Genomic DNA, 72,089 nt, shown 5'->3' on the forward strand with positions numbered 1-72,089 from the left:
TTCCCTAAGATCCGACCGGCGTACGTGTCTTACACCGTCGTATCTTAGGCTGCATATTTACGCTGGCCGCTAGGTGGCACTTCCGTATAGTTACGCAATGAATATGCTAATTAGGTAGATACGCCGATTCAGAAACGTACGTCCGGCCGGCGCATTTTTTTACGTCGTTTACGTTAGGCTTTTTCCGGCGTAAAGTTACCCCTGCTATATGAGGCGTAGCTAATGTTAAGTATGGACGTCGTTCCCGCGTCGAGTTTTTAAAACGTCGTTTGCGTAAGTCGTTCGCGAATAAGGCTGTACGTAAGTTACGTCCACGTCTAAGGCCCCGTACTCACGACCAAACATGTCTGCTGAAACTGGTCCGCGGACCAGTTTCAGCAGACATGTTTGGCCGTGTGTAGGCCCGAGCGGACCATTTTCGGGCGGATCGGACAGGTTTCCAGCGGACAACTGTTTCCTGGACTTGCTTTAAAACAGTCCGCTGGAAACCTGTCCACCCGACATGTACGGTCGTCTGTACAGACCTACCGTACATGTCCTGCCGCCCGCCATCCCTCGCATGCGTCGAATGACTTTGACGCATGCGTGGAAGCATTTTAAAGGCAGGCCGCCCACGTCGCCGCGTCATTGTCGCGGCGTCACCGCGTCATCGACGCGGCGACAACGCGGACACGCCCCGCGTATTGTTTACGCGCGGATCTCTATTCGATGGTGTGTACAGCCATCGAACAGAAGTCCCCGGGCAGTCCCCGGGCAGACATGTCCGATGAAAACGGTCCGCGGACCGGTTTCATCGGACATGTCTGCTCGTGAGTACTCGGCCTCAGGCAATGACGATTTGCGGCTGAATTTCGAGCATGCGCACTGGGATTCTTTCACGAACGTTCGGAAAAAAGTAAAATACGCGGGGTCACCATTAATTTAAATAAAACACGCCCACATCATCCCCATTTGAATTAGGCGGGCTTACGCCGACACACATACGTTACGCCGCCGTAACTAAGGGCGCAAGTTCTTTCTGCATACGTAACTAGCGCACAAATTTATGGCGGCGTACCGTATCTGAGATACGTTATGCCACCCGGAAAGATACTCCAATGTATCTGAATCCGGCCCTTTGTTTCTATATGTAGGCCCAGATTCACGAAGCAGATACGACGGTGTATCTCAGATACACCATCGTATCTCGGATTTTTTCTGGTCCTATCTATGCACCTGATTCATAGAACCAGATACGCATAGATAGGGCTGAGATCCGACAGTGTCACACTGTGTTACACTGTCGGATCTTTTTTTCGATTTAAAAATGGCGCCGGGGGCGTTCCCGCTGATTTACACTGAATAATATGTAAATCAGCGAGATACGCGAAATTCACGACCGTACGCGGACCCGACGCAGTGTTCTTACGTCGTTTCCGTAGCGCGGTACCCGTCGTATACTTACCCATGCTAAAAGCAGGGGTAAGTATTGTTAAGTATGGCCGTCGTTCCCGCGTCGATTTGTATTTTTTTACGTAGTTTCCGTAAGTCGTTCTCGAATACGGAACTACGTAGTTTGCGTACGCATCGAAACCACTGACGTCCTATTGACGTCAGTGGGAGCAATGCACGCCGGGAAATTCCCCGGACGACGCATGCGTATTTAAATCGGCGCGGGAGCGCGCCTGATTTAAATATGACACTCCCCTAGCTGCGGAATTTGAATTCCGCTGGGGGAGTTAGGATCCGCCGGCGCAAGTTTGGAGGTAAGTGTTTTGTGAATTTGACACTTTCCTCACAAACTTGCGAGGGCGGATCTTAATTCACATAGGTTACACGGATCTAAAGATCCGCTAACCTTTGTGAATCTGGCCCGTAGTATGTAGTGATATGTGTTACAGCCATATTTGCTCATTAGCTAACTTTTGTGGGTCATTCTGATTGGGGCGATAGGGTCTGTAAAAAAAAACATCTCCTGACTATTTTACACTCATCTCTCTTCTGTGACAGCGACTGAAAAATCCCCCTTGCTTCTGGGCATGGAAGCAACATTTGACCTGTAAGGGGGTGTTAGGATAGTTTTAGTTTGTAGTTTGGCCACTAGATGGCACCCTTCCTAGGATATAAATAGCAGGATGAGTATGAGAGAGGAGAGTTTGGGTGGAGAGTCTGAGAAGACAGAAAGTAGACTCTGAAGGTGGCCCCCATGGGACTACGTAGGGGCCCTTCTTTCAGAGATGTAGCCATTTGAGCAACTAGTTTTCCCCATCTGGGGGGTACCTGGAGAAGTCCTGATATAGGACTGGTACAGGGGAACAGGAGAAAGGATGCCTGAAATGGGTAATTGGATTTTGTGAGAAGATGTAATGTAATGAAAGTAAACCATTGAAAACTGGCTGGACTCGTCTCTGTTATTTGCAGGATAACCAGGTGAAAATAAAGCAAAAAAACAAAAACAAATGCAGCCACTGCACCAAGGACTAGTAAGCTGCAATAGAATAAAATGTTTTGATTGAGACTCAATTTAACCACTTGCTGACCGACGTACATATATAAGCGCAGTAGCAGCCATGATCTTGGTACCTTTTTTTTCAGCTGGCCATTGGCTGTTTTGTAAAAGCGATCGGAGTGGCTTTACAGCTGCTTGATCACTTTTACTGTGCTTCACAGGAGTACCCCTCCACCCCATCCCGCTGCCTCTGGGGAGCCTGGGACCACAGGAAATGACTGGAGTGGCTTTTCACAGCAGAGATGGAGGAACATGCATTCCTCCATCTCCTCTGTGATCAATGAACCCAGAAGTGACAAATATATTGTCACTTCCTGTTTCAGAGCTGTCTTGGTTAGGTGCTTTGGGGGGCAGGGGAGACATCTCATAGATTTCTCCATAAAGAGTACCTGTCACCTGCCCAAAGCTATCACAAGGGGGCTTGTTAGCCCCTATGTGATAACAATAAAGTGAAATTTAAAAAAGTGTGAAAAATACATTTAACCACTTCAATACCGGCCACTTACATCCTCTTCCTTCCAATTTTCAGCTTTCTGCGCTGTCGCTGTTTAACCACTTGCCGCCCGCCAATTACAGATTGACGCCGGCAAAGTGGTTGCTAGTTCCTGACTGGACGTCATATGACGTCGTCAGGATATTGAGCCGCTGCACGCCCCCGGGGGCGCGCATCGCGGCGATCGTTGTTGCGGGGTGTCAGTCTGACACCCCGCAACACCGATCTAGGTAAAGTGTCTCTCACGGAGACACTTTACCACGTGATCAGCCGTGTCCAATCACGGCTGATCACGATGTAAACAGGAAGAGCCGTTGATGGCTCTTCCTCACTCGCGTCTGACAGACGCGAGTAGAGGAGAGCCGATCGGAGGCTCTCCTGACGGGGGGTTCGCGCTGATTGTTTATCAGCGCAGCCCCCCCTCGGATCGCCACATGGACCACCAGGGATGCCCACCCTGGACCACCAGGGAATAAAAAAAAAAAGGGGCAAAAAAAAAAAGGTAAAAAAAATATAAATAAAAAAAATACAGTAAAAAAAAAAGATGCCAATCAGTGCCCACAAATGGGCACTGATTGGCAACATGGGTCCATCAGTGCCACCCCTCAGTGTCCATCAGTGCCACCCCACAGTGCCAATCCATGCCCAGTGCCCACCTATCAGTGCCCATCTGTGCCACCCATAAGTACCCATCAGTGCCACCCAAAAGAACCCATCAGTGCCACCCATATGTGCCGCCCATGAGTGCCCATATGTGCCGCCTATGAGTTCCCAGTGCCGCCTATGAGTGCCCTTCAGTGCCGCCTATGAGTGCCCATGAGTGCCGCCCATCAGTGCCCATCAGTGCCGCCTATGAGTGCCCATCAGTGCCGCTTATGAGTGCCCATCAGTGCCACATACCAGCGCCCATCAGTGCCGCATACCAGCGCCGCCTATCAGTGCCACCTCATCGGTGCCCATCAGTACTACCTTATCGGTGCCCATCAGTGCCACCTCATCGGTGCCCATCAGTGCCGCCATATCAGTGCCCGTAATTGAAAGAGAAAACTTACTTATTTACAAAAAAATTAACAGAAAAAAATAAAAACTTTATTTTTTTTCAAAATTTTCAGTCTTTTTTTAGTTGTTGCGCAAAAAAAAAAGTCGCAGAGGTGAGCAAATACCACCAAAAGAAAGCTCTATTTGTGGGGAAAAAAGGACGCCAGTTTTGTTTGGGTACAGTGTAGAATGACCGCGCAATTGCCATTCAAAGTGCGACAGTGCTGAAAGCTGAAAATTGGCTTGGGCGGGAAGGTGCGTAAGTGCCCTGTATGGAAGTGTTTAAATGACAATTGTGCTGTCATGCTACACTGTACCCAAACAGAATTTTTATCATTTTGTTCCCATAAATAGAGATTTATTTTGGTGGTATTTAATCGCCTCTGGGGTTTTTATTTTTTGCTATACAAATAAAAAAAGACAGAAAATGTTGAAAAAAGTAAAAGTTTTTCTTTTTTTTCCCGGTATAACATTTTGTAAATAAGTACGTTTTCTCCTTCACTGATGGGCACTGATGGGCACTGATAAAGCAGCACCAACAAGGCGGCGGCAATGAGGTGGCACTGATGGGCACTGACGATGGGCACTGATATGTGCCACTGGTAGGCGGCACTGATGGGTGGCACTGATGTGCGGCATTGATGGGCACTGAACGGCTGCAATGATGGGTACTTATGGGTGACACTGATAGGCGGTACTGCTGGGCACTGATAGGCAGCACTGATGGGCATTGATACATGGCACTGATGGGCACTGATATGCAGCACTGTTTTACATTTCTGCTGGCACTGGTAGGAATTTTGGGTGGGCACTGGTTGGCAGCTGCCTGGGCATTGATTGGCAGCTGCCTTGGCACAGATTGGCATTTCCCTGGTGGTCTAGTGGTCATACCTGGTGGTCCAGTGTGGATGCACATCCCTAGTGGTCCTGGGCGGCATACTGGTGGTCCTGGGCGGGATCCGAGGGGGGCTGCGCTGATAAACTACTGTATCTATTGGCGTATAACACTCACTTTTTTACCCTGAAAATAGAGGGTAAACTGTGCCTGCGTGTTATATGCAGGGGGCTGTGGAAAGTTTTTTTCCCTGAAACTTCCCTCTTAAAGTTAGGGTGCGTGTTATACGCCGATAAATACGTTATCTGTCAGACGCGAGTGTGGAAAAGCCAATCAACGGCTCTTCCTGTTTACATTGTGATCAGCCGTGATTGGACACAGCTGATCACGTGGTAAAGAGCCTCTGTCGGAATGAAAATAAATAAATAAAATAAATGTAAACATGTGCACGCGCACACACACGTAAATGCGAACCCGCACGTAAATCTGGAACGCATATGTAAACAGCAATTGCACCACACATGATGAACTCTTAGCTTACAAACTGTAAAGGCATTTAAAGCATCACCTATGGACAATTTTGGGCACAAAAAAATTATTATATTTATTTTTGCATGCACTAAAATTTGCTGTAGTGTATTTTTCTTAAACAATTTTCATTTGATAAATGGCTGCCCAAATATCATGTGGCATTAAAAAAAATGCAATAGTCACTTTTATTTTCCAAGGTCTTTTTTTTCAGAAAATATAAAGGGCTAGATTCAGCAAGAATTTATGCCGGCGTATCCATAGATACGCCGCGTAAATTCAAAGCTGCGCCGGCGTATCTTTTTTCTGTATTCAGAAAGCAATATACGCCGACATTAGCCTAAGATACGACTGGCATAAGACTCTTACGCCGTCATATCTTAGGGTGCATTCTCACGCTGGCCGCTAGGTGGCGCTTCCGTTGTTTTCGGCGTAGAGTATGCAAATTACCTAGTTACGCCTATTCACAAACGTACGTGCGCCTGGCGGTAGTTTTTTACATCGTTTGCGTAAGGCTTTTTCGGCGTAACGTTGCTCCTGCTATTAGGTGGCGGAGCCAATGTTAAGTATGGACGTCGTTCCCGCTTCGAAATTTGAATTTTTTGCGTTGTTTGCGTAAGTCGTTCGCGAATAGGGCTGGACGTAATTTACGTTCACGTCGAAACCAATGATGTCCTTGCAACGTCATTTGAAGCAATGCACACAGGGATATGTTCGTAAAACACGTCAATCACGTCAGGTCATCACATATTAGCATAAAACACGCCCCCCTTCCACATTTAAATTACGCCGGCCCCATTTACGCTACGCCGCCGAAACTTATGGAGCAAGTGCTTTGTGAATACTGCACTTGCTCCTGTAAGTTGTGGCGGCGTAGCGTAAATACGATACGCTGCGCCGCCGTAAGAAGGGGCGCAGCTACCTGAATCTAGCCCATAATGTTTTGGGGTTCAAAGTTACTTTCTAGCAAGATATGATGATTTTAACATGTCTAAAAAAATGTATACACTGCTCCAAGTGGGTTAAAGAGGAACTGCAGTCTGCTCACATAATTTGTAATAAAAACATCTTTGCCATTCTGAAGCTTCCCTCCAACCACTTTTGCATATTATTTTATATATACTGTTAGGTAGATTCAGGTAGAGTTAGGCCGACTTATCAGTAGATAAGTCGACCTAACTCAGAATCTACGCCGACCTATGTTTAAGCGTATGCTCAAACAGAGATACGCCGTCCTATCTTAGATTGCAATTTTTCTGATGGCCGCTAGGTGACTCTTCCATTGCGACCGGCGTAGAAGATGTAAATGAGTTTCTACGTCGATTCACGAACGTACGCGAGCCCGCCGCAGTCGATTTACGCCGTTTCCGTAAGGCCTTAGGCGGCCTAAAGTTATTCCACCTATGAGGTGGAATAACAATGTTAAAGTATGGCCATCGTTCCCGCCGCAAGGTTTGAATTTTTTACGTTGTTTGCGTAAGTCGTCCGCGAATCGGGAGTTACGTCGTTTACGTCCGCGTCAAAATCAATAGGCCCGTACGGCGTACTTAGCCGCAATGCGCACTGGGAAATGTAGGCACCCGGCGCATGCGCAGTAGGCAAAAGACTTCAAAAACGTGAGGTCAAGCCTCATTACCATTAAACACGCCCCCCTCCAATCCATTTACACTACGCCGCCCTAAGTAAGGGGGTAAGTGCATTGAGAATCATGTACTTGGCTCTCTTACTTAAGGCGTCGTAGTGTAAACACGCTTGGCTACCCCGCCGCAAATTAGCGCGCCCGTACCTGAATCTACCCACTATATATACTGTGATTCTGTACTTGTCAAATATGCTGCAGAAATCTCCCTCAACTAAGGTCGGCTGCATCCATTTTAACTGTGGCTACGTTGGCGCGTTTCAGCTAAGAAGCCTTCATCAAATGCTTTGATGAAGGTTTACTACCCGAAACGTGTCAGCGTAGCCTGTACCCGTGTACCCATGTAACTAAAAAAAGGACTTTTATTCAAGAGCATCCGAGTCGCCAGCCCTTTTCTGATTCAAGCATTGCATTTTAACTGTGGGCAGCTGAAGCTGCTGCCTGTTCACTTCCTGGATTTACGCAGAAACACACCTCCAGCTCTGCAGCTCTCATTGGCCCTCTTATGACTCACCCCCCTCCCTTCCTGGCAAACTCTTGGAGTTAGAGAGAGCTGTTCATGATGTCATAAGCCTAGGCTTTTTATTAGACAAGAAACAGGAAGTGGGCTGTATAAGCAAAATAACTTTTTTTTTTATAGGGGTTATAAACCCCTCCTGTTTTTTCACCCTATGCATTAAGGTGAAAAAACTTCTGGCAGCCACCCCCCCCCCTCCCGTTTTTCTTACCTGAGCCGTTGAATTTGCTTGAAGGGGATACGCTGTCCCTCTCTCCACAGGGTCCCGTATCTTGATTGGATAGATTGATAGCAGCTCAGCCATTGGCTCCCGCTGCTGTCAATTAAATCCAATGAAGCCGACGATGGAAGGCGGGGCCGGGTCATGCATTCGGCTGCTATGGACGCCGGATGAATGACTCAGGAGCGCACCCGCAAGGTAACCCCCCGGGAGAGAGCTTCTTCTAGGATAGGGTGACCAGACATCCCTGGTTTCCGGGGACAGTCCCCGGATTGAGGACACTGTGCCCGGACCAAGTCTGTCCCGCAATTCAAATGGATGTGATGGGGGCGTGTTTTATGTTAATACGTCTTGACCCGACGTAAATGACGTTTTTTTTCAACTGCGCATGCGCCGTCCGTGGGGGTATCCCAGTGCGCATGCTCGAAATTAAACCGGAACAAGCCAATGCTTACGACGGTGACGTCATTCTACGCAAAGCCCTATTCACGAACGACTTACGCAAACGACGTAATATTTTCAAATTTCGACGCGGGAACGACGGCCATACTTAACATAGGATACGCCTCATATAGCAGGGGTAACTATACGCTGAAAAAGGCCTTACGACGTAAAAAAATGCGCCAGCCGGACGTACGTTCGAGGATCGCCGTATCTAGCTAATTTGCATACTCAACACGGAATTCAACGGAAACGCCACCTAGCGGCCAGCGTAAATATGCACCTACGATCCGACAGCGTACTAAGACGTACGCCTGTCGGATCGAGCCCAGATTCAGTCGTATCTTGTTTTGTGGATACAAAACACAGATACGACGGGGCATTTTAAAAATTACACGGCGTATCCATAGATACGCCGGCGTAATTTGTTTGTGGATCTGGCCCTAAGTATGCAAAGTTAAAACGGTTGTATACCCGCAACTATTTTTTTTTTTTTTTTACACCTGAAAGGCAAAAGGCATAATGAGCTACTATGCACCGCATACTAGCTCATTATGAAATACTTACCTTGGAACGAGGTGTGTAGAACTTACCTGGTCCACGCCGAGCGAGATGTCATCTTGCCTCGGCGTGTCTTCTGGATATCGCCGCTCCAGCGCTGTGATTGGCTGGAGCGGCGATGTCGTCACTCCCACGCATGCGCGCAAGAGACTTCATTCCGGCAAGGTCCGGCGGCTGCCGGGCCTCTAGCCGAGGATCCCCGAAGCGCATCCGCCGCTGCAATCAGCAGCACATTGCGAGGGGAATATCTCCTAAACCGTACAGGTTTAGGAGATATTCTTTATACCTACAGGTAAGCCTTATTATAAGGTGATCAGATTCTTAAAATGAAATCCGGGGACATATTTTTTCTTTACTAGTAACGGCGACAATCAGCGACTCTCTGCCCGTCGCCGCCTGCCTCACACCCGAAACTGAAGAAATATTCCCTCCGCTCCGACCAGCACATGATCATCAGAAAGGGGCACAGATAATGGGAAAAATACAACCCCCCTATGCTAGTAGGCATGGCGGAGCGGGGGGGTGTAATTCAATTTTTTTTATTTGAATTCTGCACTGACTGTCTTTGAAATTGCCCCTGCCCCCTATTAACCACTTAAGACCCGGACCATTACGCAGGTAAAGGACCTGGCCAGTTTTTGCGATTCGGCACTGCGCCGCTTTAACTGACAATTGCGCGGTCGCGCAATGTGGCTCCCAAACAAAATTGGCGTCCTTTTTTTCCCACAAATAATGAATTCTTTTGGTGGTATTTGATCACCTCTGCGGTTTTTATTTTTTGCGCTATAAACAAAAATAGAGCGACAATTTTGAAAAAAAATCTATATTTTTTACTTTTTGCTGTAATAAATATCCCGCCAAAAAAGATATAAAAAAACGTTTTTTTCCCTCAGTTTAGGCCGATACATATTCTTGGTAAAAAAATTTGCAATAAGCGTTTATCGATTGGTTTGCGCAAAATTTATAGCGTTTACAAAATAGGGGATAGTTTTATTGCATTTTTAATAATAAGTTTTTTTTTTTACTAGTAATTGCAGCGATCAGCGATTTTTTTCCATGACTGCGACATTATGGCGGATACATCGGACAATTTTGACACATTTTTGGGACCATTGTCATTTTTACAGCAAAAAATGCTATAGAAATGCATTGTTTATTGTGAAAATGACAGTTGCAGTTTGGGAGTTAACCACAGGGGGCGCTGAAGGAGTTATGTTTCACCTAGTGTGTGTTTACTACTGTAGGGGGGTGTGGCTGTAGGTGTGACGTCATCGATCGAGTCTCCTTATAAAAGGGATGACTCGATTGATGCAGCCGCCATAGTGAAGCACGAGGAAGCCGTGTTTACATACGGCTCTTCCGTTCTTCAGCTCCGGGGAGCGATCGCGAGGGGGCGGCTAGAAACGAATAGCCTCCCCCTCATCCCAGATCGCTCCCCGACGATTTCCAACCACCGCATGTACCGAGGGGGGGGGGGGGGTCCCGATCGGACCCCCGACCCACGTCTAGGCAGCGACGTGCGGGCACGTCGTTCTGCCTGTCCGTGCCATTTTGCCAACGTATATGTACATGCGGCGGTCATTAAGCGGTTAATGCATTTTTTGCTGTGAAAATGACAATGGTCCCAAAAATTTGTCAAAATTGTCCGAAGTGTCCGCCATAATGTCGCAGTCACGAAAAAAATCGCTGATCGCCGACATTAGTAGTAAAAAATGTTTTTTTTATAAAAATTCAATAAAGCTATCCCCTATTTTGTAAACGCTATACATTTTGTGCAAACCAATCGATAAACGCTTATTGCGATTTTTTTTTTTACCAAAAATAGGTAGAAGAATACGTATCGGCCTAAACTTTGGAAAAAATTATTGTTTTATATGTTTTTGGGGGATATTTATCATAGCAAAAAGTAAAAAATATAGATTTTTTTTCAAAATTGTCGCTCTATTTTTGTTTAAAGCGCAGAAAATAAAAACCGCAGAGGTGATCAAATACCACCAAAAGAAAGCTCTATTTGTGGGGAAAAAAGGACGCCAATTTTGTTTGGGAGCCACGTCGCACGACCGCGCAATTGTCAGTTAAAGCGACGCAGTGCCGAATCGCAAAAACTGGCCAGGTCCTTTACCTGCTTAAAGGTCCGGGTCTTAAGTGGTTAAGTATGCAAAGTTAAAACAACAAAAAGGGCAGAATAGATGGAAAGATGAAAAAATGGTTGAAGTTACGCTTTAAGGCAGTGTATCATGTGTATTTACATTATTATGTTTTTTAGCATTTTGATGCGTTTTTTTAAAAACAAATCATGAATTTTCCTTTTTTTTTAATCTTTTTTTATCTTCCTAGCTGAAGTTTTTCTGTTGTTGTTGCAGGTCACTGTTTCCTAAAGCAGATGTCACCTATTAATTGTGTGCTCTTCTCTACATCTCATTGCCATGGTACTTATTGACTTTGCTTGAGTGGGTCACATGATTCTGGGTCACCTGACTGTGACTTATTTCTGCACAGCTGATTTCCTTCCCTAGCAGCTGAGTGCAATGCAAGCACAGCATATTGTGTGGATGCAGATGGGTGAGTGGGGAGGGCTGTGATCCCAGAGGAGTACGGTGGGGAGGGTCGGGCTGGCCGTTATATAAGGTGGTCAGTGTAAGGGGTTGCTTGTTGCGGAAAGTGGAGGACTCCGTTAGTTCCAGGATGGGGGACAGAAAGCGTCTGCAGGACTGGAGAGACCAGATGAGTCGGGAGTTGGACAGAGTCATGGATTTCTGGATTCGGCACTCTGAAGACAAAGAATACGGGTAATTGGGCTTTAGTCCCGGAGTCGTGATTGTGTAACTAGATACTTAACCACTTGCTTACTGGGCACATAAACCCCCTTCGTTCCCAGGCGAAATTTCAGCTTCCGGCACTGCGTCGCTTTAACTGACATTTGCGCGGTAGTGCGACGTGGCTCCCAAACAAAATTGATGTCCTTTTTTCCCCACAAATAGAGCTTTATTTTGGTGGTATTTGATCACCTCTGCAGTTTTTATTTTTTGCGCTATAAACAAAAAAAGAGCGACAATTTAAAAAAATATATATATATTTTTTACTTGTTGCTATAATAAATATCCCAATTTTTTTTTTTAAAAAACTATTTTTTTTCTCAGTTAATGCTGATACGTATTTTTCGACGTATTTTTGTAAAAAAAAAAAAAAAAATAGCAATAAGCGACTGGTTTGCGCAAAAGTTATAGCGCCTACAAAATGGGGAACAGAATTATGATTTATTTATTTGTTTTACTAGTAATGGCGGCGATCTGCGATTTTTTTTTTTTTTTTTTTTTTTTTTTTTTATTGGGACTGCGATATTGCGGCGGACACTTTCGACCATTCACATTTATACAGCAATCAGTGCTATAAAAATGCACTAATTACTGTATAAATGTGACTGGCAGTGAAGGGGTTAACACTAGGGGGTGAGGAAGGGGTTAAATGTATTCTCTGGGTGTGTTCTGTGTGTGGAGGGGGGTGACTGGGGGAGGTGACCGATGCTGTGTCCCTATGTACAAGGGACACAGATCGGTCTCCTCTCCTCTGACAGCACGTGGAGCTCTGTGTTTACACACAGAGCTCCACGTCCCTGCTGTCACCTGCTGTGTTCCCGGCGGACATCGCGGCTGCCAGGTACACGCATCAGCTCTTCAGCGATGCGCCGGGATAGTGTTTACCCGCTGCGCGCCCCCCAGAGGCGCGCGCGGGTAATGCTTTTAAAAAGACGTCCACTTGGCACCTGAGAGCCGCGCTGTTGACGTCTTTTGTCAATAGCGCGGGTCTCAAGTGGTTAAAGGGTAACTCCCTTATGTGGAAGATCTCAAAATATAAATGTGTTTACTCTATGTATGGTCCATTGACTTATTTGTCTATAGACCAGAAAAGCATAGCTCCCAACTGTCCCTGATTTGGTCCCTCTGTCCCTCATTCCTCCTCATTTGTCCCTCATTTTGGTCTGATCTATATAGTTGTATATAAAATGCATTTCGTATCTATCAAAAAGTGTTTCCCAGTGCTAAACCTTTCATCTGATTTCTAAATTGCTGCATTTGTAAATTTCAAAAGCCAATATAAAGGAATAGTAGTTGTAAAAAGAAAAAAAAAAAAAAAAAGCACTTGCGGGCTTAACCAATCTTGTTTTTTTGTACAATTCTCCTTCTTAAGGGGCGTGCCAGGGGGGAGTGTCCTATGCCTGCATCTTGTTGCTGATAGGTGTCCCTCAATGCCATCTCAAAAAGTTGGGAGGTATGGCAAATGGCTTCCGGGTGTCTATAGGGTAGGGTGACCAGACATCCCCGGCTCCCAGGGACAGTGCCCGGATTGAGGACACTATCCCTGGACCAAGTCTGTCCCTGGTTTTGTCCCCGGATTGGATTTGAACAGGGGCTGGGGAAATTTCAAAGACAGTCAGTGCAGAACTAAAAATAAATCTGAATTGCACCTGCCGCTCCTACTACTACTGAATGACCCCCCCCCCCCCACTCCGCTGCTCCTACTAGATTAGGGGGGGGGGGTATTTATTCCATTATCTGTGCCCCTTTCTGGTGATCATGTGCTGGTCGGAGTGGAGAGAATATTTTTTCAGTTTCGGGTGCATGCCCGTTCGCTCCCGCTCACATGTTCTTCTGCCTTGGCTCAAGTCCCGGCCAGCCTCCTGTCTATCTCCTTGCCTTTGCTGGTGAAGTGGTCTTCCTCCGCTCCCCACCCAGTAGTAGCCGAGGGCCTGGAGAGTAAGACTCGGCAGGCTGTGAGGCGGGTGGCAACGAGCAGAGAGTCGCCGATTGCCGCCATTACTAGAAAAAATAAAAAAATGTCCCCGGATTTCATTTTAAAAATCTGATCACCTTACTATAGGACCAGCACAGCACATAAGCAATATTTATTTGCAGCAATCATCCTTCCCCATTTTTTTTTTATTTATCTTTTTTAATAAAAGCCAAGTCCATGTTTTAGGGGGGGAAAAAATGCACATATATTTCCAGAAATTATTTTTTTACATTTGTTGTTTTTTTTTCAAAGGAACCTGCACAGCCTTGCACCCGCAATCAGTGGAACACAGGCAGGGGCGTTGCTAGGTGCCAAAAAGACCAGAGGCTTCAGCCCGAAGCCATGCCGGCACCAGGGAGGGGGGGGGGGGGGGTTCGGTCAGTGGAGTGGCGCGGGGTGACCTACCTGACACACATACCCTGACCTACGTGTGTGTGCGCACACACACTGACCTGACCTGCATACACTGACCTGCATACACTGACCTGACCCACTGACCTATCCTACAAACACTGACCTGCATTCACTGACCTGACCTGCATACACTGACCTGACCCACTGACTTGTCCTACAAACACTGACCTGCATTCACTGACCTGACCCACTGACCTATCCTACAAACACTGACCTGACCCACTGACCTGACCTGCATACACTGACCTGACCTGCATACACTGGCCTGACCTGCATACACTGACCTGACTTGCATACACTGACCTGACCCACTGACCTATCCTACAAACACTGACCTGACCTGCATACACTGACCTGACCTGCATACACTGACCTGACCTGCATACACTGACCTGACCTGCATACACTGACCTGACCTGCATACACTGACCTGACCTGCATACACTGACCTGACTTGCATACACTGACCTGACCCACTGACCTATCCTACAAACACTGACCTGACCCACTGACCTATCCTACAAACACTGACCTGCATTCACTGACCTGACCCACTGACCTATCCTACAAACACTGACCTGACCCACTGACCTGACCTGCATACACTGACCTGACTTGCATACACTGACCTGACCCACTGACCTATCCTACAAACACTGACCTGACCCACTGACCTATCCTACAAACACTGACCTGCATTCACTGACCTGACCCACTGACCTATCCTACAAACACTGACCTGACCCACTGACCTGACCTGCATACACTGACCTGACTTGCATACACTGACCTGACCCACTGACCTATCCTACAAACACTGACCTGACCCACTGACCTATCCTACAAACACTGACCTGCATTCACTGACCTGACCTGCATACACTGACCTGACCTGCATACACTGACCTGACCTATCCTACAAACACTGACCTGCATACACTGACCTGACCTGCATTCACTGACCTGACCTGCATACACTGACCTGACCCACTGACCTGTCCTACAAACACTGACCTGACCCACTGACCTATCCTACAAACACTGACCTGCATTCACTGACCTGACCCACTGACCTATCCTACAAACACTGACCTGACACACTGACCTGACCTGCATACACTGACCTGACCTGCATACACTGACCTGACTTGCATACACTGACCTGACCCACTGACCTATCCTACAAACACTGACCTGACCCACTGACCTATCCTACAAACACTGACCTGCATTCACTGACCTGACCTGCATACACTGACCTGACCCACTGACCTATCCTACAAACACTGACCTGACCCACTGACCTATCCTACAAACACTGACCTGCATTCACTGACCTGACCTGCATTCACTGACCTGACCTGCATACACTGACCTGACCCACTGACCTATCCTACAAACACTGACCTGACCCACTGACCTATCCTACAAACACTGACCTGCATACACTGACCTGACCTGCATTCACTGACCTGACCTGCATACACTGACCTGACCCACTGACCTGTCCTACAAACACTGACCTGACCCACTGACCTATCCTACAAACACTGACCTGCATTAACTGACCTGACCCACTGACCTATCCTACAAACACTGACCTGACACACTGACCTGACCTGCATACACTGACCTGACCTGCATACACTGACCTGACCTGCATACACTGACCTGACTTGCATACACTGACCTGACCCACTGACCTATCCTACAAACACTGACCTGACCCACTGACCTATCCTACAAACACTGACCTGCATTCACTGACCTGACCTGCATACACTGACCTGACCCACTGACCTATCCTACAAACACTGACCTGACCCACTGACCTATCCTACAAACACTGACCTGCATTCACTGACCTGACCTGCATTCACTGACCTGACCTGCATACACTGACCTGACCCACTGACCTATCCTACAAACACTGACCTGACCCACTGACCTATCCTACAAACACTGACCTGCATTCACTGACCTGACCTGCATACACTGACCTGACCCACTGACCTATCCTACAAACACTGACCTGACCCACTGACCTATCCTACAAACACTGACCTGCATTCACTGACCTGACCTGCATTCACTGACCTGACCTGCATACACTGACCTGACCCACTGACCTATCCTACAAACACTGACCTGACCCACTGACCTATCCTACAAACACTGACCTGCATTCACTGACCTGACCTGCATACACTGACCTGACCCACTGACCTATCCTACAAACACTGACCTGACCCACTGACCTATCCTACAAACACTGACCTGCATACACTGACCTGACCTGCATACACTGACCTGACCTGCATACACTGACCTGACCCACTGACCTGTCCTACATACACTGACATGACCCACTGACCTGCCTGTCCTGCATACACTGACCTACATACACTGACCTGTCTGACCTACATACACTGACCAGCCTGACCTACATATGAATTTTCCAAGAACAAACAGGTGATCTTTTTTTAAATTATATTACTTGTAAAAGCTCTTTATATAGGTTCACGGTGAACCTATATAAAGAGCTTTTACAAGTAATATCATTTAAAAAAAGATCAGTAACCGCTCCACACACTGACCTACCTTAGCTCGGCCTCAGCCTTGGTGTGCGGTCACAGCAGGCACTGGCAGTCAGTCAGAGAGGAGCCGAGGAGAAGAGGAGAGGAGAGCCACCCGCCTGGACAGGGATGTGATGCGGCGGCCAAATTGTAATTCCTGCCGTGGAGCCTGCAGCGCCTATGATGGACGTCACACGTCTTGCTTCCCGACATTGTCGCAGAAGGCGGGGCCTGCTATCTATGGCACTCGACCGTACTCGTCGACACTCGCCGCTGGCGGAACTCGGCCACTTTCGGCAGGTCCCGATCTCCCAGACGCTTGGGGCTAACAATTTAATGCAATGCTGCATAGACTCGGGGCTTTTCGGGGACCCATTCGGGGCTCCAGCCCCCCAAGCCACGCCCTAATGACGCCCCTGAACCCAGCTGCAATGTCCTGATATTCTCTTCCTCCATCTCCCGGACCCTGCCTATACCTCTGTACAAGCTTTTTGTTAGAAAGTTGGAGGAAGTGTGAACGGACTATGGGGGTTATTTACGAAAGGCAAATCCACTTTGCACTGCAAGTGCACTTGTAAGTGCAGTCGCTGTAGATCTGAGGGGAAGCTCTGAAATGAGAGGAAGCTCTGCTGATTTTTATCATCCAATCAGGTGCAAGCAAAAATGCTGTTTTTTATTTTATGTCCACCTCGCATCTACAGCGACTGCACTTGTAGTGCAAAGTGGATTTGCCTTCTTGTACAAAAAAAATAAAAAATAAAAATTATTGTGTTAAGCCTCATACGCACGATCAGATTTTCCGCAGACAAAGCGTCTGACTTTTTTCCGAAGAGCGTTGGCCAGGAACTTGTCTTGCATACAAACGGCAAGTAATTGTCTGCCAACAAACACAAATGCAGGGACGTACTACGTGTTTTTTTAAGCTCTTTAGCGCCACCCTTTGGGCACCTTCTGCTAATGTCTTGTTTGTTGAAAATTGCTTCCTAGCATGGGTCTTTTGTACTTACAATGTATGTTTGTACACATGATTGGATAATCCGACAACAGTCCGTTGTCTGTGGAAAATTTTAAAGCCTGCCATCCAACATTTGTCCGCAGAAAATCTGACAACAATTGTCCGATGGAGCGTACAAACGGTCGTATTTTTGGCCAACAGTCCATTCCAGTCATAAAATCCAATCGTGTGTACAAGGCTTAAGTCGGCAAACTCGCAGTCCATTGAGAACTAGACCTGTTACTGTCCAAATGCATTTTTGTCCGAATTTTGGGGATTTTCGTGTTTGTTTTAACAAAACGATAACGAACGCGCAGAATCCGAAATAAAGAAATTCTTTATTTTTGTATCCATTATATTTTTTGCATCGTTGCGATTAGGGTTGTCCCGATACCACTTTTTTAGGACCGAGTACAAGTACCGATACTTTTTTTTCATGTACTCGCCGATACCGAATACCGATACTTTTTTTTTAAATGTGTCCCCAAATGCAGCCGTGTTCCCCAACATATTGCAGCCGTGTCCCCCAACATATTGCAGCCGTGTCCCCCCACATATATCCAGCCGTGTCCCCCCACATATATCCAGCCGTGTCCCCCCACATATATCCAGCCGTGTCCCCCCACATATATTGCAGCCATGTCCCCCCACATATATTGTGAAAAATATACTACAGCGCTAATTAAATAATCCATTCCACGTGCACCTAAATAAAAAAACAAATAATATAGCTGCTATCTTGAGTGATACCAAATCCAAACAGTGAAACATATAAAATATAGATGCGCTAATATTAACTTAAAAGGTGATAAAACGTACAAAGAAAACCTAATCAGGGAGAACACTCCATAAACTGTGAATTACTAATATGTCCTTAATTAGTGCACAGTGATTAGCAGGATTCCATGCAGGGAAAAAATCACTCTCTTCAATCTGAATGCTAATCCAGCCCTCCACCGCTGTGATCAGATGATACAGGCACTCAGACAGGGATTGCATGAAAGAAAAGAGAAAAAATCTCATTGCGCAATATTCGATGACAGATCAAAAAATTTAATCAGAGCATTGACATATGCACTCACGAATCCCCGCTTTCAGTAAAGCATGAAAACGCCACTCAGTATGTTGTTTCCTCAGCTCGATCCGATGCACTCGGATTCTATCGCAGGCTCCTCCCTACGCGTTACGTCACAGGCACGCGACTTACTCATGGGTTCATACTTTCTCCTACCATTTACCACTTGCGGATTATAAACCTAACATGCACCAACCGGCCGCAACGTAGACTCTAGTCTCGAGACATTTCTTTAACTGTTCTGCAGGATTGCCCGAGGGAGCTCGCGAGCATAGACTGCCTATAATAGTTTAACTGCATGGTACCATTCCTTAGCTTAGGTCTTTTCATTGTTATTGTCTGCTGATTCCCGCAAGGGCCTTGCGGAATCATATTGTGTCATTGTATAACAGTTATCTACTTGTGATTTAGACCCATGTTTGCTTTCTCTAATCTATATAAAGTAAACTCATTATTTTTGGTTTAAGTATATTAACTGTGTGAAGTGTATTTTTCTCGTCTGGAGGAACCATCCAAGAGCAGGTAATACTGTTGTTATATTATCATTGCATGTCGTATGCCTGCTATTGTGACCCCAGCCAAGCAGAGGTCATAATACACTCACTGAACTTCTGATGTGTCAAGGGAGGGTTCGAGACAGTTAAATAGGGGAAAGTCAGACAGAGAGTAGATCCCAAATCAATCAGTGGCTCCTGAGGGGTTAGCACTCCCCCCTTGGGAGACAATCCAAGAAGGATCCTCCTTCTCCATCAAACAGGAGACGTCTTCATGTGGCACTGACATTACTCCAAAAGCTGCCTCCGTAATATACAAAGACCACAGATGGACACACAATTGATAGATTGGGATTATTATGAATAAAATCAAAAAATGGCACATGACGCTGATCATTTTAGGTGTTTAAATTGGTTAAGTGTAACAAATACATTTAGTTTTTATTGGATAAAAACTGTGTGTGTGTGTGTGTGTGTGTGTGTGTGTGTGTGTGTGTGTGTTTTTGTGTGTGTTTGTTTTTTTTTTTTTTTTTTTTTTTTGGAGTTCAATTTTAACGAATTATTGGAGTTCTATAAAACAAATTCCGAAGTTTGAAGCATGTGTGCTGCTATTTATATTGTTTTGCTGAATCTCAATGCATAGATCTGGGTCCCCCCTTCCAACAGGTCCATACTTCCCTCCTCTGATGGCTACAACCCCTCCAGTAAAAATATAATTCAGGCCTACCCGTGCCTGCACCCTAACGTACCATATACTCAGTATATAGCACAGCCGCTGGTGAATTTAGTCCTATTCCCCCACTTAAAGCACACACAGCCAGGCACACAGCATTTTTTTCATTCTTCTACAGGCTCAAAGGAACAGTCTTGGGCAAGGGTGTCAAACTCAATTTCATTGTGGGCCGCATCGGCATTATGATTGCCCTCAAAATGGCCGCTTGTATCTGTAAGATTAGATGTCCAGCACATCCCCTCCCCTTACATTAGATGTCTAGAGCCACCCCACCATCAGAAGTTGAGTCCCCCACCCTCCCTTACATCACAGTGCACCCCCCTTACCTTATGCTGCTGCTGGGAATATGAATGCATTGCTTGAAAGCAGAAAGTAGGGGTCTGGAGGAAGACCAGAGGAGGGATGGAGCTCTCTTGGAGCTGCAAGAGAGGTTTGAGGGCTGGATTTGGCCCACGGGCCTTGTGTTTGACACCTATGCTCTAGGGCAGGGGTGCCCAACCTGTTGAAGAGCGAGGGCCACTTAAGCAACTTGGTAATCAGTCGAGGGCCACAATAAGCAGAGCGGGCGGATGACAGGTCACGGCTACTCTATATGCCCTCCGATCCGCCCAGATGAAAGAGGACAAATTTGGATTGGAGGTAGGCGGGCGTAAACAGACATCTGTCGCTCTATAGAGGTGAATTGAGGGTCCCATTTGGTCGGGCGGATCGTGCGAAAAGGGCCTAAGACTGCTTTCGCACTGAAGTGCTGCGGTTTACCCACACCACAGGTGCAGTATAGTGCACCTGTGTCTATCATGCGGGTTAGCTGAACTTTGCCATAGACTCCACCTGTGGCAAAAGCCGGCACTGTAGAGGAAGCATCGGCTTATGGGGCTCTGCTCCGCAGCTGTTTTCTTCCTCTACCACCAGCTTAATTAACAACACTGATGCTGTGGTATGGCAGGTCGGCAACCTGCAATCTGGGCTTGCCAACCCATCATTCCAGAGCAGGAGGTCGCGGGCCACATCAGAGGGCTCCGCGGGCCACTGGTTGGCCACCCCTGGTCTAGGGGTTTATTTTTTAGGGTTTTTATTGGGAATGTGGAACTTGGATAGGGTGAGGTAGCACAGGATCCTGAAGAACTGATTCTGAGGATTTCTAAACTATCTTGCTGAAATGTATCAAAATGTCCCACAGAATCTGCAATGCTGACAATGACTAGAATTCTCCCAGGGATTAAAATCTGGACACAGTTGCTGACTCTCCAGCACATGGATCATCTATTTAATCAGCCACAGGATCATCAGCTGCCTACTTCTGATATCCACCAGGCTTTTCTTGGTGAGGAATATGCAGGCTCACACCATCATAGGACAGCTGGACTCCTTCCCCAACTTCCTCTTGGCTCTCTCCAGTGAGCTCTCCCCCTAATCCAGATAGACTCAATGACTTAAACTTGCAAATAGGCCCCCCAGCTAAGCCTAGCTAGGATAAGGTGACCAGATTTTTAAAATGAAATCCGGGGACATATTTTTTCTTTACTAGTAATGGCAACAATCAGCGACTCTCTGCCCGTCGCTGCCCGCCTCACAGCCTCTCAAGTCTTACTCTTCGGGCCCCGGCTACTACTGGATGGGGAGAGGAGGAAGATCACTCCGCCAGGGAAGGCAAGGAGATAGGCAGGTGGCTGGCCAGTATTTGAGCCAAGGCAGAAGAACATGCGAGCGGAGCTGAATAGGTATGCGCCCGAAACTGAAGAAATATTCCCCCCGCACCGACCAGCACATGATCATCAGAAAGGGGCACAGATAATGGGGAAAAATACAAACTCCCTATGCTAGTAGGCATGGCAGAGCAGGGGGGGTGTAATTCAAATTTGTTTATGTTAATTCTGCACTGACTGTCTTTGAAATTGCCCCTGCCCCCTATTAAATCCAATCTGGGGACAAAACCAGGGACAGACTTGGTCCGGGGACAGTGCCCTCAATCGGGGGACTGTCCCCTGAAACTGGGGATGTCTGGTCACCCTAAGCTAGGACCCCTAAATGTCTTAAGGGTTTCTCTAGCATCCCTGCCAGAGGTGTAGAGCCCCCTGCACATGGGTCTCTTCCAATAGCGCTGGACCCAGGAACACTGCACTGCTGAGTCAGGTCTCAGGTTATTTATTTGCTCTCCAACCACCTACTGGGCCCACCTTCACAGGAATTGGCTGGAAAATCATAAATATTCAGGTTGCCTACTCTATTCTTCCTTCCACTATAAGTCTAGAATCGTCTAAAATGGGAACATATTGAGAGCAGCAGCCTGTGAGACACTGAGCAGCCCTAAGCAATCAACCCCTGCTTCACTGATTACAGAGGAGCCAGGTAAATTTACCTACCAACCTACTCTACACTAGGAGGGTGCTGCACCTATACTGTATATGGGACACTGTCCTACTTTACAGGTATCCAAAGAGATATTTTGAACATAATGGTGTGATTACACCTTGTTAGTTGTTGGACAGCCTGTCGGGTCATAGCCCTCTATTACTTTTCTTTAAAGCGGAGTTCCAGCCTTTTAGTGTTTATTAAAAGTCAGCAGCTACAAAAAGTGTAGCTGCTGACGTTTAATAAACAGACACTTGCCTGCTCCACGGTCCAGCGACGTGACCGCCCAGAGTTCTGCTTCTCTCCGGCCGGTGCCTCCATTCATAGTGTAAGCACCCGGCCGTGACAGCTTGCGGCTTCTATGAGTGGTCAGGCGATTTCCTGGGACCTGTCGCGTGTCCCTGGAGATCGCCCAACGGGAGGGGCCGCCTAAGGCGAGAAGAGAAGTCGGCTAAGCGGTCCCTGGGCGGAAGGAGGAAGTGGGACAGGAAGTCCCACTCCCCCCCCCCCCCCCCAAAAAAAATTACATGCCAAATGTGGTATGTAAGGGGGCGAGGAGTGCTTAAAGCGGAAGTTCCACTTTTGGGTGGAACTCCGCTTTAAAGGCTTACTCTGTTTTTATGTACACCTTTTTTTGGTTTTTAGGCTCCTTAGTGGACATTCCACACAATCTTTACCAAGACTTTGATATGAATGACGTCTACTGATCTTGCTTTAGTTGTTCTCAACCTTTTATCATTTTTATTTGAAAGCCTTGATGGAGGGGGATTGTTGGCCCTTGAAACGTGTTGGTTACTATTTGTTGTTCTGTGTGATAACGGTAAAGGATCTTGGACACTAGAGACAATAATTTGGCGCTTTTTCGTGTTCACTGTTTTCTGGTCATGTCCTGTTCAAGTCTACGGTACAAGGCAGCCTGCGCTAGATCAGGACTAAAGACATTATTGGAGGCTGGAGCCATCGGAGGAGGTAGGTACTGTTGGCAGGGGGGCTCAGATCTATATAGATTTTGCTTGAAATGTGTACTTTAAAAAATATATTGTTTTCCATCAAATCCAGAAAGAAAATGTTCATAACTTGCCTGTTTGTTTTCTGTTATAGAGGTTTCTTCACTTGTCTTGGCCAAGATGGAACAGTATACGATCCCCTGAAGTACCTTTGGCTACAAGGCCGGCAGGTACAGTGACTACCAGGACTAATACTGGCTACACACAGTCAGATTTTATTCCAGATTTATTAACACAATTTACTAGTAAATGTTAATCTGTCATCAGTTTATATTATCTATCCATCTGTGACACAGGTTACAACTGGTAAAGAAAGCCTCTGGACCACCTCTGTCTCCTGTGATCTGTTACTTTATGGAGATCTCCACCAACCTTTGATTCCCATTGATAAATAGGCCAGTAGAAGATTGCCTATTGGACAAATATTTTTCAGTACACAGCCTTGTGAGCTGATGGATGTCCAGCTGACCAAATCAATTTCAATCAATAGCTATTCTCTCCCTTAAAATCAGTTGAGGGGGTCTGCAGGTACCCATAGCCATGAGGACCATTTTCCAGTACAGTCAAGTTGGATGACCATCAACTTGTGCCTAAAGATGCCATTAGTTATACCCCTAATTAAAGTATTTTCTAACTTAAAGCGGAGGTTCACTATTTGGATAACTCCCCCCCCCCCCCCTCCGGTTTCACATTTGGCACCTTTCAGGGGGAGGGGGGTGCAGATACCTGTCTGAGACAGGTATTTGCACCACTTCCGGATTCTGATTCCCGCTCGTTACGTCACCCGTCCGCCCCCCACCCCCCGCTGTCTTCTGGGAAACACTGGGCCAGATTCACGTAGAAGTGCGGCTGCGTAACGTATCATAGATACGTTACACCGCCGCAAGTTTTCATCGCAAGTGCCTGATTCACAAAGCACTTGCAATTAAAACCTACGCTGGCAGCCTCCGGCGTAAGCCCGCGTAATTTAAAGGGGCGTGTGCCATTTAAATTAGGCGCGCTCCCGCGCCGGACCTACTGCGCATGCTCCGTTTCGAAATTCCCGCCGTGCTTTGCGCGAAGTGACGTCATTTTTTCGAACGGCGACGTGCGTAGCGTACTTTCGTATTCCCGGACGTCTTACGCAAACGTCGTTGATTTTTAAATTTCGACGCGGGAACGACGGCCATACTTTATACAGCACATACGTGTGCTGTGTAAAGTTAGGGCACCCAAAATGACGACTAAATTTGCGACGGGAAACTAGACTAGCAGCGACGTAGCGAACGCGAAAAACCATTGTGGATCGCCGTAACTCCTAATTTGCATACCCGACGCTGGTTTACGACGCAAACTCCCCCCAGCGGCGTCCGCGGTACTGCATCCTAAGATCAGACCGTGTAAAACAATTACACCTGTCGGATCTTAGGGCTATCTATGCGTAACTGATTCTATGAATCGGTCGCATAGATACTCTGTGAGATACGACGGAGTATCTGAGATACTCCGTCGTATCTCCGCTGTGAATCTAGCCCTTTATTCCCAGGAGAGAGCGGGGACCAGTGATGGCGTGCCACGATCCTCGCACATGCGCAGTAGGGAATCGGGTGGACCTCTGCTTTAAGCACCTTGTTCAGGCACTATCTGTTGTAGGGTGGCAACTGTCTTCCAATTGTTACCTACTTTAAGTTTCTGTTTTTCTAACAGGTTTGGATGTATTGCCGTCTTTACAGAAAGGTGCCCAGGTTCCAGAGACAGGAACTGCTTACGTCTGCCATTGCAGGTATACATTTCATATACTATTGTCTGTATGATCACTATATTACTTGATAGAATGTTTAATGCTATGTTGTTCTTAAAGAAGAACTCAAATCAAGTTAGGCTCCCTCACATGGGTAATTATCTGCAGGCGCTGGACTGATACCAAAACAAATCCAAATATGTGAACTAGTTTTTAAAAAATGTAACACCCTCCTCTAGTTATTCAGCTAGGTTCAATTAAGGTTTTGACTTCACTGTAATGAGTGGAGCAGTGATTGTTTGTTATTGTCTGTTCAGGCTTTCCTGAGTTGGGTGTTTGATTTCTCTTACCTGCCTTTGGAAGAAGATTACAGAGTATAGGGCAGGAAGATTCAAATACCAGCATGAATATTTATCATGCCCCAGCCATTCCATGGAAGGAGGTGTCCAGAAGGCGGCTGGGGAGGTGATAAAAGTCTGGGAGGCTTTGACAGAGTGTGCTTTCCTCTCCAAGGGTTTCCGGTTCTCTTGGGGATGTTGCCCCTGGAGGCAGCTCTACTGAGACAAGCAATTGCAGTCTGGGCCTCAGCAGGAGATAGGCTAAGGGCCTCTAAAGAATTATTTGCTGGAGGTCACTGGGCTGAGATCCTGGTCTGGAGAAGGGTTTTCTGTATCTCCCTCGTTGAGGATCTACTGATGGGGGGGGGGGAGTCAAATTTTTCCAATGAATTTTATCGGAGTTTAGATATAGAACATGGTTCTATTTTTTTTTTCCCGACGTGAATTGGCCGGGCAAAAGCCAGATTGTGTGTACGCAGCATTAATTGTCAGTGCACATGGGGCTGTGTTTGTGTGTCTGGCAGCCTCTCTACTACATTGGAAACCTGGATATATTCTTAGGGGCCCCTCTGGGGGTAAGTGCTAAAAATATATATAGTTAAATGGTCTGTTTTTTCTTTGTGTGTATGTATGTATGTATGTATGTATGTATCTTTATATCTCTATTTATAGAAAAACTATATATATGTCTACATAGGAGGCGAGTTCCTTCTTGCTCATGCTCAACCCTCCGCTGACTCCCTAAAATGCGCCTTTGTGGTGACACGTGACGGTCGTGCAGTAAAGGTTCAGCGCACAATCTTCAGCGAGTGTTTTTTCGTTATGGCAATGGATGAGCTGTGGAGGACCACACATAAAGAACAGTACAAGGTAAAAAGTGAGGAACCATTAAACTAAAAATCAAGGTTTAGTACAGCATGAATTTAAATATGTCTGAGATAAACATGGGTCTATGCTTGGCTTAAACATTGACCTCATGCCAACCATGTAATGGCAAGGGAGGTGGGCCTTTAACACCCACATGCTGCACACATTTTTCCATGGCAGCTGAGGTTCCTGGCCTAAGAGCATGCTCATTGCCCGCTTGGAGGCAAGCCCCAGGCCCATGCTACCCATTCAGTAAGAGAACCCACACAGTTCCTTATTGATTTAATTATATGGTATATTGCATAAACTGTATATAAATAATAGTAATGAATGATGGCGGTCAGTTCTTGTAGGCACTGATCTATGATAAAGCAATATTTGGTGATTTCACAATATTACCAGGCTTGAGGCCTGTAGTACCGAAGGATGGCTTCTACTGGACGGGACTGTAAGGCTGCAAAGGTGAGCGCCACGTGTCTATGCCAGACACTGGGATGTTTTCGCTCCACAGGCTTAGTCTCTGTTCTGACCCTACTCGCCAGCAAGCTCTCTGCACTAATCGCTTTCCCTAGCCAGTGGTGCCTTTGCCCTTGACCTACCACGCACTCCTGACATCTCGCGCTGACATCCTGTACGCTCAGGACGTCAGCGCGAGAAGCGCCGAGACTGCCCGAACATACACGAGTGTACTGCGCTCGGTATATGCCGGCGCAGTATTCAAACTCGTGGCGGGAAAGCGGGTATCGGCGTATACCGCGCACCCACGATTTTGCCCTGATTTTCAGGGCAAAATAGTGCGTGGTATACGCCGATAAATACGGTAAGCTGACTTCTCTGAGACCCTGACAGTTCATAAGGGGACCATTCCCTCAACAGATTCCACTCCACTTGTAACAATGGCACAGCGCCACCTAGAGGTTTGAGGAAAAACCTGCCCCATGCCTACACCCTTCCAGCACAGTGACCGAGTCACAAGCAGCTCCTGGCCTCTGGTTATGATGAAAGCCGTCACTCTATTTTGTTTTTAGTTGGGTAAAATATACACATGTACTGTGTATGGTCAGATTGTAGACTGGATCATCTGCAATGACTGTAAGGTTGCTGGTTCAACTAGACCAGGGCTTTAAGGACTATCTGGATGTATGGAACTCCCCAATGCATTGGCCAGTGAAAACATCCACACGCAGATATGGTATGTCCAAACTAGACTTTATTTCTAATGCGTACTTGTTCATAATCAAATCATACAAGAAAGGAACACCCTTGTCCCAGCCAATCATATTTAAGTTATTAGGTTATACAAGTATTATTCATCACAATTATACACTGTGTGTAAAATATAGCAATCTGTCTTCTGGGTGCCTGGCTAAATCTGGTTTCTACTGCAGCTTATCTAATGTTATTGTATCTATGTCCAGTACATAATAATATTGAGCCAAGGTTGTTAGCTTTTGTGTAACTAATCCTAGAAGCTCAAGGATGCATCTTCATACAAGCATTAATTACTATGGGGGAACTCTAGCAATCCTTATAATGCATTGATATTATGGGGGAACTCCAGCCTTTCAATGACGTTACCAATCTATATTTTAGAAGGCAGCACGAGAGATGATGGACCAGATTGTACATTGGGTGAGAGAGGATCCATCAGATTTGGGAAGGCCGGAGCTGCCGGGAGCTGATCCTGTGAATGGCATGGCGGTGCCAATGATGCTGTTAAACCTAGTGGACCAACTGTGTGAGGAAGATGAAGAGGCAGCAAAGAAATATGAGGAGCTGGAAGCCTGGAGTGTGGAGAGGATTCTGCAGCATATACAGGTACCTGAGAAATGAAACTACACAGGGAGGGGATGGCAGGAAAGGCTAGTGATCCACTGAAATTTTGGCCACTGAAAATTTTCGGACAAAGATAAGGTTTTCAGTGTTGTGCCGCTAATGGCTGCCAAAAATGCTATGTAGCTCTCACCTGCAGAGCACTAGTAAGTGACCTTGTGATTGTGAGATTTGAGGTTTCTTCCCAGGAAGTGTCAGTTCTTAGACTACAGGCAGAGGTTGTGTGTTAACCTATGCATTGCCATGCCTCATGTTTGAACAAACTCATGACACCTGAATGTTAAGGTTTACTTTGCTATAAGCTGTGTGTACATGGGCAACAAATGACACCATAAAATGATCAACACACATCTTATGTAGGTGAAAAACACAAGGTGAAGGTTAGAAAGTTTATAATGTAAGGTATAATATAAGAAGGTATAACTAATATAAAAATACTGGAGCTAATTAAAGGAGCATTTCTATAAATTCCCTAAAAAGCTTGGCCTACCCTTGAAGTTGCTCCTGCTTTCATCTTATTCAGCCAGCTTCTTTGGCTGCTTAATCCTTATTGCCCCTTATATTCTGACCCTATGAAAATGCTGCTTGGTGTATGTTAGAAATTCTGTATATAGCCCTACAGAACAGACACAGTGCACAGTCCACATGTGCTTTGCTGCTTAACTGCAGACCGAAAACAGGAAACTTTATTATACAGAGAAAAGAAATGGCGTATTACCATAAATGCAGCTACAAACTTTTAAACACTGCCATCTACTGGCTGAAGAATATTTTTGTAGTTATTGTACAAAAATACAGTACATGAACAATGTATTCCAACATTTTATAACCGGGTTACAATTTCCTCCCAAAATTGTTCTCAGACAGCATAGAATCATGTGACTAAAGGCAGATAGTCCTGTTCAGAATGACAGTGAAAATCCTGCTGAATCTGGATACTGGGTACATTGCATTCAACTCATTAAAGTCGACCTATAATTGATGGTATTGACAGGATCATTAAAAGCGGAGAGAAAGAGAGAGGCTTATTGACTAATCCTGCTGGGTAAAATGCAGCTTCTGGTCTATTCAGTACTGGTGATAAGGCCTAGGCAGTTGGCAGTCAATGCCCAGTGTGGAGAATTACCAATACCTTTGGCCATAGCTGTAGGTGAGAGAGGTCTGTGCATGCATGTGCCATGCTAAGACTCAACATCGGCCTCCTCCCTGCCCTTCATCCATATAAAGTATCCGGTCACACAGGCAGCCAGGGCCGATCCGCCCTATAGGCTTACTATGCAAGCCGCTTAGGGCCCCGCAAAGCTACGGAGCCCCCCCCCCCAAATTACTAGAGACCCCTCATGGTGAGAATTCATTTTTGGCCCCTTACCCCGCTTCTCAACTCGCTGGCTGCATGGGAGAAGAGATAAGAAGTCAGCATTCCCTGCTTCTCACTTTAATGTAAGATGTAATTTCCGACAGTAAAACACCCCTTCACCCCGCTTCTCAACATCTTTAATGTGACATGGCATTTTTCTTAGGGCCCCAGGGAGGTCAGGATCGGCACTGCAGGCAGCACTTACTTTAGTCAGAAATTAGGAGGAAAGGACTAATCTATACATATTTCAGGGCTAAGATGGCCGTACATGAATTTAAATTTGGCCAGTTCAGCAGGGACTGCACGTTTTACTGCAAGTTTTTTGACCTTTGGTGAATTGTACGTTGATGTTATCGATGTGCCTCCTCAAATTAAATTTAGCGTGATGGTCAGGAAATTTTGGAGAACGTATCTGAAGATGGAAAGGAGCTTCCAGGGTGCATGGGCCGGCATCAAAACCCCGGTATGGAATGTTCTTAGATACATTTATAGCCCCAAACTGTTCCTTTTGCTTTTATCTAATCTTTCTTTTCCCATCACAGGACATGCCCTTGAAGCTGGCTGGTTTCTTCTGCGCCATGCCATCAGACACTCTGACCATACTTTGAGACAGACTGCAGTGGAGAAGTTTGTGTTGCTGCCATTTCACTCAGGGTGGGATCAAGAGCATGGAGGTCTCTTCTCCTTTCAAGATGTGGACGGGCATTGCCCTACACAGGTGAAGATGAAGTTTGAAAGGAGGGCCCATCACCCAAGGAGGGCCCATCACCCAAAACTAGCACCAATTGCTAATAGGCTGATGTTAATGTATGGTAAAGCATTAAAGCTACAAAAAAAGGCTAAATACCCAGATGAAATACATATAGAGTAGTTAAAAGAACAACAAAAAAAAGGTAGTGATTGTTTGGTGGAGGAGCAAAGTTCGACTTTAAAGTGGTTGTAAACCTTTGTGTTTTTGCACCTTAATGCATCCTATGCATTAAGGCGATAAAACACCTTGCAGTCAACGGCCCCCCTGAGCCCTCGTTCTACTTACCTGAGCCCGGAATCTCTGTGTGCGCGATCCCACGTTGCCTTCCCCAGGTCTTGCCGGTGCCATCGGGGCCACTCTGAAAACGAACTGCACAGTGGAGGTAAGTATGATATGCATGTTTAATAAAATAATAGCTGAACCTCTACAACCCCTTTAAAGGGCTTGTAAACCCTTTGGGAGAACTTACACCTACAGGTAAGCCTAGATTAAGGCTTACCTGTAGGTGCTTGCAATATCTCCGAGACCTACACGGTCTCGAAGATATTTGCAATTTCCCCGAGTGACACCTTCAACGGCGTGAAGATGGACGCTTGCTGCCACGGAGAAGATGGTGACATCGCGGGCTTCTCCTGCAGGTAAGTGTCATAGTAGTCCATTATGCTTTACCTTTGCAGGGCGACATAGAGGAAATAAACCCCATCAGGGTTTACTTCCTCTTTAACTTATTTCCCCTATTGCATTGGGATACATTCTGTATGTCACTGTGGCCAGTTTTTCCTTCTGCTTCCATACTTCTGCATAACTCCCAACTAACCCCGATTTGGAGGGACTGTCCCTGATTTGGAGCAATGTCCATTTGTCCCTCATTTTGGTCTGATCTATATAGTTGCATAAAAAATACACTTTTTATCTTTCAAAAAGTGTTTGCCAGTGCTAGACCTTTCAGCCAAATTTATAAATTGCTATATTTGTAAATTTAAAAATCCAATATAAAGGAATAGTAGTGGTAAAAAAAAGTGCCTTGTTGATTCAATTATCATCCTTCTTTTTTTTTTGGTTAGTTCGCCTTTAACCACTTGCCGACCTCCTCATGTACATATACGTCAGCAGAATGGCACGGGCAGGCACATGTACATACCTGTACGTCCTCTGCTTGACGTGGGTCGGGGGTCCGATCGGGACCCCCCCGCTACATGCGGCGGTCGGTAAGCCTCGGGGAGCGATCCGGGGCGACGGCGCGGCTATTCGTTTATAGCCGCCCCGTCGCGATCGCTCCCCGGAGCTGAAGAACGGGGAGAGCCGTGTGTAAACACGGCTTCCCCGTGCTTCACTGTGGCGGCGTATCGATCGAGTGATCCCTTTTATAAGGGAGACTCGATCGATCACGTCAGTCCTACAGCCACACCCCCCTACTGTTGTAAACACACACTAAGTGAACACTAAATGATACAGCGCCCCCTGTGTTTAACTCCCAAACGGCAACTGTAATTTTCACAATAAACAATGCAATTTAAATGCCCCAAAAATTTGTCAAAATTGTCCGAAGTGTCCACCATAATGTCGCAGTCACGAAAAAAATCGCTGAACGCCGCCATTAGTAGTATGGAATAAAACTATCCCCTATTTTGTAAACGCTATAAATTTTGCGCAAACCAACCGATTAACGATTATTGCGGGTTTTTTTTTATACCAAAAATAGGTAGAAGAATACGTATCGGCCTAAACTGAGGAAAACATTTTTTTTAATATATGTTTTTGGGGGATATTTATTATAGCAAAAAGTAAAAAATATTGCATTTTTTTCAAAATTGTCGCTCTATTTTTGTATATAGCGCAAAAAATAAAAACCGCAGAGGTGATCAAATACCACCAAAAGAAAGCTCTATTTGTGGGGAAAAAAGGACGCCAATTTTGTTTGGGAGCCACGTCGCACGACCGCGCAACTGTCTGTTAAAGCGACGCAGTCCCGAACTGTAAAAACCCCTTGGGTCTTTAGGCAGCATATTGGTCCGGGGCTTAAGTGGTTAATGGGGGTGTGACAGGGGGGCGTATCTTATGTCTACATACATTTGCTAGTAGGTGTCCCTCATTCCCATGTCAAAATGTTGGGAGGTATGCTACTGAGAGAAGCAAAGTTCCTATCTATTCTTTCTTTTATCCGCTTGTAAATTCCCCAGGAACTATAACCATCTCCCTGTATCACTGTAAACAAATAAAGGTTGGGTTTACTTATTCATTGTGCTGTATGTGGATAATTCATGTTTTCTTTCTTCCAGCTGGAGTGGAGTATGAAGATGTGGTGGCCACACACAGAAGCTCTGATTGCTTTTCTGCTTGGATATCAGGAGACCCGCGATCCACGTCTACTCGACCACTTCCAGACAGTCTTTGACTATGTCTTCACCCGGGTACATAATATTAACCACTTGCCTACTGGGCACTTTCACCCCCTTCCTGCCCAAGCCATTTTTCAGCTTTCAGCGCTGTCACGCTTTGAATGACAATTGCGCGGTCATGCAAAACTGTGCCCAAATGAAATTTTTATAATTTTTTTCCCCACAAATAGAGCTTACTATTGGTGGTATTTGATCACCTATGCGGTTTTTATTTATTGCGCTATAAACCAAAGAAGAGGGACAATTTTGAAAAGACACTATTTTTTACTTTTTGCTTTAATAAATATCAATTAAAAAAAAAAAAAAATATATATATATATATATATATATATATATATATATATATATATATATATATATATATATATATATATATATATATATATATATATAATATATATATATATTCAAATCTTTTCTCAGTTTAGGCCGATACGTATTCTTTTACATATTTTTGGTAAAAAAAAATCACAATAAGTGTTTATTGATCGGTTTACGCAAAAGTTATAGGGTCTACAAAATAGGGGATAGAGTTATAGCATTTTTTTTTTTTACTAGTAATGGCAGCGATCAGCGATTTTTATCATGACTGCAATATTGCGGCGAACACATCAGACACTTTTGACACATTTTTGGGACCAGTCATATTTATACAGCGATCCCTGCTATAAAAATGCATTGAGTGCTGTATAAATGTGACTGGCAGGGAAGGAGTCAACACTAGGGGGCGAGGAAGGGGTTAATGTATTCCCTAATGAGTTATTCTTATTGTGGGGGAGGGGAGTGACTGGGGGAGGTGACCGATGGTTGTCCCTATGTACAAGGGACACACCATTGGTCCCCTCTCCCTGACAGGACGTGGATCGGTGTGTTTACACACACCAATCCACAGTCCTGCTCAGTTACTGGGCAATCGCGGGTGCCCGGCGGCAATCGCTACCGCCAGGCACGCGCATTGGGTCCCCAGTGATGTGGTCGGTGCGTACGCGCCGCCTAGTGGCTTAAAAGGGCACAACATCATATGACGTCCACCCAGAACAATGGGGTTAGCCTCCCGCCGTTATTTGATGGTGGGCGGTAGATAAGTGGTTAAAGTGACTTTTCTTAAAAAAAATTCAAGTAAATAAATGTCATGTAACTTGCCGTTCCACCAAACATTGCTTCAATTCTGGGAAACCGACCCTGGAGGCCAATCCTTGGGTGCCCTCTCACTGGTTCCTCGCGCTAACCTTCATATAGTATAAGTCCTGCAGTGAGATGAAGGTTGGCAGGAGAAACCAATGAGAACTGTCAAGGGATTGACACCCTCAGAAGTCTTGGTTTCCTGGCAGACTTCGGGAGACTATTTTCTCAGGATCGGAGCAGTGTTCAGTGGTGTGGACAGCGGGGGAAGGTAAGTATTCAACGGCAGCTCCACCTCCATGTCCAGCCTGCTCATTGGACTATGAAAGCATACAGTACAGACCAAAAGTTTGGACACACCTTCTCATTCAAAGAGTTTTCTTTATTTTCATGACTATGAAAATTGTAGATTCACACTGAAGGCATCAAAACTATGAATGAACACATGTGGAATTATACATAACAAAAAAGTGTGAAACAACTGAAAATATATTTCATATTCTAGGTTCTTCAAAGTCGCCACCTTTTGCTTTGATTACTGCTTGGCACACTCTTGGCATTCTCTTGATGAGCTTCAAGAGGTAGTCACCTGGCGCAGCACCCCATCACTCGCCTTGGTCAAATAGCCCTTACACAGCCTGGAGGTGTGTTTGGGGTCATTGTCCTGTTGAAAAATAAATGATGGTCCAACTAAACGCAAACTGGATGGAATAGCATGCCGCTGCAAGATGCTGTGGTAGCCATGCTGGTTCAGTATGCCTTCAATTTTGAATAAATCCCCAACAGTGTCGCCAGCAAAGCACCCCCAACACCATCACACCTCCTCCATGCTTCACGGTGGGAACCAGGCATGTAGAGTCCATCCGTTCACCTTTTCTGCATCGCACAAAGACACAGGGGTTGGAACCAAAGATCTCAAGTTTGGACTCATCAGACCAAAGCACAGATTTCCACTGGTCTAATGTCCATCCCTTGTGTTCTTTATCCAAACAAGTCTCTTCTGCTTGTTGCCTTTCTTTAGCAGTGGTTTCCTAGCAGATATTCTACCATGAAGGCCTGATTCACACAGTCTCCTCTTATCAGTTCTAGAGATGTCTGCTGCAAGAAGAACCTAGAATATGAAATATATTTTCAGTTGTTTCACACTTTTTTGTTATGTATAATTCCACATGTGTTCATTCATAGTTTTGATGCCTTCAGTGTGAATCTACAATTTTCATAGTCATGAAAATAAAGAAAACTCTTTGAATGAGAAGGTGTGTCCAAACTTTTGGTCTGTACTGTATATTTGTTGTGGTCCTTCCTATGCAGCTTAACCCCTGTAAAACTTCCCGAACATCCAACTTGTTCAGATCCAAATGACAGAAACCTGTTAAGATGTTGAATTGTACAATACAATAGAGTCCTACTATGAAATGGGTCATTACAATTTCTATATAAAATAAATAAAAAATCTAACAGGGGTGGTGATATGCAAATGGTGGAATTTGAGCACTTCTTCACCACATACTGTAAAACAATATAGATAAATTGATCCAGGGATTTAGGCAGCTAAAATTATGTGCAAATCTGAAGCTTTCCAATAAGTCAGTCCCACCCACGCCTGACTCCAATGCCTCCTAATTGGTCGCTTTCTGGTTGAAAACCAAAGCATTTTGCATACACTAGTAAAGGGAACACAGTGGTCTAGCAATGTGTACGCTTTATAAACTTAGTGTAGCACCCTCTAGTGCTAGAAATTTAGAATGCTCTTTTTTTTTTTTTTTTTTTTTTTTTTTTTTTTTTAGATTCGATTTTTTTCATGTACAAACACGGAAGTATCAACCATAAAATACATATAATCTACATGTATATCAATCCCACCCAGTTTACCTTCCTCCCGCCCTCCCCTCTGCAAACATCCCAGAAACCTTTAAAAACCAACCATCTTTCCCAAACCCCCTCTGTATCTTTCAGCCTGTCCCTCTTCTCTGCTGCTTCCATCTTACAAGTATAGTCTACTCTTTTTATACTTGTTTTTTCTTTAGGTAGCCTTTTTTTGGGTATTGGTTCCTTTTGCAGTGTTCAGTAGGGGTGTAATTAATGTTTTCTTATGGGGTTTTTTTGTGTCGTTTGTACAATGAAACAGACATGTCAAAGGGTTATTTAATATTCTCTCCCTGTTATCTCTTCTATGTGTTCTAGACTTTCCTGACAATTTTATTTTATTTTTGGGCAGTCCTACCAGATATGTATCATTGTGCCGATTTGTTTGCACTCCCGCCAACACTGTGGGGATTTATCTTGTTGACATTTGTGAATCTGGTACCACCTTTCCAAACACATATAATTTGCTTCAATAAAGATTTACAGTAGCTCACAAGGGTCATCTGAGGCACAGAATCTAAGTGGTCGTTGGCCTTTGCCAAAGCTCCTGAAGTGCAGATGGCCAGGAACCCTAGTGGTCCTGGTTTTCTTTACTACAACTGGCACCAGGTCGTGGCCTTCAAGATTCCCCCAACATGGCGGTTGACTAGAACATAAAGGCTATAGTGTGGAGACTGTTTACAGGGCTAAAGACAAGAGAGTAATCAGGTCCAGGAAGGAGTCCAGGCAGGAGAGAGAGTAATTGGGTCCAGGCGGGAGGGTAATTGGGTCCATGCAGGCGGGAGGCTTATTGGGTCCCAGGCAGGCGGGAGGGTAATTGGGTCCCAGGCAGGCGGGAGGGTAATTGGGTCCCAGGCAGGCGGGAGGGTAATTGGGTCCAGGCGGGAGGGTAATTGGGTCCCAGGCAGGCGGGAGGGTAATTGGGTTCCAGGCAGGCGAGCGAGCGATTGGGTTCCAGGCAGGCGAGTGAGCGATTGGGTTCCAGGCAGGCGAGCGAGCGATTGGGTTCCAGGCAGGCGAGCGAGCGATTGGGTTCCAGGCAGGCGAGCGAGCGATTGGGTTCCAGGCAGGCGAGCGAGTAATTGGGTTCCAGGCAGGCGAGCGAGTAATTGGGTTCCAGGCAGGCGAGCGAGTAATTGGGTTCCAGGCAGGCGAGCGAGTAATTGGGTTCCAGGCAGGCGAGCGAGTAATTGGGTTCCAGGCAGGCGGGAGGGTAATTGGGTTCCAGGCAGGCGGGAGGGTAATTGGGTTCCAAGCAGGCGAGAGAGTAATTGGGTCCAGGCAGGCAAGAGTGTAGACGGGTCAAGGAAGGGGTCGAGGTAGGCGAGAGAATAGTCGGGTCCAAGAAGGAGTCCAGGTGGGGGAGAGAATAGTCGGGTCCAAGAAGGAGTCCAGGCAGGGGAGAGAAGAGTAGGCAGGCCCAAGCAGGTGAGTGAGTAATTAGGTCCAGGCAGGGGTCAAGGCAGGTGAGAGATTAGTCAGGTCAATCCAGGTTGGAAACAGACAGACAACTGGCAGGTTAGTACAATTGCAACTTTTAGCCCTCAGGTAGCTGACAATATGACACAGCACCAGTCACTTCAAAGGCTGTTGCTTAAATACCTTTCTGGTCAGAGGACTTGTCCAGGGTTCTCTGGAAGTCCAGGAGATGGTGGAGAACCTATGAATCTTGGAAATCCCAGCAGGGAACCTGCAAAGAATCTCGAATGACCCACTTAAAATGCTTTGAGTACAGTAACAGATCCTCCAGCTTCACTACTTTAGGAGCCACGAATATGGAACATGCATGCAGCCAATAACATCACAACTTTGTATGCATACTTGTTCCAAGTCCATGACTTAAGTATAAAATTATCATGCTAGCCAGGCAAAAAGCATTTTTCCGAAAATGCCAGGCTCCCTGTCTGTCTCAGCACAGGTTTGACTTTTTGTATTGTGATATTTTACAGCATGTGCATAATAAAACGCCTTCCTTCTGTGTTTTGTGTTTTTTCAGTTTTTGGACCCTGAATACGGGGAGTGGTTTGGCTATCTGAGTCAGGATGGAAAGGTAGCGCTCAGCATTAAAGGAGGCCCATTTAAAGGTTAGATTACCATTTGTCACAAGCAATTTGGATTAACGTTTCAATAAACTTCTGCCAGCATCTCCAAGATACACTATATTACCAAAAGTATTGAGACGCCTGCCTTTACACGCACATGAACTTTAATGGCATCCCATTCTTAGTCTGCAGGGTTCAATATTGAGTTGCCCACTCTTCGCAGCTATAACAGCTTCAACTCTTCTGGGAAGGTTGTCCACAAGGTTTAGGAGTGTGTCTATGAGAATGTTTCTTCTTCCAGAAGTGTATTTGTGAGGTCAGGCACTGATGTGGACAAGAAGGTCTGGCTCGCAGTCTCCACTCTAATTCATCAATTAAAGTGGATGTAAACCCCAATTTTTTTTATTTATTTTTTTATGTCACAATGTAGAGTATAAGATTTCCTATCATCTGTGCCCAGTCTTGCCACACAAAGTTAATCCAGCTCTGAGCAATCCTCTTTTATTGTTCAGTGAAAATTAACAGACTTCCAGATAAAAACCTGTCTAAATAAAAAGTCCTTTCCTCTCTCCTTGCTTTGAGTGACAGGTTATTTACATATCTAGCTCGGACATGTTTATCTTATGTTATGTTTTATAATATGAGGTGATCCACAGTATAAAAAGTGAGAAATCCACCCCTCCCCCACATAACACATCCTGGTAATATACAATGAACTGTGGATCACCTCATATTATGATTAACATAACATATGATAAACATGTCCAAGCTAGATATGTAAATAATCTGTCACTCAAAGCAAGGAGAGAGGAAAGGACATTTTATTTAGACAGGTTTTTATCTGGAAGTCTGTTAATTTTCACTAAACAATAAAAGAGGATTGCTCAGAGCTGGATTAACTCTGTGTGGCAAGACTGGGCACATATGATAGGAAATCTTATACTCTACACTGTGACATCAAGGTCAGTACTCTGTGTAGGCCAGTTAGGTTCCTCCACCCCAAACTCGCTCATCCATGTCTGCCGCCACCGGATCTTGTCCACTTCCCACCCTCTGCTGCTCTTCTGATGTGAGGGGACTGTGTAACTGGGGGGCTGTGTAACGCAGGGGCTCTGTTATTGGGGAGTGGGTTTGTAAATGGGGTGACTAATGTGATGGGGAAGCTTTCTCATGTATAGGGGGGCAACTGATGTATAGGAGTGACTCTGATGTGATGGGGGGGCTCTCATGTATAGGGGGCTCTGACATGATGGAGGACGTCTGGAGTGATGGGTGGCCTCAGATATGAAGGGGAAACTTCTGATCTGATGAGGGACATCTGATATATAAAGGTGACTGATGTAATTTGGAGATATGAATGGATAGACTGGACTCTGACATGATGGGGGAACTTCTGATGTGAAGTGAGTTTCATCAAGGAGTTCTGTGCCGTCTTCTGGGCTCAATTTTCCATTGATATGTAACATTTACATTTTAGCCTGGGTACCTTAAGATTTCACATACTTTTAAAAGGTGTTGAGGTATCACATTGGACTCCATATATATCATAGCAGGTCTGATATTACGCCTCTTCTCCATCATGGGTATGCTTGACGTGGTTCATATTTTACTTTGTTCTGTAGCCTGCAACGCATATTCTATAGACTGTTTCCTTATCTTTTGTGTTAACACGAAGATTTTATTACATTTTAGGCTGCTTTCACATCCCACGGTGCCTGTATATGTGCGAGGAGATTCTGTCCAGGCTTCTGGAAGAAGACAACCAAGCCACAGACTAATTATTATGGACGACTCAAGAACATTCCTAGCTGGAAAATTGCTCCTAGTCATTTCAATGGGTCATTGCAGCTTACAGTGATTGGCTTATATACCCTGCAATATATCTATGGAATTTCTTGGTGCCCACCCTTGCCCATGCTAATTTTTTCTAATGGTGGGCTTTGATATGCTAGCTTATGATAGATGCATAAAGGTTTATGGCACATTTATTTTCTTACAATCATCTGTAACTGTGAAGTGCTAAAGCGGGAGTTCACCCATTTGTGTTTTTTTTCCTCTTTTCCCCATAGCTTCCTGCTCGTTTTGTCTAGGGGAATCGGCTATTTGTTTTAAAATATGATCCGTACTTACCCGTTTTCGAGATGCATCGTCTCCGTCGCTTCCGGGTATGGGTCTTCGGGAGCGGGCGTTCCTTCTTGATTGACAGTCTTCCGAGACGCTTCCGACGGTCGCATCCATCGCGTCACTAGTAGCCGAAAGAAGCCGAACGTCGGTGCGGCTCTATACTGCGCCTGTGCACCGACGTTCGGCTTCTTTCGGAAAATCGTGACGCGATGGATGCGACTGTCGGAAGCCTCTCGGAAGACTGTCAATCAAGAAGGAACGCCCAGTCCCGCAGCCCATACCCGGAAGCGACGGAGAAGATGCATCTCGAAAACGGGTAAATACGGATCATATTTTTAAACAACTAGCCGATTCCCCTAGACAAAACGAGCATCCATCTATGGGGAAAATGTGTTCAACATGGGTGAACCTCCGCTTTAATGTAGATTGTTATATCTAAAGGTGGAAATGTTTGAGGCCACATTGGCTCAATTATCTAATTCCTATCACCCTAGTGGAAACTGTTTGTGTCATAGTCAGTGCTTTGCAGAAGTCGAAAAGCCACCTAGCTGTTGAGTAGATGTTTTCTATTATATATAACTTTTAATTACTGAGTAACCTATAGTTCAAATGTCTTTAGGGCAGTGGTGGTGTGCTCATAAAGGGCACACGGGTGCCGCCCCCTCTCTCCTGCCACCTGTCACCATAGATAGATTTATGCATTGCATGGGGTATTTTTTGGAAGCCCCTAATTAGAGCCATAGGTGCCCAAAAAGGTGAACAGCGGGCGCCATGCTGGGCGGCTCGCAGTTCACTCAGTGTTGTGTTAGGAAAGCAAATGAATATTCGCTTTCCTAACACTAAACCGCCTCTCAGCCAATCAGGTGCTCGGGTCTGTTACCTGATTGGCTGAAACAGGCACTGTGATTGGACGCCTATCAGGCGTCCAATGATAGTAGAGGACGGGAGAAGACATCGAGGAGCGTGGAGGACACTAGACATGTACACTGCCAAAAAATTTGTTTTTTTCATTTATGTTATTTTTGTTTTTTTATTTTTTCGGAAATTCGGGAAAATCGAAAAAAAAAATCTGTTTTATTAGTTTTTTTTTGCTTTTTTCGTAAATTTGAGAAATTCGGTATTCCGAATTTTCGGATTGACCGAAAAAGTAAAAAACGAATAAAATGGAAAAAACGAAACTTCCGAAAAAAGCTAATGAAACGAAAATGAATTTTTTTTCCGGAAATTCTAAAAATCGATTCGATTTTTAAATGTTAAAATTTCGAATTTTTTAATTTTCGAATTTCTTATATTCCGAATTTCAAAAATTCAGGTTTTTATAATTTTCGAATTTCTCAATTTTCAAAATTTCGAATTTTCTTACTTTTCGAATTTCTCATTTTCGAATATTCGAAATTTTGAATTATCAATTGAAAATTCGAAATTCCGAATTTCCGAAATTTCGGAAATGCGAAAAATGTTTATTTCGGAATTTCTAAAATTCGACAATTAAAAAAATCGAAAATTACACAATTTCGAAAATTCTGAATTTGAAAATGAAAACATTTTAAAAATAAATTCGAAAATTGAAAAATAAAAAATTCGAAATTTCGAATATTCCGAATTTTGAAAATTTTGAAAATTTGAAAATTTAAAAAAGAAAAATGTTCGAATTTCCGGAAAATACAAAATTTGTTAATACGGAATTAACGAATTTCCGAATTTTCGTTAAAAAACGAATTAGAAGCGAAACTAATTGCACATGTCTAGAGGACACCGCCTCCGTGACCCGCTGCTCCACAGAGACAGGTAAGTGCCGGGCGGGAGATGCACAGCAGCACCAATTGATGGGCCCCGTGGCTGCGTTTTGATGGGTGTTTTTTTTTTTTTCAGTTTTTTGCCCCCCCCCCCCCCCCCCCTAAAAAAAAAAATTTGAGCACCAGCCGCCAATGCTTTAGGGTGAGAGCCCAGTCTGGGCAGTTCAAAGTGTGTAGGACAGGAAGCCATTTGTAATTTTTTTTATAAATAACAAAATTGTATATAAATTTATATTCAGCACCTAAATATACATGTATCTGCTCCTATAGATTTTTCATGTAGCCTGTGCTTGCTTGCACTACAGTGGGAGGAGAAGATGTTGTAGAGGGTGTGGCTATCGGCAGTCGCTGTTGTTTTACAACCCTGTAGCTTGTCAATTAGCACCTGGCCACACCTACTTCTGCCAACAGCTTCCTGGATTGACAGCTCCGCTTCTGTTGCTGAACCGTCCCAATGTGAGCTGCAGTGTCTGGGAGGGGAAGCTTGTGATGCATCAATGAAAAAGTATTTGAGGCACTCAGGGAGAGTAAAATAAGTTATTTCCTTTCTTATGAGACCTGTGCATCACATACTAACTGAATTTTTGGTGCTTGCTTACACTGTTATACAGGGTCCTTTTTAGATGTACTTTAACATAATTATATATATATATATATATATATATATATATATATATATAATTATCAGATGTTCCTGCATGTTAAAACCACTGTTTTTTTATGTAATTTTATAATGAAAATAAGACCAATAAAGCAGCATTTGTTCTTGGTACTCAGCATAAATAAAGATCTGCAATCAGGTTCCCTTAAATTCCCAATTATGTGCCTTTGCCAAGTGTTTGCAGGTGGGTAGGAGGTAGCTTTATAATGCCCAGCAACTGACTCTTCTGGTTCTGCTCTAGCTAAATTCTTAAAGCGGAGTTCCGGCCACAATTTCACTTTTTTAATATAAATACCCCTGTAATACACAAGCTTAATGTATTCTAGTAAAGTTAGTCTGTAAACTAAGGTCTGTTTTGTTAGGTTGTTACAGCATTTAGACACTTTATAAAATAGAAATTGACTGGGGCCATCTTAAAGCGGGGGTTCACCCTTAGAGGGCACTTTTCCCCCTTAGATTCCTGCTCGTTTTTACTAGGGGAATCGGCTATTTATTTTAAAATATGTGCAGTACTTACCCGTTTACGAGATGCATCCTCTCCGTCGCTTCCGGGTATGGGCTTCGGGAATGGGCGTTCCTTCTTGATTGACAGGCTTCCGACGGTCGCATCCATCGCGTCACGATTTTCCGAAAGAAGCCGAACGTCGGTGCGCAGGCGCAGTATAGAGCCGCACCGACGTTCGGCTTCTTTCGGCTACGAGTGACGCGATGGATGCGACCGTCGGAAGCCTCTCGGAAGGCTGTCAATCAAGAAGGAACGCCCGCTCCCGAAGACCCATACCCGGAAGCGACAGAAGAAGATGCAGCTCGAAAACGGGTAAGTACTGCTCATATTTTAATACAAATAGCCGATTCCCCTAGACCGAACGAGCAGGAAGCTATGGGGAAAAGGGGAGAACATTTTTTTTTTTTACAAATGGGTGAACTCCCGCTTTAAGTGTGGGCATCATGAAGCCAGACTGTATGACTTCCTGGATTTCAGCCTTGCAAATCTCGCACATGCTCAGTGCTGCACAAGCAGTGTCAGATCAGGTTTCAGCACCTGTGCTGTCCAAGTCACATGATTCTTTGAGACTGGGGAGTGCACAGACTCCTGGAAAGTTACACCCACTACATTCCCAGAAGTCTGTGCGGTGTAGGTTAGGAAGCATTAAGCACCTAGGTGCAGGAAGTGGGAAGATAACTATTCTGCCTAGCAACAACACTTTGAAGGCATCTAAAAAAAAAAAAAATTTTCGTAAAGGACTAATGACATTTTTTTAAAACTACTGATGTAATGTTATATTTATGGGTGGAACTCCACTTTAATGGGGAAATATGTAGACTCAGGGCCACCAGCCCGACATAGAAATGCATGGTCCATAAAGTTGGTAAGGAGTTAATCACTTTCAGTTCCTGCTTGAGGACAAGGGGGCACTTTTTGTGACTGGAGGAAAAAAGAAAGGCTTCTTCACAGTAGGAGCTTTGAACATGTGGAATAGACTCTCAAAAAATAATTCTGTCCAGCTCAATAGATTGTTTTAAACAAGACCTGGATTCTTTCCTAAATGCACAAAATATAACTGGATTCTGACAATAATGCTCTGTACACACGATCGGTTCATCCGATGAAAACGGACCGATGGATTTTTTTCATCAGATATCCGATGAAGCCGACTTTCATCAGTCTTGCCTACGCACCATCAGTTAAAAAAACATTTTTGTCAGAACACGGTGATGTAAAACACAACGACGTGCTGAGAAAAATTAAGTTCAATGCTTCCGAGCATGCGTCGACTTGATTCTGAGCATGCATGGATTTTTAACCAATGGACTTGCCCATAGACGATCGTTTTTTTTCTATCGTTTTTCTATCGTTTTTTTTAACCATGAGATAATTTTAAAACAGGTTCTACGTTTTTTCACCGATGGGAAAAAACCGATGAGGCCCACACACGATCGGTTCGTTTTCGATCGGACCGTTTTCATCAGACGAACTGATCGTGTGTACGTGGCATAATAGGTAATAACACCAGGGGTGTTATTTACGAAAGGCAAATCCACTTTGCACTACAAGTGCACTGAAAGTGTACTTGGAAGTGCAGTCGCTGTAGATCTGAGAGAAAGATCTGAAATGAGGGGAAGCTCTGCTGATTTTATCATCCAAACATGTGCAAGCTAAAATTATGTTTTTTATTTTCCTTGCATGTCCCCCTCAGATCTACAGCGACTGCACTTCCAAGTCTACTTGCAGTGCAAAGTGGATTTGCCTTTCGTAAATAGCCCCCTAGGAGTAGTTGATCAAGGGAATATTCAATGGCCTTCTGAAGGATCATGAAGGAATACATTTTTTTCCTTTTTGGAGCAAATTGGATCAAGCTTTATATATATATATATATATATATATATATATATATATATATATATATTTTATTTTTTTCCGCCTTCCTCTGGATCAACTGTGCATATTTTTGGACAGTTTTGGCAGTGGCTGTAATGGTACCCGATAAAACAAATTAAATACCAGCGCACAGGATAATTACTGTATATACTCGAGTTTAAGCCGACCCAAATATAAGCCGAGGCACCTAATTTTACCACAAAAAAAAATGGGAAAACTTACTGACTTGAGTATAAGCCTAGGGTGAGAAATGCAGCAGCTACTGTAAGTAGAAAAGAGGGTCAACAATGCCCACCTGCAGCCTTACTGTGCCCATCTCCCAGCCTCATGTACCTGATCTGTGCCTCATGTACCGGCGCTGTGCCCATCTGCAGCCTTATGATATCCTGGCGCTGTGATATGCAGTATAGGCGGCGGTCATGTAGTGTAACAAAGCCCCACCTCCTCCTCATCTGTGATGGAACACTGACTCAGTTTCCCAGCAGTGAGTCAGTGTTCAGCCCAGGGCTGTCTTGATAAGAGGGCACACCTAGGGCACTGCCCAGGGGACCCAGCTGCATGGGGGGCCCCTGCACTTTCCCCAAAGCAGCTGGTCCTTGAGCCCACGCTGCCCCAAAATTGGGGGCCCCATGATGGCACTGAGAGTGGTGGATACACAGGGAAGGCAGGTTGGCAGTGGTGCGGTGCAGAACAATACCTATTGTTTCACAGCCAGCAGGGAGAGGCAGGGCCGGAGTGCCAGTGATGCTCTGACCCTTCCCCATGCAGCTTGAATACTCGGGACTCGAAGGCTGCGGGGTAGGAGCTGGAGTGGGGGCTGCAGAGTCGGCAGCACTGAGAGCCCATCTGCGGAAGTAGCATTGTGGATGGTGTCATGGTAAGCCCAGCTGTCCAGCACTGTTTGCATCTAAAAGATTGGAATGCCCTGGAGGGATGCTCCTTCCTCTGCCCCTCCTTCTGCCTGCTTGATTGGTATAGGTGAGTGCAGTGCTGGAGGTGGGCACAGAGCCAAAAGTTTACATGCACTGTATCTTTACTGGAAAAGGGGGTACTACATGGATGTAATAATGGTGCTGTGGGATATCAAGGGTGTATAGGGGAAAACAATGCTGAGGGGGGATCTGGGGTATATAGGGGGTAGCAATGTTTGGGGTAGTTGCGTGGCTATAGTGCTAGAGGTATCAGGGATGTAGAGAGGCCACAGTGTAAGGGATATCAGGGATGTAGTGGGGTCACAATACAAGGGGTATCTTATGGTATATGGTTACAGTGCTGGGGGGGAATATCTAGGGTGTAGAGGGATCAGAGTGCTGTGGGGATAATCTGGGGAAAAGGGGAAGCTCCACTTGTCTGCCTCCTACCTACTTCATGTCTGTTTATCTGCACTGTCTCCATTGTAGGGGTCCCAGAGCATTACTTTGCCCAGGGGCCCATGATGCTTTTAAGACGGCCCTGGTTCAGCCTATCAAGGACAAGGCGGGACTTTGTTACACTGCACGGCTGCCAACTCGACTGCATATCACAGCGCCAGGAGATCAGAAGACTGCAGATGGACACAGTGAGGCAGCGGGACTCCAGTATAAGCTGAGGGGGTCTCTTTCAGCACACAAAAAATGTACTGAAAAACTCTGCGTATATACGGCACATAAAGACATACAATAAATGGGACATAGGTCTAAAAAGTCCATGAAAAGAGAAATGGAGGTGTAAAAGTATATGGACAAGTGGATGACAAGTCTTATGATTATCTTGAATGGAGGACACGCTCTAAGGGCAAACCTTTTCTCTGGAGTGAAGCCAACTCTGAGGTAAAACTTTAAAGGAAAACAGAAAAGCGCCTCTAAGTGCAATATTTATTATATACAATTGCAAGAAGTCAAACATACACTCACATCAAGGTTAAAGCGGGGGTTCACCCAAAAAAAAATGTTTTAACATTAGATTCAGCCGAGTTGTCAGAATGACAATCGGCTGTTTTTTTTTTTTTTTTTATTCCCGTACATATCGTATTTTCACCGCCGCTTCCTGGGTATGTCTTCTGTGGGACTGGGCGTTCCTAATTGATTGACAGGCTTCCGACCGTCGCATACTGCGCGTCACGAGTTGCCGAAAGAAGCCGAACGTCGGTGCGCAGGCGCCGTATAGAGCCGACTCGCAGTCCGGCTTCTTTCGGCAACTCGTGACGCTCTGTATGCAACGGTCGGAAGACTGTCAATCAATTAGGAACCCCCAGTCCCACAGAAGACATACCCGGAAGCGGCGGTGAAAATACATTATGTACGGGGATAAAATTAAAACAACTCGGCTGAATCTAATGTTAAAATTTTTTTTTTGGGTGAACCGCCGCTTTAAGAAAAATAAACTCATCTGGGGGAAAGGATCTTGCCGGGAACAGTCCTACACGCCTCCGGTCCGAGTATGTACCCGTCGTGATGTCCACAGTAAATCAGGAAGAAGCTGGCAAGTCCTGAGTAGTTCCGGGTAAGTTGGATGGGACCAGCTTGAAGCTCAGCACCAGTGGGCGTGTGATGTCACCGGGGTAAGGAGAGAGAACCACAACGCGTTTCAGAGCATGCAAAAAGCTTGTACGGAGCATGCGCGCTCCTTTCTCAAGTGATAGGGAGAGGGTCAAGTTTAAATGCTCTGCACAGCGAGAGTCATTTGCCAATTAACAGAATAGAGCCACTAGATTGCTGTTCACCTGAATGCAGTCAACACTAAAGATTTGTACACACGATCGGATTATCTGACGGGAATTGTGTGATGACAGGCTGTTGTTGGAAAATCCGACCGTTTGTACGCTCCATCAGTCAATTGTCGGATTTTCCGCGGACAAATGTGGGATAGCATGCTTTAAAATTGTCTGCCAACAATTGTGTGTTGTCGGATTTTCCAACCGTGTATACTCAAGTCCATCGGGCACAACTCCAAAGTACAAACACACATGCTCAGAAGCAATGCTCACTATAACACAACTTTAGCAGAAGTTGCCCAAAGGGTAGTGCTAAAGAGCTGAAAGACTGTGTCGTTTTGTGTTTGTTGACCGACAATTCTTTGCCGTTTGTATTCCTTGTGGGCTGTATCAGCCCACAAGGAAAGTAGATGGCTGCAGATTGGAGGATCAGAACTGTCAAAGCCCACAAGAAGAGCAGCGAGGATGTGGAATTCCCTCCCACAGGCGGTGGTCTCAGCAGAGAGCATCGAAAGTTTAAAAAAACTATTAGATGAGCACCTGAACGACCGCAACATACAGGGATATACAATGTAATACTGACATATAATCACACACATAGGTTGGACTTGATGGACTTGTGTCTTTTTTTCGAGCTTACCTACTATGTAACTATGTAACAAGGAAATCACTGCAGATTGGAGGATCAGGGTTGTTACAGCCCACAAGGAGATAAAACCACTGCAGATTGGAGGATCAGAGTTGTTACAGCCCACAAGGAGATAAAACCACTGCAGATTGGAGGATCAGAGCTGTTACAGCCCACAAGGAGACCAGATGAACTATAAGAAGCAAATAACATCAGCCTGCTTCTTCACTTGCTCTGTGTCAAAGGCTCTCACTGATTTCCAATCAGCACTAGAGAAATACATAAAGCAGTGTATACACATAGTATACCTACACCAAAAATGCAATATATTGCACCTTCGCAGTACTTACATGTGGTGGCCGCATTCATAGTTATATAGTTAGGTTGGAAAAAAAGACAAAAGTCCATCTAGTCCAACCAATAAAAGGGGGAGAAAAAAACATCATACAATCCCATATACATAATCCTATACCCACAGTTGATCCCAGAGGAAGGTAAAAAAACAATCAAAGCCTGATTGTCCTGCACAGAGTCCAGACCTCAACTCGATAGAAAACCTTTAGGATGAATTAAAGCAGAGACTGCGAGCCAGGCCTTCTTGTCCAACATCAGTGTCTGACCTCACAAATGCTCTTCTGGAAGAATGGTCATACATTCCCATAGACACACTCCTAAACCTTGTGGACAGCCTTCCCAGAAGAGTTGAAGCTGTTATAGCTGCAAAGGGTGGGCCAACTCAATACTGAACCCTACAGACTAAGACGGGGATGCCATTAAAGTTCATGTATGTGTAAAGGCAGCCGTCCCAATACTTTTGGTAATATAGTGTCTAAAAGTTGCGGTTTGCAAGTGGTTTACTGGGATTATAGCTGAAGATATCAGCCATAACCCTGGTACTGTTTTTTTTTTTTTTGCAGGCGGACGGTTTTCTCATGAAATTAGTCCCAGCAGCTTATGAACCGCTGGAACAGTTGCCGAAGCGATGGGAGGGGTCCTTTCCGCCAGTTCACCCGAGAAATGATTAGACGGTGCGGCTGGCTGCTCCTATAAACTCTATGGCCTTGGAGGACCGGAGCAACTTTATCATTTTTTTTTCTGAAAGCAAAAGATCAAAAAAAAAAAAAAAATCTTTTACAATTTTACCTTTTAAATATTTATAATTGTTTTTTATTATTCTATTATTTGTTTTTTTTATCAGCCATGTTGGGGGGTAGGGGGGCTTTGGTGAGATATCAGGGGTCTAAACAGACCCCTGACATCTCCCCTTTGAGACATGGAAAGGGACTAAGGACACAGATTTCCCAGTCCCTTTCTCTGCAGCCTCAGCTGCACTGAAGATGATTGGAGAGGAGACAGAGGCACCTCTCCATTCATAAACTGAAGCATCGTATACAGCGGCAGTGCATCCATAGTGGGCGCAGGAGCGCTGCCCCCTCTCTCCTGTGCTGTCACTCAAACAGTGTACAATACATAGAGATTCATGCATTGTGGCGGCTGACGCCCACTATTCAGATGGCCGGCCCCCTGGTGAGCGCCGGCCATCTGAATAACGACAGCTGGTTGGCTGTGTGGAAGCGGCTCTGATAGGCTTTCCGATTACAGCCTGTGGGCTGTAATCAGCTTCCAAACAGTTAACCAGGGGACGCAGAGGGTGTGCGTTCACTGGTTAACACTGACACTCATCTCAGCCAACCAGGTTCACTGGGTCTGGTTACCGACTTACCGGTAACCTGATTGGCTGAAGCGACATCAAGGGCGGGACTCGGGAGAAGACATCGAGGGAGGATGGTTGACCCGAGAAAGGTAAGTGCTGGGGGACGGGGGGCAGCAATTTGGCGGTTTTTGAGGGGGAAAACTGGCGGCAATTGATGGGCACTGTGGTGACAATTGATGGCACCGTGGCTGCGTTTGATGGCATGGCACAGTGGATGTGTTTAATGGCATGGCACAGTGGCGACAATTGATGGCACAGTGGTGACAATTGATGGCATGGCACCAGTGGCTAGACAAGGTCATCCAGCGCCCAGGGCAAAGATGCCAAACTGCGCCCCCTTTCCCTTAGGGTTAGGGTCTGGGTTCCCCCCATCCCTGCAATAAACCATTGCACCAGGGGCAGCCTCACCTCCTGCCCACCCCTTGTCCCGGCCCTGCATGGCACAGTGGCGACAATTGATGGCACAGTGGTGACAATTGATGGGCACAGTGGTGAAAATTGATGGCACAGTGGTGACAATTGATGGCACAGTGGCTGCGTTTAATGGCATGGCACAGTGGCTGCGTTTAATGGCATGGCACAGTGGCTGCGTTTAATGGCATGGCACAGTGGCTGCGTTTGATGGCATGGCACAGTGGCTACAATTGATGGGCACAGTTAGCGACAATTGATGGGCACAGTGGTGACAATTGAAGGCACAGTGGCTGTGTTTGATGGCATGGCACAGTGGCTGCGTTTGACGGCACAGTGGCGACAGTTGATGGCACAGTGGCGACAATTGATGGCATGGCACAGTGGTGACAATTGCTGGGCACAGTGGCTGCGTTAAAGGCACAGTGGAGACAATTGATGGGCACAGTGGTTGCGTTTGATGGTCACAGTGGCGGCAATTGATGGGCACAGTGGCTGCAATTGATGGGTTTTTTTTTCGTTTGTTTGTGCCCCCCCCCTAAAATTTTTGCGCACCAGCCGCCACTGATCGTATATATATATACGGGATTTCGCCCAGGAGAGTCATTCTGCCACAGTATATCTGCGTGAGCTGGTCGGGAACTGGATAAGGTATTTACAGGCAGAAAAAAAATGTTTTACTATCCAAAATTAAAACAACAAGGGCAGAAGATTTAATAGATGTAAAGTAGAAAAAATGACTGAAGGTCCGCTTTAATAAAAAAATAAACATCCGCCCTAACCATTCTGTGCCAGTAGGTGGCGACGTGCACAAGGTCACGTTTTACTTCTGGGCAGCTGTTAGTTGGCGCTGTGCACAATGTTAAGTACCGCTCCTGAACTGCCAGTAGGTGTCGCTGTTGCGGAACAGCTCTCCTCTATCAACCACCCACTGTCTATCGTTCCGGTGTTTCTATGGTCGCCCTGCGGTCTGATTGGCTGCTCTGGCCACGTGAGCAGTGTTTGCGGAAGCGGCTGTGCATGTGTGTGTATATCGACAGGGGGGGGAGGAGTGCAATGGCTCAGGCGGCTCAACCCAACAAAAACCCGCCGGAGGACCGGCCCCGTCCGCGGAACGTGTCCCGGGAGGAGGCGCTGAAGCTGGAGGGATACAGACACGCCTGCCATGTCATGCTGTACGCGCCGACCACCGCCAAGCTCTTCGACCGTGTCCCCATCAGATACATTGTGCTGGTGAGAGCTGGGGGCCAATGAGGACCTGTCCCCTGACTGCTTGTCATTGGGTTTTATATGAGGTGACCCCCCCCCCCTTCCTCTCGCCACCATCTCCCTTGTTGCATAGTTTCTGCTGCCCCCCCCCCCTATATATTCTTCCAAGTTCAGGAGTCTTTGGCTTTCTTGATTGGCTGGACTGAAAAGTCGCAATTCAGACATCTGTACGCTGGGGTGCATGCGGGGGACTGTCAGGCCCCATTCGCACCTTACGCAGCGCCAACACGCGGTTTTTTGTTTCTTGCGTTTTCTTTGCGTGACATGCCCAGGTCGCCCTTGACCACGTGAATGTGCGCCGCCAGGGAGGCTCCCACACCTTTTAGGATGTAGGCCGGGGATAGGCAATTAGCGGACCTCCAGCTGTTACAGAACTACAAGTCCCATGAGGCATAGCAAGACTCTGACAGCCACAAGCATGACACCCAGAGGCATGATGGGACTTGTAGTTTTGCAACAGCTGGAGGTCTGCTACTTGTGTATCCCTGATGTAGAGGTTTAGCGCATTTGTTGCATTTGATTGCTGCATCTCTGGTGCCTATAGTTCTTCATGGCACCACAAGTGCTAGGAAAGAATTTAAAATAACAAGCATGTTAAAGCGGAGGTTCACCGGTAAATTGCTATTTTTACCTTTAGATTGAGGCTCATTTTGTCTAGGGGAATCGGCTAGTTGTTTTAAAATCGAAGCAGTACTTACCATTGTAGAGAGCGATCTTCTCCGCCGCTTCCGGGTATGGGCTGCGGGACTGGGCGTTCCTTCTTGATTGACAGTCTTCCGAGAGGCTTCCGACGGTCGCATCCATCGCGTCACGAGTAGTCGAAAGTAGCCGAACGTTGGTGCGCAGTATAGAGCCGCACCGACGTTCGGCTACTCGTGACGTGATGGATGCGACCGTCGGAAGACTGTCAATCAAGAAGGAACGCCCAGTCCTGAAGACCCATACTCGGAAGTGGCGGAGAAGATCGCCCTCTACAACGGTAAGTAATGCTCGGATTTTAAAACAACTAGCCCATTCCCCTAGACTAAATGAGCATCAATCTACGGGTAAAAAAACATTTATGGGTGAACTCCCACTTTAACCACTTGCTTACTGGGCACATATACCCCCCTCCTGCCCAGGTGAAATTTCAGCTTTCGGGCACTGCGTCGCTTTAACTGACAATTGCGCGGTCGTGCGACGTGGCTCCCAAACAAAATTGACGTCCTTTTTTTTTTTTTTTTTTTTTTTTTTTTTTTTACATAAATAGAGCTTTCTTTTGGTGGTATTTGATCACCTCTGCGGTTTTTATTTTTTGCGCTATAAACAAAAAAGAATGTAAATTTTGAAAAAAAATACAATATTTTTTACTTGTTGCTATAATAAATATCCCAATTTAAAAAAAAAAAAACATTTTTTTCCAGTCTAGGCCTACATATTTTTGGTAAAAAAAAATAAAAAATCGCAATAAGCGACTGGTTTGCACAAAAGTTATAGCGCCTCCAAAATAAGGGACAGAATTATTTTTTTTTATATATTTTTTTTTTTTTTACTAGTAATGGCGGCGATCTGCGATTTTTATTGGGACTGCGACATTATGGCGGACACATCGGACACTTTTGAAACATTTTTGGCACCATTCACATTTATACTGCGATCAGTGCTATAAATATGCACTAATTACTGTATAAATGTGACTGGCAGGGAAGGGGTTAACACTAGGGGGTGAGGAAGGGGTTAAATGTGTACCCTATATAGTGTTCTAACTGTGGGGGAAGGGGGGTGACTGGGGGAGGTGACCAATCTGTGTCCCTATGTACAAGGGACACAGATCGGTCTCCTCTCTCCCTGACAGGACGCTGTCTGTGAGAGCCGGCAATGAGAGATGATCTCATATGTTTACATATGAGATCATCTCTCATTGGCCGCACAGATCGCCTACCGAACGGCCACTCCGATTGGCCGTTCACGGCGATCTGTGATTGGCTGTGTCCAAGGGGCACGGCCAGCACAGAGTTTCCCCGCTGCGCGCTCGGAACGAGGAAAGGGGCGGACGTCAATTGACGTCCAGTTGGATTTTCAGGTCCGCGCTCGGCGCGCTGTAGCCATCATTCGGCTATAGCGTGGGCCTCTAGTGGTTAAACTTGCCTGCACTGTGCAATTGTTTTGCACAGAGCAGCCCCGATCCTCCTTCTTTTTTTTTTTTTCATGACTGCAAGGTACACTGTGATGGGAAGAATGTGATATAAAGGGGCAGTGTCATCTATTACAGTGCAGCCCCCTTCATACACATCACAGTGCAGTCCTCATTATATTAATGTAAAGGGTACTGCACTGTAATGGGGGAATGTGGACACTGATATAAAGGGGGGGACTGTGCTGTGAAGGGGACATCCTAACTCCTAATAGGCTTCACGCAGGAGGATGCAGTAGGTATAATTTTTAAGGTATAGTGCTGGGGAGTGGATGTTGCATTTAGGGGCTCTTTCCTTTTGTATTTGTACGCTTGTATTATTGGTAAGGCTGACTAATTGTATGGTTGAGATTAAATCAAAGCAGAAATGATTATTAAATATTATGTACCGTATATACTCGAGTATAAGCCGAGTTTTCCAGCACATTTTTTTTGTGCTGAAATTGCCCCGCCCCCCCCCCCCCCCTGGCTTATACTCGAGTCACCTTTTTTGTGCCTGTTCTCCCGGACTTTGGGGACCCTGTACCAGCTGTCGGTAGGTCCCCTGGACCCCAAACTTGGCACACATATAGCCACACTCTTCCTCTACAAGTGTGCAAAGTCCGAGAATAGATGAGAAGAAAAGTAACCGCTCAGATGAACCAAGGAACTTTTACTCACTGGATCCAAACCGTGGGTGCCGGCAATGCAATTAATGCAAAACTGAAGAGAAGAAGCTGGGACAGCCGCACTCCAAAAACGTTACTTTTTATTAAAACTGGTCACAGAACATCACACGCCACAGCAAACAATCAGGAAAAGGCTGACCAGTTTTAATAAAAAGGAACGTTTTTGGAGTGCGGCTGTCCCAGCTTCTTCTCTTCAATTTTACAAGTGTGCAAAGTTTGTTGTCCAGGGGACCTACGGGCGGGGAGCACCGATTTTTCAAAGCCGGGCACCCCTTCCATAGACTCCCATGTTAAACACTCAGTCTAGGCATGGGCACAGTGAGGCATGCACATGAACACCCTAGGCTTCTACTTGAGTCAATACGTTTTCCCAGTTTTTTTGTAGTAAAATTAGGTGCCCTGGCTTGTATTCGGGTCGGCTTATACTCAAGTATATACGGTACTTACCAGGGGTCATTACAGGTGGTTATGGTAATGATTCGTGACCCGACGTGATTGACGTTTTGAACGAACGACTCATGCGCCGTCCGTGGACGTATCCCACTGCACATGCTCTTAATTACGCCGCAAAGACTCATTGGTTTCGACGTGAACGTAACCTACGCCCAGCCCTATTCTGAATCGACTTACGCAAACGACGTGAAATTCCACGGCGGGTTCGACGTCCATACTTAACATTGGCTGCGCCATCTTTTTGATGGAATAACTTTAAGCCTGAAAACGCCTTACGTAAAGGGCGTATGTGTGACGGGCAAGCGTACTTTCGTGAATAGGCGTATCTCTCTGATTTACGCATTCTAGGCGTAAATCAGCGTACACGCTCCTAGCTGCCGGTGTAAATAGACAGCTAAGATACAACGGCGCAGGCGGTCGTATCTTAGATAGATTTAATTGTATCTCAATTTGAGAATACACTTAAATATAGGACGGCGCAGATTCGGAGTTACGCCGGCGTATCTCTACGTGAATCTGGCTAAATGTCTATAGCCACACAATCTGAGCTTCTCGCCATATTTGTAGAGTCTTGTACCTTTTTATTGGCTTTAATCCTTAAATGGTTTGACTATGTTGTTTTTCCGTATCTTTTGTCTGTCTCAGATGATGATGAGGTTTGATGGTCGCCTTGGTTTTCCAGGAGGATTTGTAGATCTGAGAGATTGTTCTCTGGAAGACGGCCTGAACCGGGAACTGCTGGAGGAAATGGGCCCTTATTTTAACACCCTGAAGGTGACGGAACAGGATTATAAGAGTTCTCAGGTCCGAGAGATTCCACAGAAGGCCGTCACACATTTCTTTGCCAAAGAACTAAAAGTAGAAGAGATGGAATCCATTGAAAAAGAGGCTGTCCATGCGAAAGACCACGGATTAGAGGTGTGTGGAACGTATCAAGTGTTGACTTTTTGTAGCTCATGTTACAAACAAAATGCAAGTTTATTATAGGTGGGGGACGTGAGGGGGGATGTGGTGATGAGCAGTGCTTTCATTTTTTAATGACGGCACACTTTAAAATACTTCCAACTTGGGTTTTGTGTGACTGTCTTTTTCTGGAGAAACCCCATGAAGATGCCGGTCATGCCAATCCTGAGTTGGAAGTCTTTTAAGAAGCTGGTAGCCATATGCCCAACATGAGTAAATGAACACTTGTATCATATTATGATGAAAAGCAGGATACATTCCTATAGAGCTAGTACTCTTATCTTGGGGACTTCATTTACAGAGTTGGCCATCTTGGTCCAGTAGGAAAAACGTTCAACTATAGTCAGTCTTGTACATGCACAGTTTTCTCTTCTTCACCTGTCTCCGCAGCAGTGAGGAGAAGAGGGGTGGCACTGCTAATGTGCAAGTTGCAGTTATGATGGGAGTGTGGCTTTTTTTTTTAGCAGAGACCCTAGAGAATAAAATGGTGGTTGTTGCAATAGTTTATGTCACACCGTACTTGCGCAGTGGTTTTTCAAACACAATTTTCTTTTTGATAAAATACACTTTAATGAATTTAAAAAAAAATAACTAAACGGCACAGTTTGTTTATTTTTTTTTTTTGTATAATGTGAAAGAAGATGTTACACCGCAAGAATAGTGAGAGAATCGTGATCTTTATTCTAAGCAAAAAAATTGTGATTCTCATTTTAGCCCAAATCGTGCAGCTCTAATACTTGCATATAACCAGTAATCCTATGCTACCCTATGAGTTTTCCGTTCAGCCTCATGGCCTAAGTAAGCAAAATTACTTAATTCCCCCATCTACACTAAAGAGCATGGATGGAGGAATCTGCACTACCAGCTACTGTAGTCTGATGGCCACAGCACCTGCGACCACTTGAACAGTGACTGCATCTGATTAGTTGCAATCCAAACACTGTTGGCTATTTTTAAACATCGTTTGTTGGGCTGGTTGGTGCCCGGCTTCGGTATCAATCGGCTAACATTCCAATATGGCTAGACTTAAAGCGGAGTTCCACCCAGGAATGGAACTTCCGCTGATCTGCTTCATCGCTTTCCGTCCTCCCGCTCTGGTGTCACATATTGGCACTTTTCAGGGGGAGCAGATGCATACCTATCTAATCCAGGTATTTGCTCCCACTTTTGGCGAAAGACGCTGCAGAATCCGCTGTGATTTACGCCATGTCTGCCCCTCCTCTGTCCCCCCCCCCCTTGCTGTCTTCTGGGAGACACATGGGTCCCAGAAGACAGCAGGTACCATTCAGCCGCAAGGCTTCACTTCCTGATTCCATTACTGAAGGTGCTGGCACCTGCACCTGGAGCCCAGGGTCGGCTTCTGGGTAAAGGACATCGCGGGCACCCTGGACTGTTAAGTGTCCTTATTTAAAATGACAGCAGCTGCAGCATTTGTAGCTGCTGACTTTTTATTTTTCCTACGGAGCTCTGCTTTAAGCTGGCGTTGGATGGACCGAAATTCACTCGGTTCAGTAAAGACTAGCTGAATGTTGATCAATGCGTGTCTGTAACGATTACCACCGCTTACGACCTTCCATGCTATCCAAGACAGCTTATCGACACTCCAACCAACAGGACCCGATCCATCCCATTTTCCAGAATAAGACGAGACACAGCTCTGTGCTTTCAGGTTTCAAAATGAAGACAACTTTAATGGTTCACTCTCAGCTTTTATACAGTTTTCAAGGCACATGAACAATCAAACTCTCCACCCACACCCTGGGAGGGCTTCAATACACCTTCAGATGGCTAATTGCTAAACATTCTAGACATCTCGGCGCCGGGCTATAATTATCCTGACCTAATCACTGCACATTCCTTCATTAACAGAACTCAAACAAAACACCATCACACAATGATCTCTTCTCAATCCACATCCCTAGACAGACGTTCTGTCTCTGCATACAGCTTGGCACGTTCCATTACACATCTTATATCAATAGAATTCACACAAAGCAGCATCACACAATGAGAGGTCTTTCAGAAGCAGACTCAATTAGCATGTCACTAGCCAGGGCTAATCATAGAAATTAGTCACTATTGACTGGTTGGGTCACAATTAACCAACAACTTGCAATATCTCAAGATCCTGCAATATGAACTATCAGTGATGTCCCCTGTCCTGTAATTTAGGATATAATTTCTCAGTCACCATATGGCCCTATCGGACATAAGGTGACCCTAGACATAAGACTCCTTGGTGACGCCGGTACAGGAGTGCCCCTCATCCTTACAAAGTCTCTGTTTGTCCCGGGTCATTCCGTTACAGTGTCCATGTGGGTTTAACGTAAGTTGATCGGGCTTGTTAGGAGGGTTTTCTTTATAAGCCTCTGCTTATATTAAATATATAATGTTTGGGGGTTCTAGGTAATCTTGTACGGGCCAGACATGGTCCCTAATAATATAATTTTAAGTCTTCCTTTCTTTTTTTTTTGTCTTTTAGGTTATGGGAATAATCCGAGTTCCCCTTTATACGTTACGTGATGGTTTTGGAGGTCTTCCTGCCTTTCTTTCAAACAACTTCATTGGTAACTCCAAAAGCCAACTCCTATACGGGCTGCGATCCCTCCGCCTACTACGCGAGGACCACATCCAAGACGCAATATGGTCTAGTCAGAATATTCAGTTTTGAGTGTGTCGGTTGTTTAGGGAGATGCAGATAAGATGTCCTTGTGGCGTGATTATGTATAGAAAAAATATGGATATAAAAAGTTTCTGAATATATCGGTGTCTATGCCAGAGTATGTTATGATTGGTCAAAGCACTTCAAAGCTTACCCCAGCTAAATCTGATTTTTTTCTTTCTTAAGTAGGTGGAATTGGGTTGGTTGATTTAATAGGATTCTCTAAGCACTTGTGGATACCCTAAGAACATTGTCCAACCTTACCTGATGGCTTGTAGCCAGAGCAGTGGCATCATACTTCCATTGCTTGGGTTTTCTGTCCATTCCTATGGAGCTTCCAGTATGGGGGGGTATGACGCCATCGTTCTGTCTAAAACCAGAAGGAAGAACGCAGCCCTATCCTTCATCTAGAACAGTAAAGGGCATCGCCTGATTAATACTGATATCTCTGTATTGGTTGGCATGGACTCAATAGACTTTTATTGGTCTAGGATACATTTTTATTTTTTAATGTTGGGTCTTACTGCTATTTGGGGCTTCATTAGAGAATTTTCACTTCCTGTCCAAATGACAATGATTTGACCAGGCAGAAAATCTTCAACCAGACACAGGCTACAATAAAATGCTGGTTGTAGACTCCCCTGTTCTACTATTATTTTGTTGGTGCCTATGTTGCTGTTGAATATTTTTCTCTCCTCTCCTGGCTGGTGTAAACGTTGTCACCCCTACAGGAAGTGAGGGGGAATCTTTGTTATGGAGCCCCCGGATACCAGTAAAAACTCTACAGGGGCTCTACTAAAAAGAGGGAAAAAAAAGTTTTGGCTGGACATACAGCTTATGTATTATGACATAATGAAGAATTTATCTGTGCTAGTGCTTTGAATGCATACTGCACTCTAATGTTAATGCAAAAATTATATATATATATTTTTTTTTTTTTTTCTGATAGTTAACTTTAATGATTTGGGTTCAGGGGACTGCACATTGAATACAGTTTGTTGGTGTCCAAGGATATATTTGGCACTGTGTTGGCTACATTAGTTAAAGGTTTGTTTCACCTTCACATCTCCTAAAATAGAATAAATTACTTGTGCATTCCGGCTTCTCAAGTATATTAAAAAGCAGTCTTCTTGTTTTTAAGTAGATGCATAATGGCATGCCTGTACGCCAGTGGTCATCAACCCCGTCATCAGGGCCCATTAACAGGCCAGGTTTGCAAGATAACTGAAATACATCACAGGTGATATCATTTGCTGCTCAGTGATTGCAGTATTCTAGTCTGCATATCCCCAAGGTAATGCATAAACCCTGGCCTGTTAGTAGGCCCTGCAGGACAGGGTTGAGATGACCACTGCTGTAGGCCATGCACATTCTCTCTCTCTCTCTCTCTCTAAAGACAAATGAGGGGGAGGGAAGACGGTGCAACCGCTCTAGTGTAGTCAGTTCCAACCACTTTTAATAAGAAAAAAAAATATATAATGACAAAACTGTATGAAAAACACACATGTAAAAGCCAATGGGAGGATTAGCCCCCTGTTTTTCCATTGGTTGTTATTGTTAAATGCAGGTTATGTTCACATGGTTTATTTGCATATAATAACATCATCTGTGTTTTAATCGATTTGAGTGGTTAAGCGCTGGTTTCCAAGCACCCCTTTTGGCGTACAGCATTTTTTTTTTTCTTTAGCTTTGGGTTTTAATGGCCTCTCTAGCCCAGGGGTCTCCAGACTAGGGCCCTCCAGTTATTCAGGAACTACAATTCCCATCATGTCAGCGTTTTACAATGCCTCAAGGGACGTGTAGTTCCGCAACAGCTGGAGGGCCGTAGTTTGAAGATCCCTGCTCTAGCCCATGGGTACTCAACCTGTGGCCCTCTGGCTGTTGAACTACAAGTCCTATCATGCCTCTGTCTTTGGGAGTCATGCTTGTCAGTGTCGCTGGCTAGCAATGCCTCATGGGACTTGTAGTTCTGCAACAGCTGGAGGTTGCAGACCTCTAGCCTTTTCACAAAACTTCAAAAGATGAAAACTTCCCAATCCCCTACTGGGCATTGGATTCGTGACTCTACCAGTGCAGGGACTAGCACTCTGGCCTGTCCAAAACTTGTGTCTTGTGCTGTCTCTCCCCCTGTTGCACAATGACGAGCTCGGGTGATGCTGCATCAGGAGGGAAGAGGGCGTTCTACACAGGTTTTGATCAAGCCAAGTAGTTGTTCCTGTGTTTTGGTGGGGCTGCACATCCATTGGTTGGTATGTCTTGCCTAGGAGGGTTGCTCAACCTAGAATATTTGTGGACAGGCTGGGGAGAGCCTGCAAGTAGGGCTACAAGTATGCACTGCGCAGTTTTGACTGAACCAGAACACTCATTCCTGCGCTCATAAGGTGTCCAACACCAGGCAAGAGTTGCCCATTCTACAAGTTTTGTGGACAGGCTGGGGAGAGGTTGCACAAGCCTACGGGGTATGCCCTTCCGCAATTTTTTTTTTTTTATTAAATGAGAGGGCTGCTTTTTATTATGCCAGTGAAGCTGGAATATTTTTGGAAAGGTGAACTAACCCTTTGAGAGAGCTCTTCCAATAAACTAACAGCCATGACAGAGTTCCAGGACCCAATGCTGCCGGTTCAAACCTTCCCTTTTTTTTTTTTTTTTTCTTTTTTTTCTTATGTATGTTATCTCATATGTTGCCAATGTTATCTCGTGTTATAAATCGCAGCCTAGCCCCTTCCATTGTGTCAGTACTACCTTTCTTTAAATCAGTATATTAGCTTAGGATAAATCCTGCCTAATGTGGCAGTGGTGTTCAGACCTGCTTATAGTGGAGGTTCACCCGGAAATGTACATTTTTAAGATTAGATTGATGCTCATTTTGTCAAGGGGGATCGGGTAGTTTCTTTAAAAACGAAGCAGTACTTAGCGTTTTAGAGAGCGATCTTCTCCGCCGCTTCCGGGTATGGGCTTCGGGACTGGGCGTTCCTATTTGATTGACAGGCTTCCGACGGTCGCATCTATCGCCTCACGATTTTCCGAAAGTAGCCAAACGTCGGTGCGCAGGCGCCGTATAGAGCCGCACCGACGTTCGGCTTCTTTCGGGTACTCATGACGCGATGTATGCGACCGTCAGAAGACTGTCAATCAAATAGGAACGCCCAGTCCCGAAGACCATACCTGGAAGCGACGGAGAAGATCGCTCTCTAAAACGGTAAGTACTGCTTTTCGTTTTTTAAAAAAAAAATACCCGATTCCCCTAGACAAAATGAGCATGAATCTAATGTTAAAGCGGGAGTTCACCCGGAATTTTTTTTTAACGGTTACTTTGGCATTGGGAGAAAAGGGGTGTGGGTGGTATGCACTATCTGAAAGAAGAGATATGCCATTGGTGGGGGGAGGGGGGCTACCTTTGCTGCAATAGGTGATAAAAAAGACATGGATTGGCAATGCATGCTTTTAGCTTCTTTAGTACAGCTGTTATTTACTTGTTTCATTTACCCCTTCATTGGGATAGTTGCTGTATCAAATAGAAGACCCTCATTTGTTTATAATTAAGTGTGTGTATGCAGTAAGAAAATAATTTAAAATTTTGCATCTTTATAAAATACTTATTTTCAAATGAAATGTTCTAAAAATTACTGTATATACTATTTGTATAACACTTTTTTTTTTTTTTTTTTTTTCATTTTGAATACGTAGCAGTTTTATGCTTTTGATTGTTTTGCTTTTTTGTTTTTTTTTGGACTAATAAATGCATTTCACGGATCCTATAGTAAATACCACATTGCGTTCTGAGCTCTTACTTTTACTGTAAACCTAATGAATATCTTTGAGTTACTTCTAACCTGGTGACATACCTTTCTGTGACAAAATGCATATGCATAGTGTGCTGATGGTACAGATTTTAACTGTGAGTCAGGGGCTTGGCATTGTTAATGCTGCTATTGGCAGGACTCCAGGTATGACATTTTGGTGAGGAAATGGCGATGCCACTCTCGTGTAAATTGGACTTGCTTGCTCCTAGAGTGGGTTGAGAAGACACTGCAAGCCTGTAGCTTGTGAATCAACACCTTGCTGCACCTAATCCTGCCCACAGCTTTCTGGCTAGACCACACTGCCTCGGCTGCTGAAACCGTTCCTGAAGAGAGGAGGTAAGGGCGCTCTGGTGGAGGTGGATAGCTGGTCAGGGGGGTGATAGTGATGAGGTGGCACTTCTGGCAGCACTTTGGTTAGAGGAGAAGCAAAGAAAGGCGCAAAATTTAACAGTGCACAAAGGATTAAAAGCACTTACAAGATCAGTGCGTGTTAAAAGCAGGAGTCCTCATCTGTGGCATTTGTCTATCCTCGGCACGGTGGTAGAGCACTGTGTAGAGCCCTCCAGCAGCTGTGAAGCGTTCATACATGCTGGAGCAAGGAGGCAGCAGGGAAGCCTGTGTTCCGGGTTCACTGTCAGTGTCGGTGGGGAGAAAGGCTGCGTAACGCGTTTCGGAGCATGCACGGCTCCTTCGTCAGACCGGGGACTCCTGATTACTTTTGTGGTGGGAGCAGAATGAATAAGATGCAGAGACATTGGGCCAAAGCATAGTCTGGATCTAGACTGTACTACTTGGCAATGAAGAAGACAAGACCTGGGGAAATGGCCAGCAATAATGGGTAACAGGCTTTAGCATTATAGTTTATGCTCTCAGTAGCTGGTTTGAGGACACAGGGGTAGCCACTAAAAAAGTCTGGAGGTTAAAATACCCTTTTGTTAAAAGGATGTGCCCAGCATTGTCTCAAAGACCTTTGGAAGTCCTGGGATACTGAGTGTGCCATGGGAGGTCCTCCTAGGGATTCTGGAAGTATCTGTCAGGAAGAAGGTTTGGTCAGAAAAGAAGTCTGAGAAGGTAACCTTCGGGTGGACGACTACTTTTTTTTTTTTAACTGTTTAAAACAAGTCATTATTCTGAAAAACTGTATATGTAGTGCAAAATCATCTACTGCTTCTGACTGCTATTCTCCTGAGTTTTGGAGTGGTATTTGGTGAAGTTATAGCTGTACTCCTCTCCTTGGCGGAGACTCTGATAAAAGGAGGAAAAGTCTTACCTCTACCAAGATGGCTGCCTCCATCTAGACACAGTGCAAGTTGGTAACCCTAAAAACCAACTGCAGGTGAAACACAGGAAATATTTGTGATTAATCCTTTTGCCCTCTGCCTGTTTTTGGGGCACAGCAATCCATCATTGCATTTTTATTTGTTTTGCAGATTACCAGTCTTTGGATGTGAGGGTCCCTAGCCTAGTGCAGAAAAACACCAGTCACTGCTCTAGTGTGAACGAGCGCTAAAGTGCATCTCCAGGCCAATAGTTGTCAAACAAATAGTGCAGTATATTTTATAATTTGCCGCTAGTCCCCAATAAACTGGCCACAGAGGTACAGAAGGCTTTGAGATTATGTACCCACAAAAAAAAAAGGTAGTGAAGTATTTTGATGGGTGTTTTGTAATCTCAAAGATCCATGTTTAGAGTACATTTATTTCTACTTTAAGATGATCATTTGTTTTCTTATGCCCACAGCTCTCCCTCATACTTGCTACACCGCCATTCTTTCACTATTGTACCTCTAGCATGGTATTTGTTTCCCCTCACTTGATTTATTTTATTTCCTAGTTTTTCAGCATCTATTCAAGTCTCCTCGTATTCTCTGCACATTTCCTTCCCTTTACAGTCCATTGTCATATCATTTCTAAATCTCCTGTTTTTCCTATCAAGTGACTTGCCCTTCATGATCCCTCTGGGTTTATCAGTTCAGTATATGCTGTGTTTGACAGTAGGTAACATCACACCACAAGAAGTCTCCTTACAATTCTCTACCTTTACATAATCTTGAGGAATGGCCTCACATCATACTTTCCTGGCTCACCTCCAGCATGTTCCACCTCCTGTACTCGGCAGCATACATTCTGGCCAGGAGTGTATCAGACTCCTACCGACAGCCTGTTTTGGTGCAGGAATGGGTCAAGTGTTCAGTCTGTTGCTTGGCATCAGGGGATGCATTGGCTCTAGTTTGCTGGAGCGGTGGTAATCCTGCTTCTGTTTCTCCTCCTGGTGTCTTCTTCCGCTTATGGGTCTGCTCACTGGTTGACTTGGTTGTTTGTTCACAGTTAATGCCCCCCCCCCCCCCCCATTTCTTCTGTTCTATGCCCATCTAGGAGGCACAGCATGACTTTTAGCCAAGGAAGAAGTGGAAAGGACCAAAGCAGTCCAAGAAAAATCTGCCTTGCTCAAGTTCCCTTTGAATCTGTTCAGTCCTAACACCTTTAGCACGTTACTTCTCCAAAGCGGTCATCTTCTGGGTCCTTTTGGGCCTGTGGGGTTCCAGAATTGCAGTCTAAACTGCTATGTGTTGACTGACTGCAGTTGTGGGCAGTAGACTGAATCTTTGAAAGACGGGTCTTTTATTGACCTGGTCATGACCGAAGGCTTTCAGGGGTTTGCTAAATAGAAATTGGGGCACAAAAGGTGCTGGGGTGACCTTGAACCTCAATCAGAAGTTCCCTCTCCAGTAGTGCCTAGTTCAACTTAAAGGGGTTGTAAAGGAAACATTTTTTTTCATAATAAGCATCCTTTACCTGTAGACATTGCTCTTTTCACTTCCTCCTTGTTTGTTTTGTTAAGTTGCTCTATTTCTTCTCTGTTCACTTCCTGCTTGTCTGATTTTACTGACCACTGTGACGGGAGGGTTTACTGCGGTGGTCAGTAACGTGCTCGCCCCCTCCTGGGAACTACATCTGTGCGACAGGACGCGCTCTACATGTTGGAGACTTCAAGGAGGTGTGAATTACTGGGCGTGCCGCAATTCATACTGGGAAATGTAGTTCTTACATGAACGAGCGATGGAAACCAGGAAGTGAATGAGAGAACAGAAACTAGAATGCCGGAGGTGATATAGATGAAGGAATTTAATAGGTATTTACTCGTGTTTTAACAGAATCATTACACTATTCTGTCTACCTTGCAGACATTCATTTTAGGCAAAACTGTTTTTTTCCTTTACAACTCCTTTTAAGAGCAGAATTTGGCAGAAGAATGGCTGCAGTATTATAGTCTAGCTTTTCTACTCGTGGCCCTTTTTGTCACTGATTTGAAGCGAGCAATAATTTTGGAGGTTTTGTCCTCTCCAGAAAGGGAAGTATTTTCCTAAAAAAAAAAGAGAGGCACCAATATTAATGTTGAGATTAGGGAAATATAGAAGATGAGTAAACTAGACAAGAAAGCGAGCGTGACAAACTGTCTATTTAATCTTTACCAAGCTGGTGCTGAGTTGCGGATCACCCCCTTGAAAGTAGATGCGGCCCTCCAGAGGCCTGCACAATGGGTCGCTTCACCCTTGGATGACGTTACATTTGTGGTCATTGTGGACTGGCAGATTCAGACCTAAAGCATGTTCAAAACCCAGTAGGTGCTGCATGCAAGCCAGCTGTATCCTTGATGTCAGGCCCCGTACACACGTCCGAGGAACTCGACGTGCCAAACACATCGAGTTCCTCGTCGAGTTCAGTGTTGAAGCCGCCGAGGATCTCGGCGGGCCGACTTTCCTCGTTGAACAACGAGGAAATAGAGAACATGTTCTCTATTCGGCCCGACGAGTTCCTCGTCGGCTTCCTCGCTGAAAAGTGTACACACGACCGAGTTTCTCGGCAGAATCCAGCTCCGACCGAGTTTCTCGGCAGAATCCAGCTCCGACCGAGTTTCTGGCTGAATTCTGCCGAGAAACTTGGTCGTGTGTACGGGGCCTCAGAGTTCCAAGAACATGGACTGTCAATTTACAATGAACTTTGCAATCCAGTGGGGCAAGAGAAACCAAAGTCACATTGCAGGAAGAACTGAACATAGCTAGCACGATTAATAATGCACATGGTGAAAAGTCACAGAGACTTGTTGTTGAGGTAGTGGGTGGCAGAAGCCTCTTCAAAGCAGGGTCTCGGAGCTATTCCATTGGTGGTAAGGTTTATCTTTATTCTAACATTAGTAGACATAGACCAGAGAATGAGTGTGGGAAGTCAGATCTGCTGCCATAGAATTGAAGAGAAAAACTGCAGCTCTTTCGGTCAAACGAGAGACAGCAAGACCAGTTCAAGGATGCCAAGTCTTGTGAGAGAGTTCTTTGAAATCCTCTTGGACAGGGGGTCAGCATGTGTTTGCCAAGGCTTCCAGATCTATGCTTGTCCGGTCTGCCTAGTCCACCAATGGGACCTCCTGAGAGTTTTCCCACTCAGCCAGGCCTGTGGGAGCAAAATTTTGAGCAAGTTTGAGCAGACAGTATTTCAGATGCCTAATAAGTGTTGAAGGCGATCAAGAAGGGTACACACGATCGGAATTTCCATTCAAGCTGTCTTGCATACACACTGTTAGACCAAATTCCGACCGTCCAAAGCGCGGTGACATAAAACACTAAGACGAGCCGAGGAAAATAAAGTTCAATTCTTCAGAGCATGCGTCGACTTGATTCTGAGCATGCGTGGGTTTTTTCTCTGTTGGAGTTGCACACAGACGATTAGGAATTTCCTATTGTTTTGTTTTCCATCGGAAAAAAATAAAACATGTTCCATTTCTAAACACCGATGGGGAAAAAAGTCAGATGAGGCCCACACACGATTAAAATTTCCGATGAAAAAAAAGTCCATCAGACTTTTTTCATCAGAAATTCCGATCGTATGTACGCGGCATAAGGGTTACAGGCTGGAAAATGCATCTTACCCATTAGACTTTTTTTCTAGGAACACGAGTGCTGCAAAGTTAAGAGAAAAGGACGTTTCTAGAATCGCACATTCTAGAATTATTAAAGGCCGTGCCATTGCAAGGGAGGGAAGAAGGGTTTTTTTTTTTTTTTCTCCCATATTTCTGATTCAGAAATTGTTTTGCAAATTCAGACCTGTTCTAGACTCGGAGGGGTAGATTTACTAAAACCTGGTGCACAGATTCTGGTAAACCTGTAACCAATCAGCTTCCAACTTCAGCTGCTTCAGTTTAGCTTTGACAATACAACCTTGAAGCTGATTGGTGCTCCAGTCTTATCAAATCTCGGCCAAAGAGACTGAACTCATTTTTGAAAGTGGCAAGTTTCAGAATAAAATTCTCAGGGGCAATAATTTCCATTGTTAATCCAAGGAAATGTGGATAGCTTCTATTGATCTGACATATGTCTGTTTACATGTGCCAGTAGCAAAGATACACCATTAGGTCACAATTATTACCAGTTTTTATACTTACCTGCAACCTCTGTTCAGCACTGAGAATCTCCACAATGATTCCTCTGACAATGGTAGCACTTTTTTTGACTTTGTGGGAATCCATAGTCCCTATTATCTGTACTATGCCTTGATCTTAGCAGATTCCAAACATCAACTCTTAGTACACAAGAAGATGGTGTTCAAAATGTTGGCTAAGTTAAGTGGCTGGTCAGTCACCTAAATTCCGTCCTAGCTGCTGGATTATTGGGAATGCACTTCAGCTCAGCTAGGTAGGATCTTTTCTTCCAAACTGTAAAGTTGCTCAAGTGATCATGAAATCCAATCTGTGGATGCATTCATCAACCTGCCCAGCCAGTGAGTGTTTATATTGGCTTGTTACGTTCCACCATCACAACAATGCCATGGGCACACTGTTATCAGAGTCAGATCAAGTACTGCACACTACATCAGTAGAACCGATCATCCTTGAAGCATTCCATCTTTCTCCCAGAAGTCATCGGGGTGAGAATATGGTGGTGGACAGTCAGAGGACCTTCAGCCACTAAATGCGGGGACCGGTCTTACAGCCTAGAGTAGGAGATCAGGTAAGTTAAAGCGGAGGTCTGCCTAAATAAAAAATATTAAAAGCCAGCAGCCACAAAGTCAGCAGCTGCTGACTTTTAATAAATGGACACTTACCTGTCCAGGGTGCCCGCGATGTCAGCAGCCGAAGCCGATCAATCACTCGGCTGTCCCCGCCGCCATCATCCTTGTCTAGGGAATCGCAAAGTAAAGCGCTGCGCCTTCATTTCCCGATTCCCTACTGCGTGAGTCGCGCTGCACATCCTCACTGGTCCCCGCTCTCTTCTGGGACCTGTGTGTTTCCCAGAAGACAGCGGCGGGATGGGAAGTGACGTAGACCCCCGCAGATTCTGCAGGGGTCTATGCCTGGAAGTGGGTGCAAATACCTGTATTATACAAGTATCTGCACCCCCTCCCTAACCCTGAAAGGTGCCAAATGTGACACCAGAGGGGGTAAGGTTTCCGAAAAGCGGAGGTTCCATTTTTGTGTGGACCTCCGCTTTAAACACATTTTTCTGGTCCCCCCAGACCCCTGGTGCCCAATCTGTGGCCTGGGGGCCACCTGCAACCCTGTGGCCCTCTGGGCCCCGATAGACCCTCATCTTTGTTTCCCAATTGTCCTGTTATAGTAGTAATGTTTAGCAGGCTCATGTAATACAATGTATGTTTCCAGTCTATGACTGTGCCTAGAAGCATGTCTCCAGCAACTCCCATAACGTGTTCACAGTCTGACAGTCTCCTGCAGCAAGCCCACAGTCTCTGACCATCTCTTGTATCATGTCCACAGTCTCTGACCAGCTCTAGTAACATGTCTGCATTCTCTGACCATCTCTTGTATCATGTTTGCATTCTCTGACCATCTCTTGTATCATGTTTGCATTCTCTGACCATCTCTTGTATCATGTTTGCATTCTCTGACCATCTCTTGTATCATGTTTGCATTCTCTGACCATCTCTTGTATCATGTTTGCATTCTCTGACCATCTCTTGTATCATGTTAGCAGTCTCTGACCCTCTCTTGTATCATGTTAGCAGTCTCTGACCCTCTCTTGTATCATGCCTGCAGTCTCTGACCATCACTTGTATCCATGTCTGCAGTCTCTGACCATCACTTGTATCCATGTCTGCAGTCTCTGACCATCTCTTGTATCATGTTCATAGTTCTTGACTATCCTGTTGTGTGTCTGCTGTTTGTGATAATGAATATTCACTGAATTTTATGTGCCACTCTTTGGTAATGCCCAGGGCTACACTTGAGGCCCCCTAGATCAAGAAAGTTGACCACCACTGCTCTAGACCTAAGCAGATATTTAATCCTTTTCCTTTCCCTGCTCTTCAGCTCCAATAGGCTGTCGTTTCCCTGTAAGTCCGTGAATGAACTGTGTTTCATGTTCACAGGATGTGCGGATTTATTTCAGCAGATGGCGGCACGACCTTCACACAGCACCTTTGTGTGATTTATTTCACCAACTGCTAAGGATAGAAACCTTAAAATATATTTTTACACTGCAATAAACTATATTTGTACTGCTTGTAGGCAAATGCCCCATTTATATCTTTTTATTATCTCTTACAAGTCACAGAAGGTCTTGTGTAGTCTTGGTTGTTTTTTTTTTTTTTTTTTTGGCTTACTTTCTTTTCATTCAGCATCTTTTTATTTTTCTGTTAAAGGAATTTCCCCTAAAACAGGAAAGAAGTTCTTGAATCTTTCGATTTGGCCTACAAAGTGTCCTACTTGGAGTCAGTTATGATAAACTTTCCATAACCTAGGAAAGGCATTGAGAAAACAGCATTCTGGGCCAGATTCACGTAGATGAGCGGCGGCGTAACGTATCGCAAGTACCTGATTCACCAAGCACTTGCGATGAAAACTACGCTGGCGCAAGGCTGGCCAATTCAAATGGGCGTGTGCCATTTAAATTAGGCGCGCTCCCACGCCGGACCTACCGCGCATGCTCCGTTTCCGAACTCCCGCCGTGCTTTGCGTGAAGTGACGTAATTTTTTCGAACGGCGACGCGCGTAGCGTAATTTCGTATTCCCGGACGGCTTACGCAAACGACGTTATTTTTAAAATTTCGACGCGGGAACGACGGCCATACTTTATACAGCAATACGATTGCTGTGTAAAGTTAAGGCACCAAAAAAAAGACTAACTTTACGACGGGAAACTAGACTAGCGGCGACGTAGCGAACGTGAAAAACCGTTGTGGATCGCCGTAACTCCTAATTTGCATACCCGACACTGGTTTACGACGCGAACTCCCCCCAGCGGCGGCTGCGGTATTGCATCTTAAGATCCGACAGTGTAAAACAATTACACCTGTCGGATCTTATGGCTATCTATGCGTAACTGATTCTATGAATCAGTCGCATAGATAGAACAACAGATACGACGGCGTATCAGGAGAAACGCCGTCGTATCTGCTCTGTGAATCTGGCCCTCTGTTCTTAACCACTTGACAGCCGGCCCATAGACAAAATACGTCTTCGCCTTTTTGTGCGGTGATATCTGAATGATGGGTGCAGCTACAGGCATCATTCAGATATCATCGTCTTCAGCCGGCGATTCTGTGCACAATAAGAATGATCAAAGCGGCAGTTCTGCCGCTCGATCCTTCTTATAGGCAGCGGGAGGGGACGTCCCCCCCTCCCGCCGCCATCCGGTGCTTCTCCGGGCTCTCCCGTGCCATCGGGGGCCCGGAGAGCGAATCGGCCGGCGCTGGCTGGGGAAGCATAGAGATGACTGTGACCAGATGGTCACCAGTCATCTCTATGACCGTCGGAGGCCCGGGCGCGACGTTATGACGTCACGCCCGGTACCCGGAAGTAAACAAAGCCGCAATCGCGGCTGTCGGTGTGAGATCGGTGAATGTTTTTTCACCGATTTCATGCTTGTAAGCCTGGAGGAGAGATGTGGGGTCTTATTGACCCCACATCTCTCCATAAAGAGTGCCTGTCACACTGATTCCTATTACAAGGGATGTTTACATTCCTTGTAATAGGAATAAAAGTGATCAAAAAAATAAATAAAAGTGTAAAAATAAAAAATTAAGTAAAATAAAAATAATTTTTTTTTTTGTTTTAAAACGCCCCTATCCCCGGTAGCTCGCGCGCAGAAGCGAACATGCATGCAAGTCCCGCCCACATATGTAAACACCGTTCAAACCCCACATGTGAGGTATCGTCGCGTGCGTTGAGCGTGTGCAACAATTCTAGCACTAGACCTCCTCTGTACCATCTGATCATCCCCCACAGCTACTACCCATTGTTCCACTTGACCCTCCCTTCTAGATTGTAAGCTCTAACGAGCAGGGCCCTCTGATCCCTCCTGTATTGAATTGTATTGTGACTGTACTGTCTTCCCTGATGTAAAGCGCTGCGCAAACTGTTGGCGCTATATAAATCCTGTATAATAATAATAATAATACCTCGAAAATCGTAACCTGTAAAAAAAATTCAAGCGTTGTCTATGGAGATCTTTAAGTACAGAAGTTTGGCGCCATTCCATGAGTGTGCGCAATTTTAAAGCGTGACATGTTAGGTATCTATTTACTCGGCGTAACATTATCTTTTACATTATACAAAAAAATTGGGCTAACTTCACTGTTTTGTTATTTTTTAATTCATGAAACATTTTTTTTTCCCCAAAAAAGGTGTTTAAAAAATTATTGCGCAAATACCGTGCGAGAAAAAAAGTTGCAATGACCGCCATTTTATTCCCTAGGATGTCTGCTAAAAAATATATATATATATAATGTTTGGGGGTTCTGATTAATTTTCTAGCAAAAAAATTGTGATTTTTACATGAAGGAGAGAAGTGCCAAAATAGGCGCGGTTGTAAAGTGGATAAAGCAGAAGGTACTCCTGACACATAGGGGGCGTAGAAGAAGAATGTGCATGTCTCCGTCTACAAATAAACATCCTCCAGTCAACCTGTTTGTTTGTTTTTTTTGCTAATCTTTTAAGAGGTTACATTAAAAAAAATATCTTTGCCTAATTTGTTATGTTGAGTTGGCTCATTGGCCTTGCTAATGCAGTCTTTTACATTTGTATGCAATATATTGCTGTGTGTTTTAAAAAAAAAAAACATGCTCAGTCGTCTTCCTTAAAGAAGTTTTGTGATGTTTCTATAAAAGCTTTCTGTAAGAGAGTAGGTGCTGCAGCTTTAATTCCTTTCCGCAATGCTTTCTGTGGGTGGGTGTGAGTCTGTGAACAGAAGCAT

At 45.2% G+C, this 72,089-nt stretch overlaps 2 protein-coding genes across 3 annotated transcripts; both read left to right on the forward strand.

The window, feature by feature from the left end:
- Positions 1-11,272: 11,272 nt before the first annotated feature.
- LOC120913202 (renin binding protein) lies at positions 11,273-39,561 on the forward strand. Of its 2 annotated transcripts, XR_005743483.1 has the most exons (11): positions 11,273-11,549; positions 23,291-23,366; positions 24,883-24,958; positions 25,952-26,124; positions 27,715-27,939; positions 29,693-29,774; positions 29,854-30,029; positions 32,342-32,473; positions 37,446-37,533; positions 39,184-39,336; positions 39,386-39,561. XR_005743483.1 is itself a non-coding variant. In XM_040322985.1 (10 exons), the coding sequence occupies exons 1-10, from the start codon at positions 11,446-11,448 to the stop codon at positions 39,267-39,269; spliced, it is 1,218 nt and encodes a 405-aa protein (XP_040178919.1). In that variant the 5' UTR covers positions 11,273-11,445; the 3' UTR covers positions 39,270-39,561. The 2 variants fall into 2 exon arrangements, 1 of the variants encoding a protein (XP_040178919.1); XM_040322985.1 differs by having other exon boundaries at positions 39,184-39,561.
- Positions 39,562-50,881: 11,320 nt separating this feature from the next.
- Positions 50,882-58,184, forward strand: LOC120913203 (U8 snoRNA-decapping enzyme-like). Its single transcript, XM_040322986.1, has 3 exons — positions 50,882-51,130; positions 55,106-55,378; positions 57,906-58,184. Exons 1-3 carry the CDS (start codon positions 50,918-50,920, stop codon positions 58,092-58,094), a joined length of 675 nt encoding a protein of 224 aa, XP_040178920.1. The 5' UTR covers positions 50,882-50,917; the 3' UTR covers positions 58,095-58,184.
- Positions 58,185-72,089: the final 13,905 nt, after the last annotated feature.

Source organism: Rana temporaria, chromosome 9, assembly GCF_905171775.1.
Source record: "Rana temporaria chromosome 9, aRanTem1.1, whole genome shotgun sequence".
In the NCBI taxonomy this organism is placed as follows: domain Eukaryota; kingdom Metazoa; phylum Chordata; class Amphibia; order Anura; family Ranidae; genus Rana; species Rana temporaria.

Bases quoted from the DNA above. Each gene is read 5' to 3' on its own strand.
- LOC120913202 (XM_040322985.1), top strand. From the start codon at position 11,446: ATGGGGGACAGAAAGCGTCTGCAGGACTGGAGAGACCAGATGAGTCGG. The intron at 26,125-27,714 runs GTAAAAAGTGAG...TCTATATTTTAG, and splicing joins CACATAAAGAACAGTACAAG to AAGGCAGCACGAGAGATGAT. The intron at 30,030-32,341 runs GTGAAGATGAAG...TCTTTCTTCCAG, and splicing joins ACGGGCATTGCCCTACACAG to CTGGAGTGGAGTATGAAGAT.
- LOC120913203 (XM_040322986.1), top strand. From the start codon at position 50,918: ATGTGTGTGTATATCGACAGGGGGGGGAGGAGTGCAATGGCTCAGGCG. The intron at 51,131-55,105 runs GTGAGAGCTGGG...TGTCTGTCTCAG, and splicing joins CCATCAGATACATTGTGCTG to ATGATGATGAGGTTTGATGG. The intron at 55,379-57,905 runs GTGTGTGGAACG...TTTGTCTTTTAG, and splicing joins CGAAAGACCACGGATTAGAG to GTTATGGGAATAATCCGAGT.